The sequence below is a fragment of the Styela clava genome, chromosome 10 (genome assembly GCF_964204865.1).
Source record: "Styela clava chromosome 10, kaStyClav1.hap1.2, whole genome shotgun sequence".
Classification (NCBI taxonomy): Eukaryota; Metazoa; Chordata; class Ascidiacea; order Stolidobranchia; family Styelidae; genus Styela; species Styela clava.
In genome coordinates this window covers 17,371,536-17,433,083 of record NC_135259.1, presented here as the reverse complement: position 1 = coordinate 17,433,083, position 61,548 = coordinate 17,371,536, and the positions used below count along the sequence as shown (strand labels likewise).

At 36.4% G+C, this 61,548-nt stretch overlaps 6 protein-coding genes and 1 non-coding gene across 9 annotated transcripts in view; 5 read left to right on the top strand and 2 right to left on the bottom strand.

Annotated features, from left to right (window-relative positions):
* Positions 1-3,278: 3,278 nt before the first annotated feature.
* Positions 3,279-24,722, top strand: LOC120337264 (uncharacterized). The gene is made up of 24 exons (XM_039404997.2): positions 3,279-3,589; positions 4,109-4,240; positions 4,916-4,961; positions 5,688-6,657; positions 6,994-7,156; positions 7,635-7,784; positions 8,717-8,916; positions 9,734-9,798; positions 10,716-10,788; positions 11,691-11,821; positions 12,793-12,871; positions 13,375-13,491; positions 14,267-14,395; positions 15,108-15,311; positions 15,875-15,976; positions 16,682-16,852; positions 18,532-18,643; positions 20,061-20,170; positions 20,582-20,694; positions 21,262-21,358; positions 21,738-21,996; positions 22,548-22,720; positions 23,361-23,507; positions 23,911-24,722. Exons 1-24 carry the CDS (start codon positions 3,479-3,481, stop codon positions 24,074-24,076), a joined length of 4,020 nt encoding a protein of 1,339 aa, XP_039260931.2. The 5' UTR covers positions 3,279-3,478; the 3' UTR covers positions 24,077-24,722.
* A 311-nt stretch (positions 24,723-25,033) lies between these two features.
* Positions 25,034-38,687, bottom strand: LOC120338201 (uncharacterized). The gene is made up of 16 exons (XM_078117037.1): positions 38,451-38,687; positions 37,274-37,457; positions 36,206-36,363; positions 34,974-35,084; positions 33,679-33,858; positions 32,967-33,096; positions 32,446-32,590; positions 31,788-32,000; positions 30,951-31,097; positions 30,540-30,643; positions 29,746-29,895; positions 29,368-29,466; positions 28,549-28,672; positions 27,652-27,768; positions 27,281-27,397; positions 25,034-26,549 (listed from the first exon to the last, which is right to left on the bottom strand). The coding sequence occupies exons 1-16, from the start codon at positions 38,585-38,587 to the stop codon at positions 25,798-25,800; spliced, it is 2,868 nt and encodes a 955-aa protein (XP_077973163.1). The 5' UTR covers positions 38,588-38,687; the 3' UTR covers positions 25,034-25,797.
* An 882-nt stretch (positions 38,688-39,569) lies between these two features.
* On the top strand, positions 39,570-45,396 carry LOC120338202 (single insulin-like growth factor-binding domain protein-2). Its single transcript, XM_078117480.1, has 4 exons — positions 39,570-39,611; positions 41,226-41,420; positions 44,282-44,480; positions 45,225-45,396. The coding sequence occupies exons 2-4, from the start codon at positions 41,272-41,274 to the stop codon at positions 45,291-45,293; spliced, it is 417 nt and encodes a 138-aa protein (XP_077973606.1). The 5' UTR covers positions 39,570-39,611; positions 41,226-41,271; the 3' UTR covers positions 45,294-45,396.
* Positions 45,397-47,423: 2,027 nt separating this feature from the next.
* Positions 47,424-49,931, top strand: LOC120337803 (single insulin-like growth factor-binding domain protein-2). Its single transcript, XM_039405690.2, has 3 exons — positions 47,424-47,630; positions 48,763-48,955; positions 49,761-49,931. Exons 1-3 carry the CDS (start codon positions 47,485-47,487, stop codon positions 49,839-49,841), a joined length of 420 nt encoding a protein of 139 aa, XP_039261624.2. The 5' UTR covers positions 47,424-47,484; the 3' UTR covers positions 49,842-49,931.
* Positions 49,932-52,364: 2,433 nt separating this feature from the next.
* Positions 52,365-52,436, top strand: Trnae-uuc (transfer RNA glutamic acid (anticodon UUC)). Its single transcript has one exon. It is a non-coding gene; the product is annotated as a tRNA-Glu (tRNA).
* Positions 52,437-54,949: 2,513 nt separating this feature from the next.
* Positions 54,950-58,209, bottom strand: LOC144428178 (uncharacterized). Of its 3 annotated transcripts, none has more exons than XR_013478186.1 (3): positions 57,644-58,209; positions 56,318-56,490; positions 54,950-55,926 (listed from the first exon to the last, which is right to left on the bottom strand). XR_013478186.1 is itself a non-coding variant. In XM_078117049.1 (3 exons), the coding sequence occupies exons 2-3, from the start codon at positions 56,365-56,367 to the stop codon at positions 55,682-55,684; spliced, it is 345 nt and encodes a 114-aa protein (XP_077973175.1). In that variant the 5' UTR covers positions 56,368-56,490; positions 57,644-58,209; the 3' UTR covers positions 54,950-55,681. The 3 variants fall into 3 exon arrangements, 2 of the variants coding, with proteins under 2 accessions (XP_077973175.1, XP_077973176.1); XM_078117049.1 differs by having other exon boundaries at positions 56,268-56,490; XM_078117050.1 differs by lacking the exon at positions 57,644-58,209 and having other exon boundaries at positions 56,268-56,997.
* Positions 58,210-59,080: 871 nt separating this feature from the next.
* The window catches only part of LOC120338377 (ATPase inhibitor, mitochondrial-like), a 3,078-nt gene continuing 610 nt past the window's right edge, over positions 59,081-61,548 (top strand). Inside the window, exons 1-3 of the mRNA XM_078117394.1 lie at positions 59,081-59,240; positions 59,995-60,076; positions 61,529-61,548. The exon at positions 61,529-61,548 is cut by the window's right edge and continues 610 nt beyond it. Of these exons, the coding sequence (XP_077973520.1) occupies positions 59,180-59,240; positions 59,995-60,076; positions 61,529-61,548 (163 nt within the window). The 5' untranslated portion in view covers positions 59,081-59,179. The remainder of the gene's footprint in view (positions 59,241-59,994; positions 60,077-61,528) is intronic.

Below are 61,548 nucleotides of genomic sequence, written 5' to 3'. Positions count from 1 at the left end.
CTAACCAATGTAAAGTATGGTGGCCCATCGTTGTCACGCGTAAAATTGAAATAAAAATTAAAAAAAAAATAAAAAAACTCAAAATAAAAGTAAAATAAAAAAATAGTTGTGAAAAAACATAGAAAAAAAAACGTGAATAAAAAGGTTGACAATGAGGGGCCGCCTCATGGCCCATCGTTGCCACGCGTTTTTATTTTGAGAAAATTTGCTCCGACTTGGGACCAACGTTGTCATGCATAATACTACGCGCACATACGGTGTTCCCTGGGTTTCTAACTCATTACTGATTTTCTTGAGCAATATTCAATAAATTCAATATGCAAATGTTCTATAAATTCTCCATGATACAAGTTCAACTAGAAGTAATATATATATATTTAAAATAATTATAAGAGAATATAGAATTGAATACGAAAATTCGAGGAATTTGTTTTTACGTATATATAGAAGGTAATTGAATTGGAGTATGCTGCTTAAATGCTCAGTTGTCTGGACACTCGTGCGATACCGATACCGTCTGATCGTACCCAGTACCCAGCATACAGTCACTCATGAAACGAGTGAAAGATACGAATAGTCTAGTTAATTAACAGGGGTTTTCAACCTTTTTTCTGTTTAGTACCCCTCGAGTCATGAAACAATCAACGCGAACCCACAGTAATCAGACACCAAACAAAGTTGTGATATATTGACTGACAATTTGGTGCAACGACAATTTATTGACCAATTGCTGTAACTAAATTAAGTCTTCATGTTAATGTTTTTGGTTTTCTCCTCCACCTTACTAACGAATTCTTGAAACCCCTCTTAAGTTTCAATTTAGCAGATCACTCTTAAATGCAATGCTCGCAGTACATTGTTTTTTGAGATTTCACAGTTTGGCTGAAAAGCCGTGCATTTCACATTGTTGTGTCACAATCACAACAACGCTAGATCAGGGAAAATCTAGCTGAGTTTCAATTGGCATGCATTTTCATCTGGTAGTTACTCAGTTTTTCTTTGTTGAAGGATATTGTAAATAAAACAACGAAGGATATTGTAAAAAAAAAAAAACTCAACTGCCATTCAAGTATCCCTGGAAATCTTCTCGTGAACCCCTGGGGGTTCGTGAAACCCAGGTTGGGAACCCCTGGACTCTAGTAGAATATGGTGAATCGAGGGATGGATTGAAATAAATGGTTGAGCCCGCGCAATGTATCATTCGTCCGTATCTCCCGTTCGTTTCATGAGTGATTGCACGGGTACAGGTACGGTCAGACGGTACCGGTATCGCAAGAGTGTCCGGACAACTGAGCAGTTGAGCAGCATTCTCCAATTCAATTACCTTCTACACGTAAAAACAAATTTCCCGAATTTTCGTACTCAATTTCATAATCTCTTATCATTATTATAAATATATTACTTCTGGTTGAACTTGTATCACGAAGAATTTATAGAACATTTTCGTTTTGAATTTATTGAATATTGCTCAAAAAAATCTGTAGTGAGTTAGAAACCCAGGGAACACCGTTTGTGCGCGTAAGATTATGCATGACAACGTTGATCCCAAGCAGAACCAAATTTTCTCAAAATAAAAACGCGTGACAACGATGGGCCACGAGGCGGCCCATCGTTGTCAACCTTTTCTTTTTATTTAGGTTTTTTTTTTCAATTTTTTTTTTTGCTTTTTTTATCCTGTTTTTATTTTATTTTCGTTTTTATTTTTAATTTTTTTTATTCGATTTTTTTTTACATTTTTTTATGTTTTTTCACAACTATTTTTTTTATTTTACTTTTATTTTAAGTTTTTTATTTTATTTTTTTCAATTTTACGCGTGATAACGATGGGCCACCATAGTAAAGCATGGTCAATCAATTTTCTATTCCAAAAAAATGAATGCATTCCTTGGGATTCTTGATCTTGATGATAATGAATGATGATGATAATGATGAATGATCTTGAAAATAAGTGATCGACTGCAATAGAGCGGAATCAGTGTGGCGAGAACTGATCAAATTTTACGATTCGACAAGATCGGAAAAATCCTAATCAATACTAGAACTAATCGGACTCATGTTTCTGTTTGAAGAATGGTGTGGCTCGTGCGTCGGTAGTTCCAGGGCCAGATCATGCATTTTAGAGGCACCAAGTACTAAAGATTTCGTTGCCCTATTTTAAATAATGAAATCGGCGTTAGGTTATTAGAAATTGTGTCGTATAAGTCTTAGACTCTGACAGATGGTGGTTCGCCGCCATATGAGATTATGGGATTAATCTGACTTAGCGTTTTTCATCTCCCCGGAATAAATATGTAAATCTTATCCTAATTAAATTAATATTGTCTTCGTATATTTAAGAAAGTTATATTCTTTAGTGCAGTCTACACATGTCAATGCAGTCGAATAGTAACCCACATAATCAGTTAGTGATATTTTTGATAAAGGTCTGTAAAAACGCAACCTTATGCATGTGTGACCGCATTACTTCATCACTAAAATACAAACATAATGCAATGTGCATATAGAAGTTAAATACAAATATGAAAGGATGCGTGCGATTTGCGCCGAGCTCACAAGAACACGGTGCGTTTGAGAAAAAAAAAATCACTGCCCTTCACCGTTTTTTCTCTTTGTTTTGTTTACATTTTCATACATTGTGCTCTCAATAGCACAAAATGTAGGCTACCCCATGCGCGCCACACCAGTTTTTCCCGAATGCAATATCAGTGATGGCGCGACGAAAACACTTCGAACGTGCGGTGTGGCGCATCGTGCTGAGCATCAGGAACCCGGTTAATTTGCGGATTCGAAACCCGTGTGGGATAATTATGTGCGAGAGGATTGCTGGACTGCTTTCGGAGCTTGTCGCTGTGCTCTGTTCGCGATGAGCCCGTTTACTGATCTCTAATGTAGACAAATAGTTTTTAAGTCGAAAGTTTTAGTTACGGGAAATTCACTACCTCTTAACCGTTTTATGATCATATTGACCTGGAATGCTACAAGCCTCAAGTCAATCGCCATTTGCTAGTGTGTCATGCGCCACCATAATCTTTACGCTACCCTGTAAGTTTCAGTAGCTCCTGGTATTTTAGTGGTTTGCGTAACTTTGCTGAGCCGTAGGTATCCTTCACTTCTAAATATGTGAGTGTGGCCCTGCTTCGAGCAATGACATTGTAACATTGTTTTATCACATTTGTTCACAAGTTGTCGTAAAAATGTCAATCAGTCTCAGGATCTCAATCCAAATGTACACTTCTCACGCAAGAAAATGGCGGTTACTGCGCAGGTATTAGCGCAGTTAAAATAAGAAGGGTTAGTCTCGTGGAAGCCGTGGCATTATGTGTGAAACGTCGCAGCTGCGTGGACTGCACGTTTGTAAATTCTGGTCTTTGCATTTGACTCAGAAACTTTTGTAGAATCGGGATAGGAATTTTCCAACAGCCTTGTTAACATTGACGACTTGATTCTTGGAATCTGAATTCATTTTTTGTTGCTTATAATGAAGCGCAAGGTCAGCGATCTGAGAGTTGCTGAGCTGAAAGTAGAGCTCGAAAAACGTGGCTTGGAAAGCAAAGGACTGAAAGGTGTTCTTGTTCAGCGACTGCAAAAGGTTTGTTACAGATTATTGGAATTTGTTGAATATTTTCTTATCATTCCGGTTATAGGCTAGTCTACTTCTCAGCTTGAATACTGTAATACATTCCGGATTGCAGCTGTATTTTGGAGCATAAAAAAAATGTCTGGGTTACGGTACTGTTTGACTTCTGCACTAGAATAAAATTGAAGTCTGAAGAGAAGCTGTCAATGCATCCATTCACTGACCTATTATTCTATTAATGTTCAGACTTCACTTTATATCAAACTGTTTTACTGTTTCAACTTATTGCTGTATTGATTTAACATACCGGTACAGACATAAAATAAATCAAGACTCGTTTCAGTATTTTATCATATGGTAAATGAATTGTACCAATGAATTTCGTATTCAAGTTTTCAAATTATTTTCAATAATCATAGATTTTGTCTTTGAAAAGAATGAAACTCTGACAAAAAAGTTACAACTGCATTCCAATTATTCTATCAAAAACCTGAAAACAGGCTTGAATTTTCGATGTATTTTTGTTCTTAGGCCATCGAGGAAGAAGGTGGTAATGCCAGTGAAATTGAATTCTCTGCATCAGAAACTGCTTCACCAAAAGCTTCTCGAAGGTCTGTCGGGCGATTGAAGCGCACTGTTGAAAGTGAAGAAGAGTCATCTCAGGTTTGTTTATTGATGACTATTATTCAGAAAGAATTCTAATTATTTGATTCACGTTCTAGTCTGTATTTTTTTGTTGAATACCAAGTAAATCGTCATCAGTCTGCAAAACAAAACCAATTGCTGAATTGTGTGGGAAAGGCCCAGTATAGATTTCATGGCCTTTTCCAACGAGAAATCTGGTGTGCAATCAGGAATTCCCACGTGTAAATCAGAATGCTCGGCGTGCAATCAGAGATCACTGTGTGCAAAACGACTGTGCCCGCGTGCAACTGACTTTGACTCTAAATACTGTTGAGTACATCCGCTAGCGCCCTCGGGCGTGCACATGCCATTGAATCCAGTCTGGGGAAATTGGTCCAAGTTGGCAAACTAAGCATCATTTTGGAAGACTAGTAGCAATTCTGTGCTTTTGTATACATACTTTTCTGGCCATGAGACTTTTGATTTTCACCTTGGGAGTTGCTTACAATTAATAATATACAAATATGTGTGTATTGTAAGATATATGGGCCAATTCAGATTTAAAATTATAGCACTAGGGCATAAAACAGCAGGTTATTAATTGAGGTTTTTGAAATAATGCCCAAGATGGCATATTCAAAATCACAATTATCCACAAATATAACCTCATAGCCTGCAGTTGAATTGTCAAATTAAATGTAAATTTATCTACAGGAGGAAAAAGTGGAGACTGGAGAGCCTGACACTGTGGAAGTAACTGGTAAGAAAGTTTACTTTTATATTTATAGATTTTTATATTTCGCTCAAAGTTGAGCAAGGTCGTGAGAGTTTATTGTAATGCAAGCACCATACATGCAAGCCAGCAAATCGATAAAAGTGATGAAATCGGACAACTACCAAAATCGTGTATTCTCAATCACCTACCGTGTATTCTCATATAGTCCAACAAAAATAGAAAAAGGATGGAAGCAGCAGGATGGAAACAACAAGTTATTCATTCACCAAGTCGAGGATTTTTTTTTTAAAGTTTATATTTTAAAGTTAAAAGGTCTTGAAGTTTTCAAACAACCACAACAAGTTTTATTCTTACTTAAATTTGGAAATTTCCAGTCTTGTTCAACCGGTTAATAACCCATACTAGGAAGCTTATGCCACATCATTATGGACTAATTTGCAGCCAGATTTCTTATTCAAATTCATTCAAAGTATATTTTCTTCAAAAAGAAAGTTAACTCGAAGATTGGAGTTTCGAGCGTTTCAATTTTTTTCAGTCATCTGTTCATTGCATGGCAGCCTTCAAGCCTTGTTTTGAAATTCAATCTACAAAAGTATGGAGTCTTGATTTCAAATTTAAATTGAAAAATAAGGGAATGGGAATAATATATTCATTATGTAAATATCTAGGGGGGAACAAATAACTTTTATTAGTTATGCTTAAAATTATTATTGTAATTTATTCGCCAAACGTTTTACTAATCCTATGTAGAAAGGGCAGAAGAAATCAATGGCTCCAATACAATTGATGAGGCATCATTTCACTCGGTCAATCCATCTCAAATCGAGCAACAAAACGTCGTAATAGAGGAAGAAATTACCGAGGAAGTTCGCACTCAAGACACTGAAGAGGTACCGGCTGACGACAACGATGCCACTCCAACGAGAGATGAGGAAGATGATGAGGGTTCTACATATGAGGAAGACACTCAACAAGTGTGTGATGAGGAAGTTATCGAATCAGAGGAGGTTAATATGGAAGGTAATGATTTCAGGTCGGAACACGAGGATGTTGGTGAATATCCTGAGGACGAGGGCCAAATTGAGGAAGAAGCTTCAGTGGATGTGACTGGAGAGGGTGAACAAGTAGTGGCCGCATTTAGGGAGTCTGAAAGCAATGTCAATATGGAGGAAACCATTGAGGAACCTGCAGCTGGGAGTCTCGTTAAAAATGAAGGGGACATTGCGCAAGAGAACTTAACAGAGGAGGTGGTAGTCTCTGAAGTCTATCTCCCTGACAAGACTATTGAAGAGGCTGATGTAGCACAAACGGAAACGGGTCATACTTTAATTAAAATTGATACTATGGACAATAACATTAGTGAAAGTACAATTCAAGATGTCAAAATGAATGTGGAAAATATAAAGGACGAAAAAGTCATTAAGCAAGATTTAGTTGATGAGAAAGAGAAATCAGAGACTGGGAAAGATGAAGTTGCAGCTGAAGAAGACTTCCTCGACATGTTGGATTATGATCTTGAGATTACTAGCGATCAAAATAACATAAACCCAGAGGACCAGCAGACAAAAACTTCAGAAAGCGAGGGTACTACAAATACCGGGAAATCAACCAATGACAAAACCATGTCCCCCTCACAACAACGCAAAACAAGGCAAAGCTCAGACTCCCTAAAAAGGCCATCAGCCGACCAATCAAAATCCGGAGGGCAATCATCAAAGAGGTTCGTGAGTGGTAAATGTTGTTACAAGCCAATGGAGCAATTTTACACCCTCGTGCTACCGATATGCCACTATCCGACCTATGGATAAGCGTGCTCTGGTGTCAGCATCATACTCAAAATCAACTACGGTGATTTGGACACTAACACAAAATTGGCCTCGTTATATTTCACATCAGAAAAAAGCAATTTTCTGTGCATGAATATTTATTAAAGTCCGTCGCTCCTAGCCTTTGTGATATTGTTTTACTTATATTTTAAACATTGTTAGAGTAGGACTTTAGAAAAAAAAATGGCTATTTTTTGTATCTAACATAATTCTTTTATCATAATGAGCAGTTCAACCTCGGCAACTAAGGATGGAAATAAGACACCCTCTAGTGGTAAAAGTGGTTCTGCATCAAAGAAAGACGATTCAACGAATAAGAACTTATGGGTCAGTGGTCTATCATCAACAACTCGTGCGAGCGAATTGAAAAGTGCTTTCAGCAGATATGGCAAAGTGAGTATTCTTATTCAATAATAAGTCCTGTAGTTTAGTATCGCTAAATTATAAATTTTTGGTAAATATAAAGTCTGAATAATCTGAATGAGAATTTATACCAGTGCCAAATTGATGTTCTATTTTCTCGCATTTCTCGTATATTCCATGTATATATACCATAGGTTTACTGAAATGATGAAAAGACTGCGCATAATTGCCACCACGTATAGTCAAGTTGATGTAATCTTCTGACGTTTGGAAAATCTAATCATTTTATTTTGCTGACACCGGTTGTGCTTAATTTATCCTCGCCTCTATGAAGAGACCTCGTTCAAGGCTTATCATGAGCAGCCCTCAATCAGACTCTAATTTCCACATCTATTTCACTAAGGCCCAACCTAGCATATTATGTTTGCTATTCACTTATAATAAATTGTTCCCACAGCTTAACAAATTTAATTATGAAGTAACTAATCAATGCTAAAATTTTTCCCAGGTAATCGGAGCCAAAGTTGTGACAAATGTAAAAAGTCCTGGTTCTCGTTGTTATGGCTACGTCACTATGGCAACTGCAGAAGCTGCTAGTAAATGTATTCTTCATCTGAATAATACCGAGATGCATGGACGAATGATCACTGTCGAAATTGTAAGTGACTCCATCCAGAATAGACTCACAAATGCTGGAGACTGAAATAATAATTTTATTACATCTGAAATATATGCCAAACCTCAGTGGTGGCCCCTCTTTCATAGACTTCAGCATTTGTGGGCCCCCTTTTACAGACTTCAACACTTGGGTCCCCCTTACAGAGACTTCCAAAATTGTGCTGTAGTTAGAGTAGTTAGTTCCACAGAAACCAATTGATTAGCTCAAGTCTTGGTCAATTTTAAATTAAATTTAGTCATGGTGAATGGTGATTTGCTCTGCACTGAGCAACCCTGCTGTATAGTGGCAACCTATTCTAAAACTCGGAAGATGAGATGCGTAAAAACCAATGCCTCAGTAATGATGATTGAAGTTTCTTGAATAGTTCTACTAACTAGTATAGTGTAGAAGTAATTTCGCCCCTATCTGAACTGAGACATTGGTTTTCTGGGTCTGAAATTAAGCAGAAATAATTTCCTGCCATGTTTAAACCTGGTATTTTAATAATGAAAATTTGGAAAATTGTCGTCGGCAGAGAATTCTGTATGTATAATCTGGCCAAAATCTAGGTTTAGGTGGATTTCTGATAAATGGGAATTGGAAATCACCTAAAATAGGAATCTTTTATTTCACGTTTCTGCTTTTTAAAAAGCTGGTGTTCACATAGTGGTGTTTCGAAAATGCGGGGACACATGGGTCAAGTAAAACATGTGGGACAAGTGAAACACGTGTGACACATGGGTCGAGTGGGACACGACAATTTTGAGACACCCTTCACATAGATATAGACATGCTATTTTGTTCAGTGTTCTCTCGAATAAAGTCCAATTGGGGAAGTATTAATTAGTGCGAATAATAAACTGTTCGGTGCAGGTGATAACTCGTTTAAACTAATTTTACTACCTGAAAAATTGCAATTTTATTTTCTAAAGGCGAAAGGTGATCCGTCTGCCTCTTCAAAGAAACCAGCTTCAAGCAGTTCTGCCAAAAAAGAGTCTGAATCGAAAGACGCTTCATCGAAATCTAAGGAATCTGATTCCAAACCTGGTTCTACATCAACTAGACGCCAGTCTGGAGCTGCTACATCGTCATCCACTAAGGATGCAAGTGGAGATAAAGATAAAATAGACAGGTTTGTAGTTAGTAGCTGTACAATGCGTGTCATTGATTGAGGGACTTCGCCACTATAACATAGCGCTTTGGCCATTTCTAGCAATGTAGCCGTGTCAACTTGCAGACTAATAGGTATCTGAGCTTGTGCAAAGCGAACAACGCGTGTCACAAGGTCAATAATCAAAATTTTCGTGCTTATGTGTCATTTATGTGCTCCCGTAGTGCGTGTACCAAGATGGCGCACAACCTGATAATCCTAACTTTAGTACACATACTATGTTCAGGTTGTGCGCCATCTTGGTACACAGACTACGGAGAACCATCATTTGTATTGTGTATTAAAGATTGCACACTCCTGGTCTAGCTTAAAATAGCATTGGCATGATGATGATATTCCTGGTCATATGTTTGTCTGATGACAACTCAGCTCACACTGAATGCCAATCATTTTGAAATGACTGATCACCAGGAAGTAACGATGAGTACCTGTAATGATGTGTAATCAATTACTTAGCTTATTGTGACTCCGTTGAGCTTATAATATCACCGTGCAATCATATTATGCAAGAGAGCAATATTCATGACTGTCAAATGATGATCAATATTGCTCAGTGTCAAATTGCAGGTCATATGTGAAAGAAATTGATCAGAATGATACAAGGTGTTCCTGTTGGCTGTCAATAATAAAAATCAAGCCAAATTCCCCACAAAAAATATGTAAATATGTATTTGTCGTAAAATATTAGGCCCTTCATGACTTGCAGATATTTGAAAAAACATTGACCATTCAGAGACTATTCTTCACCATAATATTCTATATTTTATATATTTTGCAGTGACAAAAAACCTGCTTCATCGGATGCTAAAAGTAAAGATGGTTCAGCTGCAAGAAAAAGTACTGGTAGGTTGCTATCTTATGAGCTACTAAATTTGGATATCTGTATTTAACAAACTAGTAACATATTCTTATTCTTTTTAAGACTTTTTAGTTATTGTTTGCTCACTTTGACAAGAAATATCCACACAAAAGTGATATCACGATCACCAGGGAAGGACTATAGCAGTAGTTCCCAACCTTGAATGACTCGTCTTCCTGATACTTTTAGCTCTCATACCATCTGATTAAAATTCCAGTGGTAATTATAGTGTTATTTTGATTGGTAGAATCCAAATCCCATAATGTTTAAACAATTCATGCTTACCAAAGTGAAAACACCCTGTGAAATAACATTATCAGCAATGAAACTAGGAAGAACAAGGAGTTTTCTTGTGAAGTGAAAAATAAAATGATATTTCTGCCTAACATGGTGGTCCCGCTCCAACTGCTCTGTGGCCCCCGCTGGACTATACCACAAATAGCTCACGTCTAATCTCACATATTTTTTGGATTTATCTTTCACAGTGGCATATGGCATGATGATGATAATATTTGTCATATTATATCTGATGACAACTCAGCTCACACTGAATGCCAGTATGCCTTAGGCGTCGATTCAAAAATATTGCAAAGTTATATTCTGCAAAGTCCATATTCTACATATTTGTATGCAAAATATAAATGTGTAAAATCATTTTGGATGATAATGGTGATTAGCATAAGTTTAGGATTAAATGAATTTGTTTAATGACAAGAGAAACTCTACGAAAAATCCATTGCTTTGACTAACTTAAAAAAAAGTCAATAAAAACACTGCGTTAAATTAATATAAAAAATGCAAATATGTCTACACACGTTTTTCGAGTTTTCGGCCTCATAGCCGTAGAGTTTTCATCGTGCTGACATACTTATACTAATTATAAAAATTAAAATGTTTCTAGATGACATTAAGAACACTAGAAAATCCAAATCTCCTGCTCGTGATAGATCTCGTGCTGAGAGAACTTCCGCCAGGTGAGTTACAACTCTGGGCTTCCGTGTGATGTTGTTATTAGTGATGGATTATTATAATTTTATCTCAGTAATGATGATTGAAGTTTCTTGAATAGTTCTACTAACTAGTATAGTGTAGAAGAAATTTCGCCCCTATCTGAACTGAGACATAATATTGCAATTCCTAAATTCTGCAAGAATTGAAAATCTTTCAGAACAACATTAGTTCATTGTTTAAACAGTAACTCTTGGATTATGAAATTTGATGAATTTGGTAAATTATTGAAAATCAATGTCTGGCAATCTTTCCATAGAATAGATTCAAGAGCTCTTTTTATTAATGAATATCACAGACTTCACGGAGTATAATCAATTAAGCTGATGTCGCATTTTAAGCTTTCAAAAAAATCGCATTTTTATAATAGTTTGGTTCTAACAGCCAAACCTAAAAATATACATAAGGCACCATTTAAAATAAAAACTAAAACAGGTACAGTATTGTAACCCAGACCAAAAGATGGCCACTGGTCCATAGTAACGAAAGATCAAAAAGTTTTGTAGTGAAACCATTCGAGGAGTACTCATTTAGACTGTTTTCTAGGCTTTTATTAACTTGAAGATTACTACAAAAAAGATTACAAGAAAAAGAGCAAGTTATAAGATGTAGCAATCCTGACGCACGCTAACCAAATAAAACCTTCGCATTCCCACGAGACTATTAACAATGGTCCACATTGGCCACATTGGGTGGCGCTAATTCAATTTCATCACAAGTTTAATAATTAAAAGTGTAGTTTACCTTTTTTTCAAAGCTTGCTGAATTTCTAAGCAAAAGGAAAAGCATCTAAATTAGGTTGCATTGTGCATTTTTGTGTATAGTCTATCATCATAAGTATCTATATAACACTTACTTCCATCTCTAGTGGACCTCGTGGAGAGAAACGACACAACAGATCTCCACCACATAATAGAAATGCTTCATCACGTAGCAGTACTGGAGCTTCTGGAGGTAAAGATGAACCGGAGAGAAAAAGAGCGAGACAGCCTGATGCAGGTTTGTGTTTTTCTCTTCAACTAGTGTTTCACTTGTAAAGCCAATTAGGATGATACATGTTTTTATAACTTCCTGGTGTGCCAGAAGTGTGTATACCAATATTGAGGTAACTTATTTTGTTTGCTTATGGGCAGGGGGTACATTCACTTGGCTAAGACAGACAGACCATCCTCGAACTCGTAATAGAACTAAAATAAGGAAAATCAGAAAAAAATTATGACCAACTTGGGATATCACCCACACGTAATGGAAAAAGAAAGTTTTTCAAAATCAAAGCTGGTGGGTATTATTGAGAACAAGGAAATGACTGATTCATGTCAATGCATATGTAGAGTAAAATAATCTTTTTCACATTAGATTGTCGATGACTTAGATTTGAATTAGAACTGTGAGCCGGGGATTTTGATAACATTCTGGAATAATATTTTCGAAAATGGAATATTGAATATATTCTTGTTAAAGGGTTCATGTGTAAGAAAGAGCCTTTTTAAAGAGTTTTTAATTGAAAAGTTGTAAAAAAAGATGATTTATTTTCACATAAATTAGAAATCTTGTTTAGGCTGTTTGTTGTTGATATTGCAAATTTTCAATTGATCAAAATATAATTTTCGAATAAAACTATTCTAAGTTACATACATTAGTCTAGTTTCGAGTTGCGCTGAACATAGAATTTTGGTAAAAGAATGTACTTTATTAACATTATTGTACAGCCCGCATGCTTGACTTGCGTTCTCTCAGTAATGATGATTGAACTTTCTTGAATAGTTCTACTAGCTAGTATAGTGTAGAAGTTATTTCGCCCCTATCTGAACTGAGAGACATGAATTTGTTAAAAAAATTACTCTATTATAAAGCATTGATTCTGTAATCTGCAAATTGCAGCTCAAGCAGCTCATTTTATGAATCCCTTGCACATTTGAGGTTGCAGTTTTTACAAAAAACCCTTATTGAATATTTTGTTTTGTTTTCAGCTGACAGAAAAGTTGTCATTGATTCTAATAAAGGTGAACTCAGAGTGAACGTCAGCAGAAACAGTGAAAGGGCTGCCAGGTAGAAATATGGTGTTTCCTATGGTGGTTAGCACATCGTGCTAAGCGCTATAATTATGCTTTTAGCCGCACCTCTGATTACCCTGCAGGGGTTCGAATCCTGTGTGGGGATAATTATGTGCGAGATTAGTGGTGGTGGTCCATGTAACCGCTTGTCGCTTACAGCCTCCTCAAGTCTGAACTAACCAAAGGTCTGAAATAAAGAAGATAACTTGAGAAATAAAGAATAAACTAATCCTATACGCACCATGGACTGGTAAACACGTGAGAGGCTTTGGTATGCCATAAGATAAAGCCATGTTAGCGGCTTGTCTTGGTAAAAGTATGCAAATCCAATTCTATATTATTGAAGGACATTCACTTCCATGTAGCAGGGTTTCTATTACTTATGTATAATGAGTGTTTGTTTTGTTTGACATTTCTCTAAGGAAGTCTTCTTGCACACCTCCATTTCCTTTTATTAGCTTCATAGCATGACAGTTTAGTTCTCAGTCTTTCTTTCAGATGGCAAGGCAATGATCAGAAGCCTAAACCACTCTTGTCGAGGAGAAGAAGCGCTTCTCCAATGAGAAGAAGACCTTTATCACCTATGAGAGGATCAGTTCTATCTAGAACTGGAAGGTGGGTGGAGTTTTTGTTTCTAATTATTGCTCTGAAGTTTTATGATATAACTCTGTGGTTGCCATAAAGCCAGGATCACTATTGCACTAATGATGGTACTCTTCGTGTGTGTACCAGGTTAGGGTTAGGCCATAATTTTATTCTGATTTTCCTTATTTTAGTTCTTTTATGAGTTCGGGACTGTCTGTGTTAGCCAAGTGAATATACCCCTGCCCATCGGTTTCTGTCACTTCACATAACTTGATGTTAAGTAGACGAACAAAATTAGTTATCTCCATATTGGTACACACACTTCTGGAGCGCCCTATTGACTTGTATATAGCTTCTTGTCATATGTAGGGTTACTTCTAAGGCTGGACGTTTTCACATACCTGATAAATCTTGAATCGAATACTTGTGACTTATGAGATATGTAATTGTATGTAACTTCTATGTAATGGTCCTCCAGACACATGAATTTTTCGTGAACATAGCATCCATCGCTCAGTCAGTTCAGCGAGTACTTTACGTAATTATATGAGCTTTACGTAACATGTATGAGTGAAAATTCAGAATAAAAGGGTCTCGCGACAGAATTGTAGTTTAGAAATGTGGCTTCAATAAAAAAAATTCAGGGATTTGGCAGACAAAAAAACAAGATGGCGGCGATTCGAAGTTTTCGTTTGGACCTTCCAAAATGCTCAGCCCTTGTTTCTGGAGTATTAATAGATTAGACTATTTTAAATTGAAAGGCTTTGGGGACACATCAAAAATCAATATCTTTTTCTATTGACAGAGGGCGAGGTGGCCGGATGGGAGGCAGAGGAGGTATGTTGTCGAGACAATCAGGTACTTATGAAGATAGAAGGGGTGCGCAATCCAGAAACACTGGCAGGGGAGGAATCCTGTCATTCAATCAAATAAGGTAAGAATTGCGGAGAATTTATTTAATTTAAATTCTATTTTGTAGTAGAGAATGTAGTGTTTGTAGGATATGGCAGCTTTCAAGTTTGCCTACCCCTCTATGTTGATCTTCTTGGGGAAAAAAACTCGCAGTTAATGAATATTTTTGAACAACTCTTTGCTTTCTTCATTTTATTAATAATTCAGATTTTTACAGGACTATCTTTTTATTAACCTTTTGTGCTGGTTCATCTGTCATGCTTGGCGCATAGTACCAAGGATGCTGTGGCAAGTTAGATACTTAATAAAGTGATTCAACAGCCTTGTTGCGCTCTGGAACGAATATAATTTTTGGAATGTTTCATGTTACTAAACTCTATTCCTCACCAAAATTATTTGAGAATTAAACTCATAGAATGGAATTATGTTTGTCTGAGGAATGGGTTTTGGTTGATTCAAGCAAGACTCTTGAATCAGTAGAATTGTCCTTTCAATGAATATTGAATAAAGATTTTAAAGTGACAATTTATATGCCCACTATGTAACTTGCCATCCAATGATTTTCCGAAATTACTGCATTTAATCTTTTTTTCCCATGGACCAGCAATTCCTAATTACGGGTGCTGATAATTACAATGTTCTACGTTGTAGGATGATATTTGCGCGATCAATTTCACAATCAATCTACTCTCATTGTCCAACAACTATGTAACATGTTTTTTGATAATTTCAAGAGCTCAGCAACGGGAACGTGATCGAGCGCGTATTGCTGAACGTGGGGCTAGATTGGGTCGAGGAGGTGCATCACGAGCCGATCTTCACGCTGATCGAGAACGATTGAGGCGGGAAAGAGAAGAGAGAGATAAACTGAGACAGGAACGAGAGAGATTGGAAAGAGAAAGAAGACAATTGGAGAAAGATAGACAAGAAAGAGAGAGGTGAGAATACTTATTTTGAATAATATTCGGATAATTTATAAAAAAGAACAATGTCTTTTCAAGAAATAGCAAGTATATTTGTATGCTTTAGTTAGATCCTTGTCTAACTTCTTCAAAACTTAACAGATGCTATCGATTTGGCTTATGTGGGACTAACTAGTCATCCCTTCTTCTGTGCTATTTGGGTGGGTAGTTGGATAATGTGTGTCTGAGGAAGTCTGACCTTCAGATTAAACATCACAGAAATATATTTATGACCAGCAAGACTCTCACTTAGGAAACATAAAAGGATTGAAACACTTAGGAAACATAAAAGGATTGAAACTATTAGAATATAGTAAAGTTATATGCAAACTCTCATTATGGGTAAACATTCTATAATTTTAAATTCAGTGGTTTGGACAACTTGGACATATTGCTATAGATTATATGTAACTTTGGAATTGGAACTTTGTTAGATTTTACCAATCTCTTAACCGATTGCTTCACAAAGCCTGATAGCAAATGTGTTTTCTTCCCATAGGATTTCTCTATCTCACTATATTACTTGTTTCTAACCACAGACTCGAAGCAGAGAGACTTCGTCTTGAAGCTGAAAGAAAAAGAGAATTAGAAAGAATTGAAAGAGAAAAAGCTGAAATGAGAAGATTGCAAGAAATCACCAGGTATGTTTTGTATCGCTTTGTTGATTTTTGTTCGTTGTGATCTTATGTTCTATATATTCCAATGATGTATCAAGTCGTTTGTCCGTGAGTCATACATGTGAAACAGGTATTTTGAGATGAATCAAATATTGCATCGATTGGGTGACATTGCCAACCAACTAACCCTGGATTGAAGCTGCGTATTTGTCTGTTTATGTTTCTGCTCGATATGTTTATGAAGGATAATTAGTTCTATGGTTAGTTTTGAAATAATAAGTAGAAGCTAGACCTTTGGTTCTCGACCTTTTTTCTTTAGTGGCCCACCTTTTTGCACAAACAAATGCTGTGGCCTAGTTCCTTACTCATGCAAGGGAAAAACTACAAAAAAATTTTTTTGTAAAGATTTAATTTCCACTTAAATATTTGAAAGAAAAATTTCCACTCAGTGGCAGAAATAGCATCATTCGTCATTGATACTACAATCCAAGTTTATTCGATTTTTCTCCAGCAATTTATGGAAGCTTTGTGGCCCACTTGAAAATGTTTCTGTTGAAAACCAGTGAGCTAGACCCATAACAAATGATGAATATGGCGCAATATATCATTTATAAATATAATTCCATAAGGATTTATTTAATAAAATAAGGTTGTGGACTTGATGCAAGCATCTTGATTTCTGACTAAAGTTGTGCAGATTAATAAAGAAAATTGCATTTTTGAATCCAGGTACGAAGTGGAACAACGACAACGTGCAATCAAGCGAACATACGACGATGATTCAACTAGTCACCGTGGCAACCGTTCATCCAACCGTGATATATATGACTCGAAACGTCCGATGGTTTCTGACAGAGAAATTGGAAGAAGCGATTCAAGACGAGAACGAGATGACAGAAGGTAACAGACTTGAAAAAATTGGGTACCCTCATTGTATGTGTTTCCAATTTTCATTCTTTTAGTTCTATTTCACGAGTTCAGATACTGTATGTGTAAGCCTAGTGAATATACCCCTGCCCATAGGTTGCAGTCCCTTTATACAACTTGATGTAAAGTAGGCGAACAAAATTAGTTACCGCCATATTGGTACACAGACTTCTGGAGTGCCAAAAATTGTGGTGAATCAATATGGCAGTTGCTTCAATCATTTGCGAAAATGCCTCAATCAATCACTGGTTTTGACATAATGGAGATGTATAATTAATAATCAGTGTATTGAGGGGGGCTTCATCGACCCAAGTCACTCTTTAAAAAGACTTGAAGTGACTTGACTCACCTGAATGTATTGACTCGGACTCGTCATCAACTGATGCCTAGTGCGACTTGAATCGATATTTGACTTGACTCGCCTCTGGATTTAGGAACTTATACCCCACACTGCGTTAATCACCAACCGAATATGTGAAGTGGTTAGCCTATAGTTTTCTATATAGAATAGTGTTCGACCATTGTTACTTATTGATTTTAATCGGTAAGTATGTTGATAGGTATTTGTCTGTTTGTCGGTCTGTTAGATGCACGCGATATCTCACGAAAACGAGATTGAATCTGCTCCAGATTTTGGATGAATTATGTCGTATAATTAGCGAGTTATTAATTAATTAGTGATTGGACACAAGGTGTTACTATAGAGTAAAAGCACTGTTTTGGGGGATCCCCTAACTTTCGATCCATAAGTCTTCGGTCTCTGACCAATATTCTCGTTTTCTAAGTTAATGCATTACCTTAAAATTGATCTGAAAATTCCCAAATTATTTTAAACTAATTTAATATTAATTGTGTAATTTTTTTGTCTGCCTTATTTTTAATTATGGTTCAGCTGTGATGTGGTCTCAGTAATGATGATTGAAGTTTCTTGAATAGTTCTACTAACTAGTATAGTGTAGAAGTAATTTCGCCCCTATCTGAACTGAGACATTATCACATTTGATTAATAATATCGTATCCTATTCCTATCATAGGAGAGTTGGAATTTAAAAAATAATACTAGAATCATTATTGCAAGTATCAATCATTCAGCATAGACCTTTGTGAAATCTGGTATTCTATTTAGATAGGCGACTCCAAAATTTGATAGTTTACAATGTTTCTGATGAGTCTACATACAACTCTGGCACAAACTTTGGTAAAAGCATTCAGTGTTAATGTTAATTGCAAAGTCTTTTTTTTTTGGCGCTCCAGAAGTATGTGTACCAATATGGAGGTAACTAATTTTGCTCGCGAACTTCACATCAAGTTGTGTAAAGAGACTGAATCCTATGGGCAGGGGGATGTGCATTTGGATAACACAGTCCCCGAACTCGTAATAGAATTAAAATAAGGAAAATCTAGATAAAATTATGGTCTAAACCCTAAACTGGTACATACACTGCGGGAGTACCCATTTAATCAAAGGATTCCAACCCTTGCAAATTACAATGTACTGCCTTAGAAATCATGTCATTTTTTATTCTAATTAACAGAGCCGTAACCTGGTACACATACTACGGGAGTACCCTTTTTATCTAACAATTCCAATCCTTACAAATTACACTATACTGCCCTTGGAAATCAAGTCATTCTTTAATTTTAATTCACAGAGGCTATGATGGCTACAATCAGCGTGGTGGACCATCAAGAAACGGACCTTTGTCACGAAACGATTCTTCTGAACCTCCTCCACCTGGTACTACAACCTACAGATCAAGTCAGGTAAATAATTTGCCCTGGAATTACCATTCTCTCATGCTTATTTGTCATACATAAAGGCGTGGATTAGTCATTGAATAGCTTAGCAAATCGTCCTGAGAGTTGAGGACATGTTGGTCCTAGAATATCATTATCGCCGGCATCATATTACACACAGACTTGTTAATGTACCTATCAGAGCAGTGGTTTTCAATTTTTTTTTTCAGCCTCGCGCCCGCGCTACCTTTTTAGAATTCGTCAAATCTCGCCCCTCACCTTAAAAAAAAACTAGCTAGGAATAACAGATAGTAAGGTAAAAGTGATTTTTATTCAAAAGACACTATGAAAATACGTGGATGGAACGCAACTATCCAGTATGAAGAAATGTAAATATCCAAAATTAGGCAGACAAGATCAAATATTTATTTTTAATCAGCCCCACGCCCTCTCAAAAAATTGTCTACCCCCCCTCTCGTGGAGCGGGCCCACTGTTTAAGAACCATTGTTTTAGACTAGAGCTTTAGTCAAACATTTATTATAAGAAATTTCTGATTCCCAAATTATTTCAAACTAATTTGATTCTGTAATTAATCTGTCTGCCTTATTATTTTAAATTAGGGGGTTTGGACATTGATCATGGTCTCAGTAATGATGATTGAAGTTTCTTGAATAGTTCTACTAGCTAGTATAGTGTAGAAGTAATTTCGCCCCTATCTGAACTGAGATTTGATCAAGCAACTTTCCAACGAAAATATCGGTCGGAGACCGGAGAATCACCGATCGAAAGTTAGGGGATCCCCAAAAACATAAACTGCAGTTTCGATTCATTCGCTCTGACTCTATAGTGACACCTTGTGTCCCATCACTAATTAATCAATACCTCGCTAATTATACGACATAATTCATCCAAAATCAATAGGCTTCTGGTTCGAGATATGATGAATGCACATGCAAACTTTGTAGCAGATTCAACCTTGTTTTCGTGAGATATCGCGTGCATCAAACAGACAAACAAACAAACAGACAAATACCTATCAACATACTTACCGATCAAGATAGATAAGTAACAATAACATTAGCCGGCCACATTCATTGTAACAATTGTCTGACTAAACCCACCATACAGTTTTTCCACGAAAAGTCTTATTTCAATTTTTTTCTGAAAAGACACTAGGTCTTATTTGGGAGGGATGTCTTTTATTTTTATCAATCGAAAACAAAAATTACAAAGTAGAGCATTACAAGATTTTCAAATATACAATTACAAAATATGAAAACCTATACCAATTTACTTATAGTTCCAAAAGTTCCAAATTTTATTAACCTATCTTGTCGGTATGATATCTCACCCTAAGCTGCGTTACAATTTTCCAAGTGTCCTCTTATTGAAGTCTTATGCATATGAAATGGTTCAAATATTCAAAATATATTCCTGTTGCAGGCTTCTTACCATGGATCAGGAAGTGGTCCAACAGACAGTCGTGGAAAATCTGGTAACAGTGCTGCTGGACAATATCGTGATGGTAGACGAGGGCCTGATGGAGATGCCAGGTATGTTGAACAAACCTTTTTGACTATATCTCTCCTTTTGACTTCTTCGAAACTCTTCATGCTCCTTTATTGTGCTATTTTCTATTTAACCTTTAATTATGAATTATTAGCTAGTGTAAGTAGTGTTATGAACTCCCAACACCCCGGTTTTTGCGCAGTTTAATTTGTTTGCGTATATGTTGTTTGAAGTGTTGCATATATGTTTTACAAGTATTATTCCTCCTCCAAAACGAGTTCCTGTTGTGAAACACTGAAGCTGTGTAAGACTGTCCCAATTTTTTTGTCTATCCGAGCTTTTTGGGCAAATAATATCTGCTCTATTATATTTTAGTCCTACATTATTCAGATGTGGTCGAATTTCTCATAATCCATTTTGTTTAAGCTCAAGTCAACTTGGAATTCTATATTTAGATATGGTGGAAGCACAGCAGCAACTGCTGGTAGAACAGTTGAAAAATATGACAGAAGACCTGGATCAAGAGATACTGCTGGTGGAAGATCTGTGGAATATGCTCATGGTTATGGTAAGATTTAGTTTTTATCTGGAGTGCAGAGTTACCATATCCCAATTTGTTGGCAACTTGTTCGTGTTATATAGGGTGTTCATAAAGTCCTAAAAAAAATTCAAATTGCAAAGGGAATTTATCGATACTGTATATTGTTTTGGCCCTCACAGTCACAGATGTAATAAATGAAGACAGAATACTTAAACAATTAGGTACTGATTAAAAAAAAAATGGTTGAGATATATTGAGAACTGACTACATAACAAAATGAAAAATATAAAGGTTCTTTATGGACACCCTGCATATCTAGATTTTGTTTATACTGTATAGTTTTCCATCCAATTGACATCTAATTTATGATTTACGGTAATCATTTGATATTGGTTTATATGCAAAAGCATTGTAAATAGCATGTTTTTAACTCAGATGGGATTTTTGCCAAAATCTGTAAGCTCACATATCAGTTGACACATTGTACAATGCCCCTTTTCAGAGCGGGGTGTATATAATTGAATGCAATTCTAATTACAAGCTTTTGGCAATATTATTATTTATTTTCACTCAGACATCCTAATTTTTTTACAGATCGTGAAACAGCAGATTCACAGGGTCGTAGGCGACCTACTGCTGCATCAGGCAGGGACCAGAGTGGAAGAAAAGTGGTCAGGGAGAGACAGACAGGGTAGGATTGGTGTTTCATTTTTTTTTTGACTATTTTTGAGTCTGTTGTACGTTGATTCTGTTGTGAGTTTCCATTTATTACAATATTAAATTTTTCATTATAGCCCCAGATGCAATATAAAATTCATATCAGATAACCGAGGGTGTAACCGTGTAACTCTCAATATTTTAACTTGAATTGACAAGTAACCCTAATTTGTGGGACTTTTTGTTGTTTAAACATTAAATTTAAATCATTAAATTTCCAACGCATTGCAATATAGAATTTCCTCTGAAACCCCTTAGTATAATCTTTGATAGACCACACCTCAAAAATCCAGCATCAAAATAATTTTAGTATTTGCAGGACTAAGTTCAATTTCTCTCCTTTGTATTCACAGTTCCAGTGCCACAAGCCAGGAATTCAGACGTCCCGGTGCTCGCAGTGGATCTGGAGCTAGAATAGAAATCACAAGAGAGCAGTCGCCTCCAGTCCGACGTGCCAGAAGGGATAGTTCACCTTCTGGTAATGCAAGGGCACCATCTAGTGGATCAAGAGGGGGTGCTTGGCGAGATACTGGAAAGACGACTGGACGTGAGACGTCACGAAGAGGAGTTGATGATAGAGATTTGAGAGAACAGATCAGAGGTGGCAGACAGGTGGGAATAAATGAATTCATATGTTATACTGTATACGTGTGTTTGTAACTTTAGGACAGTGAACCAAGCCAGTTACACGGGCCCGCAGGCCTATTACAGCCTGCGTAGTGATTTAACACCAAACGCCATGCCGAACTTTTTAACACTTTGTTTTTAGTTTTGCGTTCTAGGTATCGCCAATTGTTATGTCATTATCAGTTTTAAGCATGTGTATATTCGTAATAATTCTATGATTCTTAATTATACGAAATGGATTAAATACAAGTCACGCCCTTTCGCCGCTCCCATCTCCAAGCTCGTGAATATCCTCCCGCTTCTAATTTTGGCTCCCGGTCAAGGTCAATCAACTTTGGGAACCACTGATTTAAGAAAGTTTGAAATGTACTGGGACTCTAAATTTCCGACAATTCTATTGACAGGCATGTTTTAGAATGATGAAAGAATTTCATTTTCAGTTTGGAAAATTGTGAAATGGTACGCCGTGTAGATCGTCCTATCGTCTTTTCTGCCCCATTGAATAAATATGAAACCCTATCTTATTCTTATTGTAGGATTCATATTCTGAACAAAGTAGAGAAAGAGGAAGCCAGAGAAGAGGAGGTGGAGGAAGTCATGACAGCAGTCACTCTCCATCTCCACCAGGAAGATCCAGCGGACAATATCAAGGACGATGGCCTGATAGCACAGAATCCAGTTCTTCTCAGATTTATTCTGTTGGATCTGAGTAAGTGGTGTTTCACTTGGATACGTGTATAGTTATTTGGCATGGATAGGAGATTGGATGTTTGGGAAAGGAAATGTACTGAAGGACCATTACATTGTTGGGAGATAGCCCTGTTCCTCACATGATTTCAATAAGGAGATGAGATGGTTGGGAAATGTTCTGAAGGGCCATTCAAATTAGGAAATAGTTCTGTTCTTCACATAATTTGTCTTGTACATAAGGATAAATATATGGCTCAAATCGCCATTGGAGTGACCTCTGTCAGCTGCTTTGATATTTGTGAGGTATACCAATGCTGGATACTCTTTTTAGTTTGAGAAATGTTTGAAACAAAGGTCATTGCGTACAATGATATGTTTATCATTTTCTAATTAATCTCATTCTCGACTAATTTCGACGCTCTGGAAGTGTGTGTGTACCAATATGGAGGTTACTAATTTTGTTCGTCTACTTTACATCAAGTTGTTTAATAAAGGGGCTGAAGGGTATATTTACTCGACACCTACAGTCCCCGAACTTAGACAAGGAAAATCGGAATAAAATTATGGCCTGACTCGAACCTGGTACACATACTACGTGAGTAACTCAAAATGCATGGTTTTGTATTACATGAAAACAATAAGGGTTCTTGATTTCACAGGGGCAGCTCCATTCCTACAACAGGACGTAATACAGGAAGTGCAGCATGGGGTCATGTACAACAGTGGCCAAGTGCAACACAGAACGTTAGAGCTTGGCCAGGTTCATCAATGCCTGCTTCGGCCACATCTGCCATTTCTAGACAAATGTGAGAATATACATTTATTTCTAATTTAGGTTTGTCTTCTGGGGTTTCAACCCATCAGTTTTAACATTGATTTGAGCTGTAATACTGAATCACACAGGATGAGATTTGGAACATTAAATGCTTTTCTGTTACTATCACCAAATTTTATTGTTTATCTTATATTTTGCGTTGACGTGTTGCTCTTTAGTAATTACATCATTTGGAAGTGTCAAAGTGTAAGATTTAGCACCATCTACTATAAGAGCATTACAATGCTTTTCGTATTTGGGCATATTCTTGGAAAGCGAGGTTTTACAAAATTTTATTTTGTTTAAAAACCTGGTTTGCTTTAAAAAAGGTGGGAAACCTCGGCTCAAGAGAGGTTGAGGGCGATATGAAACCTAATGTAATCTTTTATTTTCAGGCTTGCAGCAGCAGGTTACGGTACAGTTGCACCATCTCCCACTGCATTGATAGCACCACCACAATCTATGATACCTGCAACACAAGGCTACATTCCATCATCTGACACAAGACAATCAAGATCATCGTTTCCCGCCAATTATAAACCCATACAAAGGAGATATTGATTGTTTCAAAGTTTAGAATTATCGTGATGTTTCAATAATAATCATAATAAGTTGAACGCCAAGTAACTAAATTCTACCTGCTGCGCCCTGATCCGTGCTATAATTTATCCTGCAACCCTTATGACAATTACATTTTACTGTAGTTTGGTATTACCGTTACTTCTAGTGAGCGTGGAATAACAATTTTGGCCCCCATCGGACTACGTCCTTCAACATTCACGCCACAGCGATGTCAATCACTTAAAAGCTTTCCAAAGTATAACGACGATAGCGGGTAACGGTGCCTGCGACCATGAAAAAAATGCACCAGCGATCCCGTTATTACAGACTTAACTCGGTGTAGCTTCCTGATCTTTATTGCGTCTGTTATGGCGTAGGCTATTAATGATTCAAGACAGATTTTATAAAATGATCAGTGTGCCCAGAACGAGCTTAATTTCAGTGGATTCCTTCCTACTCAATAGCGGCACCTGTGGATCGTCTCTCTTGTGTCCAAGCTGCTTTTAGTTATTTTATTGATTCCAAGGCAAGACTCCGGCAAAATTGTTTCCTTATGATTTTATCTTAGTTGCAGGACGCATAATTTGATTTTCTTTTTTTCTTATTTTTATTTCGATTGATGTGAATAAATATGAAACCATTTTTATGGCTTATCTCAATTATGATAGGAGGAAGATGGAACCTCCTGAAGTATGCGCACAACCTGAACGCAGATCGTGTAATAGGTTAGGGTTCAGGTTATGCGACATCTTGGTGCGCATACTTCAGCAAGGGTACCGGAAGAGGGTCAATGCATTCACAGATATCCCTGTAATTTCAACATCTGGTGACATTGCGTAATTACTATAATTACTTTTACAAGGTTAAATTGAGCGAGTATTTTCGACACTCTGTGGAGTCTGGTAACCTGCCTCTGCCGCTCTTTGCTTCATTTCGACAGAGAAGAGTTGTTCGCATTTGTTTTTCGAAAAGGCGGTGAATTTGAATCCTTTAAATTGCCAAGTATTTAGGGCCAGGGGCGACTGACGCAGCACTGTTACCTAAAGAAATTGCAACAAAGTACGATTCTAGCCAAGATATGCTTCTTACATTTATTGCTGCATAATTCAAAATTTTAATTAAAAGCAACACAATTTTAGAACACTAGTTTTGACTTAGTACTGTGGCCAGTGGTGGGATTCAAATTTTTTGTCAGCCTGTTCCATCACAAAAGTCATATTTTTCGGCCGGTTCAGTTAATGTTTTTCTAATAATGCTAACCGATTCGCTGATCTCATAAAATTCCGTGAGACGGTTCTATAGAACCGGCTGAGTCCCACCACTGACTGTGACCAGGTAGATTTGAAATAAAAACACGCTGGTGGATAAGAAGCACGTTCGCTGTTCCCCTACAGATTGTGTTGATAGTCCTAGAAGGGCAGATCGATTTCTAAGACTTTTCTTTCTGACGGCGGATTGTGACAAGTTTTGTCATGCATTAAAATAGTATGTCACCACGTTTTGGAAAATCCTGTTCTCATACCCGCTCGTATATGTGTCAGAATAGCAAAATGCTCGGTAGATAGACTTTCACAACCTTTCTTTCAGTCGGAGGATTGCGACAGGTTTCGTTTTGCATTAAAATAGTAGCCTATGTCACCAAGTTTTGGAAAATACTGTTCTTAAATCGCAAATAGGACTGTCACAGTGGAGTATATCTACTAAAAATGCTATTGTTTACGTCACTTTTTATGCTTTGGCATCAGCGGTGCTCTGATGACATTTTTGGCGGCCTTTTGAGCTTCAATTGTGTTAATTCGTTGAGATGGGGGCCCAGGAAAGTGCACGTTAAAATACCCGCCTGCATCAAGAGGCAGAACGCTCGGACTTGCAGTCTGTGGATACTCGTGTGAAGGCGAGGTTGTGTATTTGACATCTAAACTTTGCTGTCGGTGCAATTGTTTCATATGGTCAAGCTGACTTTGACTGACGTCATTAACGGTGCAGTAGTCGTTGGAACTGCTTATCGAATCCACACGATTTGGTCCATAAATAAGATCGTCGCTATTCGGATCTGGAGCAGGTCCAAGGTTCAGCCAACTTTTTACCGTTGATCTACCCTCATTCATGTGCAAATAAGTTTCGTTTTCGTTGTTCAATGGCATCAGCGTTGGAGTGAGGTGATTTTGACCCGATGTTGGCGAACTTTGACCCGATATTTTCGATGTTTTGCCACTGTTCACGGGATTACCCGGTCTAGGAGACAAATATTGTACAGAAGCGATTCGTCGGCTGTTAGGCGTTAGATATTCGGTTGCTGTCGACACTTGTGGCGCTAAGGTGTTGCTAGGTGTTAGCAGAGGTGCTGTCGTTGCGTCTTTGTCTATTTGTGAAGTTTTCGACTTTCTCTCTGGTTTTCGTTTCGCTCGCTTATTCTTCTTACTGTTGCTGACAATTTGAATATCTTCGGGTGGAGACTCTGGGCTTTCACAATCTGGTAATTTGAACAATCGTGTTCGTTATTCAATGGGACAAAATAACGTGATTCAGAGTACATATATTGTGAAGGGGGTGACCGTACATTTGAACCCACGTACATTTGAACCCATGTGTATATCCACGGGTTCAATCTATATGCGGGTGCTAAAACCCATGGGTTAGGGTTAGTGTGGGTTCAACTATCCGAAAAACAAAAAAAATTCCATAGGTGCAATAGCATACAGGTGCAATTGCCATGGGTTCAAATGTACGTGGGTTCAAATGTAATGGAACCTGTGAAGAATTACGTATGTACACTTATACATAGGAAAACTGATGAACGATGTGATCTCCTACCTTTTTTAAAAATTGTAAATGTTTGTACAAGGAGGACTAATTAATAGGTTCAAGTCAGCAAGCTTCGCCCCGGCTTTGTCTTCGAGCAGATGGCTTATATATACTGTTAAGTCAATTGCCGCAATGTGATTAGGCCTACCGTGTTTTCCCGAAAATCGAACCTAGCCTGAATTTAAAAAAATATCTCCTCTACTTTTAATTTTGTTTCTGATGAATATAAATAAAAGACATCTCCCAAAAAAAGCCAGAGTGTTACATTTCCAAAGAAAATTGAAATAAGACACTGTCTCATTTTTGGGGGAACACTGTAAACTTCGGAATCGGACTTAACGATTTCGTTATTTAGCTTACAATGGTTGCCAAAGATTGACATTAAAAACGCGCTCTTACCTGAATAGTTGACGCTATCAAACGTGCTATCAGACCACATAGAGATATTGTCGCAAACCGAACCCGGAGCTGAAGGAATATAAACTTGACCATCCAAGTCGTCTCCCATTGACATGTCTGTGAAAATTGAAACTATTATTGAGTTATCCATCGAATAAATGCAGTTTCGAATAAAATCTTTAAAAAATTTATTTCGTTGGAAGGCTGCAAACCAAGACGATCGGCTAATTCAACTAGAAGTGACATGCTTGGACGCAACTCGCTGTTATACTCAAATTTGGGCGCTCCAGAAGTGTGCATACACTACGCTATACGGGAGTACCAAAATTTGTTTAATTTTACCAATAAGTTAGAAAATTTCTAGAACTGACCGGGAGACACATCGTCATATTTAGGCGTCAGTTGGTTATTTCCATCTTCTGGTCCTTTTCTCACATGTTGAAGCATGTTCATGATTCCTGCTTTAAACGTTCCAACTTGCCTGAGATCTATTGAAAAACAGAAAGCGTGAGAGAGAGCGGAACTACAATCAACAAAGGAGCAAGCAATGATGTTTACATTTATACAACTTCTAACGATGGCAATGGTTTTAATTTGAACCTGGAAATTCCGAATCCATAATGTTGCGAAATCGAAAAAATATATTTTACGAAATGATTAACGCCCAATTGGAAGTCTTTTTGTCGAATACGATTTATAAACGTAGCCTTCCAATAGTGATATAATTTTGGTATTTCACTAAAGTCACTTCACAGTCACTAAAGCAACCGCGCCGGGTCGATGAATACTATATATATATATATATATAAATAAAAGTTGACGAGTCTAATCATATCGATCCCGGCTTTACTGAATAAGAGACCAAGTTACAAGTTGTCTGTTCCCAAAGCTCTCAGAAATATACAGAATACTATATCTTATGTTTAGCTATAGGTTTACTGAAATATTTCGGAAAAGAACGTGAAAAACACCCTCAATAATTAAAGTTAGTATTCCTTGGATTAATTGATCGAAAGTAGGCTTACTTAGCGCTAATTCATATTCTAATTCCAATGTGTGTGACTGAAATTTTAGTTTTCTCGAGATCCAAAACTATGTGTACCAATACTGAGGTAACTAATTTTGTTCGCCTACTTTACCTAAAGCTGCGCAAAGGGACGGAAGCCTATGGGCGGGGGAGGGGGGAGATCTATACATAGTTTATTATCAATATTTTTCACGTTCATTTTCAATACCTAGTTTAATCGCAGCAAAGGTGTTCGTCTTACTTGAAGGTTTGTTCATTACGTCATCAGTCTTGTTTGCATTGAAAATTTTTGGACTTCGCGAAGTTGGTGGTGGGGGGGAAGGAACTCTATCCCATTGCTTCTTTCTTTGGGTGAGAGTTGGCATCTGCATGAAAATTTAACAATAAGCAAAAAATGAATAATTTGGAAAGATTCACTAAAATGCGCAAAGGACGAACTACGTGGTAAGGACAGACTCATTCTCAGATAGAACGAAAACTACATTTTTTTTGAAAGATAAACACTGACTAGATTAAGTGATTCAAGAGTCTTGCTGCACACTAACACAAATATATTTCTGTAACGTTTCGTCTGACCAAGGTTAGACTTCTTCAGACATACAAAGTTCAACCATCAATAGTTTGTGTTAGTGTGCAGCAAGACTCTTGAATCACTTAGGATAGTTTTGTTCACTCTTGCTACATAGGGTGTCCATAAAGTCTTAAATTTTTTCAAGATTGCAACGGAAATTTTTCTATATCATATATTGTATTGTTTGTATTTAGGGAAGAAAAAATACTTAAACACTTACTGATTAAAAAAGAACAAACCCGGTTAAGATATATTAAAATATAACTGACTTCGTAACAAAATTGAAATTGTAAAAGGACGTTATTGACACCCTGTGTATCCCGAGTGATCTCATATATATATATATCCCCTATTTCCAAGGGAAGCGAAGCCACGCCGGGTAACCTGAGGTGCGGTGACAAACCTACCACTCTCTGAATCTTATAGAAAATGAAACTCAACGATAGGCCCAAATTGATCTTAGATTTCTGATAATCTTGTATTAACTACCATTGCTGTGTTCCGCGTTTGATCATTCTCCATCGCTACATAATCTTCACTTGTATTACGTGTCTTCTTCAAAACCGACTTTGATGATTGGCTTTTATCCTGCGTGGGTGGTTGAAATAAATCATTTTTAGCATTCGCACTTTTGCATAGTATTTACTTTTGTGGATGTGGACTGATAAAACCCTTTTGAAAAAAGATCGTATGTTCTAGATTTGCCAATAATATTTCGATTGAAATGGGCAATGATAAATACTGGGAACTGACGTTGGAAGATAGCTTAGTAACATGGACATGATTGAAACTGTTATGGAATTCTAAGAGCATAAGACCAATGGCAAAAATAAAAATGATCGAAATCGATTCCATTGGCAAACTTACGTCTTTCAATTCATCGTCAGTTAAGACTTCTTTTCCGTCTGGATCCGTCACCATCACAGATATTCGGAGAACGTTATCTCTTTCTGATACGTGAAGGTTGCCAGTATTTCGCATCGGTATGTCAGTTGAAAGTAAAGTTGTTGGAAATCTCTGCAATTAGGCAATAAAATATTTCAGATGTTATCGCAAAGATATTAAGTCACGTGTTTATATAAGTTTAACAAAATCAAAGTTAGGAAGTGCTAAATAAAAGTAAAAATTCACAAAAAAAAACTAAGAGGGCATTACAGAGATCATATATATGGGCACGAAAGTCTTATATCGGTAGCGGTCCGGTAACACTTAGCACCGAGTTTGCTGAAAAAGACCTAAAAAATTGCGCTGGAAGAAATTGTTCAATATTGATTTAAATAAAGCAATAAAACAGCAGTTGTAAATCGAATCTGATGGGGCTAAGAGGAAATTTGAAAATAATTAATCAGTAGTGTATTTTTACCATACTGAAATCACACTACAAATACATTTAGTGTACAAAACAATAGTGTAAAAAGCATTTCAGAGTTAGGGGAGCCGTGGGAAACCAAAGTTGGTTGTCGAGCAGCGACACCATTGTGAGCATTGTGGGACGACTATGGTCTAACTCTAATATAGAACATTGTACTTTCGATTGTGTTTGGCGCAGGGCCACAGAAAAAATAGGTGATAGCCATTTAGCGGCTTCAACCAATTGATTGGTCGGTTCATTAGTTGCCGAGAGAATCGATGTTTTTACAACAACAACAACAATCACTCACATTACTTCCATCTTCGTCGCTCACATATTCATTCTCAACCTTGTCACTGACCGGCCCGAATAATTGACTTGTCTTCGTCGTCGTGTCCTGACCATTTGTATACCCTGAATGGAGTGTTTTAGTTTAACAGCGAAATGTCTACAACATTTATTGAATGACGGCAATATTCTAAAATTTGCTGCTTTGACGATACGCTACTCATCGAAAGTTCTGGAGACTCCACTCTTGTTATTCGTACTATGAGGTACGAATAAAATACTCTAACACTGTCAACTCCATAGTCAATGTCTTTATACCAAGAATTTCGATTGTCAATTTCGATAATAAAACAAAGTAATATTATCTGTATGTGGCCGTAGCCACAAGAACACTAGGGATGAAATAGTATTTCTTGATATAGTAACAACTTACATTGTGAATTCATTCCGTCGTTTGAAGTCGATGACCTTGAGAATAACCTTGAACCTCTCATTGATATTGCCTCATACAAATGCTCCGATATTCGTTCAATTCGATGCATCACGTTCAGGCCATTCGTTGTTCCAGTTCTGGCATTACCTGCAAATGAAATTGTATAAATAAAACTAATGATTTGGCTTTTGTACAAAATATTCACTCACAAATACATTTGGTACTTTAAACTTTCAATGGATAAGATATCATAACGTGAACCAACCGGCGAGGAGTCCAGCAATCCTCTCACATATAAAAATACCCCACGGGATGCGAACCTGCTAACCAACGCAGGGTGATCAGAAGTGCAATGTCAGCGGTATTCCTGAGCCTTAGCTCATACCCGCACCTATTGGAATCTTTACTATTTTGGTCTGACTTATCTAATTTATAACATCCTGGGTAAGGTAGTGAGCCAGGTGAGAAGAATTGCCATAAATAAGTAGCGACTAATCCAAGAATAACAGACCGCCAACTAACCGCTATTGTTATATACTTATAATATCGCTCTTGGAGAAATTCTCAAATATAATTTCAATTGTTCACGAAAGCGGTCAGATGCCTTGTCACGTTAATTCATGTTTTGGCTTTTTATGAATGGTCCTCCTCCAATTATACTTGCGTATTTGGGGGATTGAAAGGATTGGAATCGTTCTATTTCGGAACGACTTATTCAACTTTTTAACTTTCATTGACCACAAGTGGAAGATAGACTTAATTACGTACAATTCCAGCAATACAAGGCTACTAGCTAACCATTTTACGCTATTTGAATTTTTCTGCACTATTTCCTACCGGTTGTTACATTCCCTTGTCCATTTATAAATACGTCATCGCCGTTTCCATTGGCTCCTGTTTGCTGATTCTGACCGACGCCAGTCTTCCGCTCTTTGCGTCTACGGCGCATGCAGCAGAACCATGTTCCACAGCAACACATCAGTAAGATGAAACAAACGACAGCAATTATAAGAGGAATAATCCATGAACTGTTCATCGATGTAGGTTCGGCTAAAAAGTGAAGTTCAAATCTTATGAATATTGATCTGAAAATTATCTGATAATTTCCCAACGAGAATGAAAAACATTTTATAATGAAACACGCTCATCTAAATTTATTTAGAGTGGGCTCAAGTATTTTATTAAGCATTGGTTCGCCAAATAAAATAAAAATGCAGGAAATAAAAAAAAAAACATTCGGGCATTTGGTCACAATATATACTTGTCAGCTGATACTTTGCAATAACTGTATGCTTAAAAGGTTAAAGTAAAAAATGTCAATTCATGTAAAATTTCAGCTAAAGTACGCCTAATAGGAACGATTCATGGTACCATTAGTGGTTCACACATATAAGTTTCCCAGCAAATTGCAACGACTGGAGAGATGTGATACGATTAAAAAATGTATTAGATATATGCCAATTAGTCCGCTGATGGCCAATAAAAATAGTCTTACTGTCAACTCCGCGCGTGGTCGACTCAGTTCCTTCTGACACGTGATCTTTGCATTCTGTCTCAATAAGAACTTCTCGTTGACATTCTTTGATTTCTTCCTTCAGATGACTAACGGCAACGTCACATAAGCGATGGCGATATCTATGCTGGTATATTGAACATTTTGGAAATTTAAACTTGCTGCCTTTAATTACTTTCTCTATTTAAACTGAAGTAAGATTGATTTAGAATAGATTATAAACTTGCGCTGTTAAAACATTAAATAAATATTTATTCATAAAATACCAATTTCAGGTACCAGTCTAACTAACCATTACGTCAGTAAATTTGAAAAACTCAAAATGAGTTTGCCTTTAGTTATGGTCTTTCTGTTATCTAATTGAATATGAATTTGCGCTGTTAAAACATTCAATAAATATTTCTACATCTATTATTACACTCAGATATAAATTTGGTATTACCGCAGCAATGGCAGCAGGATAAGGTATATACATTCTATTTGTCTCTATAAGTTTCTCTTACCAACAAACCGGCTCCGTCACTTTGCCATTCTGTCCAAATCAACCAGTCTCCGTATACAGTACATTGGTATTTGTCAAGTTCCAAGCATTTGTGAGCTTTATCGCATGTCACGGCAAATTTTACTTCTGAACTGTATATAAAAAATATTTTAGCGTTTTTTTAAGTACATGAGGTAAACAATATGACAATCATTAAAAACAAGAAAGCAACGAGGAGTTAGCTAAACAAATTTTAAATGTTTCATGTCAATTGAACGATTCTTCGTCGCGTACCAAGAGGCACTCACAGGTATTGTTTTTGAATTTACCCTCTCGAAACCGCTCATTGTGGTCGGTCAGAGCGATACGTTTGCTTCGCTCAGATTTGACAAGTTTGACTAAAACTTGAGCGCAAAGCTCGCACAATGAAAATTAAAGGTCTTTTCTGATTTTGAATATTGTAATAATCAACACGATCACGGAAAACGTAAGTCCAGCATAAATATAGACAACAATGATTTAGAACCTTTGGCTAGCCCAATGTTTATCCATGACTATTTAGTAGTGTTTAATCAAACTGAATAATATTTACAGCTTGGGTAATTCCAAGGCACACCGTCCGATATAATATGTAGTTTGTTGAACGTTTCATATTTCGCCTTAAATTCAGTTTTATCAATTTTTTTTGGTAAGCAAAAAATAAATCTATTCTATTCCCAAACACATGACTTTACCTGCTACATTTTCCGGGTTCAGAGGAGGCGCCGCAGTTTTTAACAAGATTCAGCGTTGAAACATCGGGACTCATAGAGCAAAGCAAGTTGCAATCCTTTTCTGGTAATATAAAGCTTTTACCCCCCAATGGAATATCCAATGTAGTAGTTGATAGTATTTGAGGCGCAGTCGTTTCTGTCCTGGAACGAAATAACGCACGTTGCATTTGTTACATATATTCACACAAGAATCACAGAGAAAATACAGTAGCATAGCTGATAGAAATGAATATGAGTTTCATAAAATATGACATTTATAACTTCTAACAACATATTATATGTGCAGGGTAAAAACAGGAACACATTTTGCGTATCAATATCTAGGTAAAAGCTTAATCTGAAAGCAAAAACACCATAGTAAAAAAATCCTGTTGGTAACTCGACCCACAATAAATGAGAGAAAAAGAGCTCTGGGCTTATAATATGCCAAAAATGAACTGCTTTACCGGGTAGCACCATCTGGCCTTGTGTTCAAAGATATCGGCCATTAGTGTAGACCACTATGACTCGCCGAGAATATGGCTAGATAAAATACTATTTGGTCATTATTCGAATACTATTTAGTCACTATTGCTTGCAGGGCCGGTGCGAGTGTAAGTGTCCACTATATTTTATCATAAAACACGTAATGCCATCTAAAACGAAAATGATGAATGGAAGTATTTCCACAGCATGTTGTAAATGGAGAACCCCTGTTAAGGGTAATGAACTTAACTTCCGTCGTCATCACTGGGCATGAAGGCATTAGGCTGGATTCCAGTGATGTCGTTCTGATCCGAATTGAAAAAAAAAAAAGTGAAGGCAAACTACACAAGTCCGAGTTCATGCCCACATAAATGCCACACACTATATCCAACGCAAAAGTGGGTCAGATTTGTTCTCGTGACTTTTTCGTAATACTTGTTGCCTATTGGTGATGGTTTATTAGTACTCTCTATATGTCTTATTATGAAGATACATATATTTTATGTCAAATTCGGAAATAAGTGAATTCATTCAATTTTGAATGAGTACCTGCGCTTTGATTTGGGTAAACTTTCATAGAAAATCTTTCATGAGGGAGGTGGCGTAAATCACACATAGTAATACGCAAACATACTATTTATTGGAAAAGAAGTGACCCTACGTTGCCAGTACTTTTGTTTTTATCAAATCAATGACCACTATGGACGGGTATTTTCGAGTACTTGATTATTTCGGAATTCTAGACAATGATATACCAAGGCGCTATATATTCTGTTTTTTTTTTCACTTACGGTTCCAACCAGTCACAGGGAAAGGTGTTACAATAAGCTGTAGACGTTTCTTCATACTGTTCTGCTGCGCAGTCTGTAGTTATTTCATTTGTATCGCTCGTGTAGCAACGACTGAAAACAAAATATTCATGTTCACTTTAATCAGAAGATTAACATATTCTAAATCCTGACGAGTCAGTGATATGCCGGTAGCTGCGCGTGGCCCTTAGCTGTGCATTCGCCAGTTAAAGTTACATTACAAATACATCATGCCCACATTTGAGTACGATGAGAAAGCGCATGATCGTGTTTTTACTTATATTTGTATCGCTCGTGTAGCAACGACTGAAAACAAAATATTCATGTTTACTTTAATCAGAAGATTAACATATTCTAAATCCTGACGAGTCAGTGATATGCCGGTAGCTGCGCGTGGCCCTTAGCTGTGCATTCGCCAGTTGAAGTTACATTACAAATACATCATGCCCACATTTGAGTACGATGAGAAAGCGCATGATCGTGTTTTTACTTATATATATTTAGTATTGTATATTGTGTGTCGATAAGAGAAAGAGACACGCTTAGCTTAGCTTTACTTTTGTCCTCATTTTCTTTATGAATCCAATAGACATAAAGGTAAAATCAGACACTAACACACCTCCCCACAATTCGGAGACCTCGATAAACCTACAATCAGTAGTGGGATTCAAACGTTTAGGAACGGGTTCTCGTTTGTGTCGAAATCACTAACAACAGGTTTCCTCACGAACTACGTAAGCTAGATTAGCGTGACACGCTTTACATAAATCTAATACAAACGGTGGGTCGCATCGCACAAGGGGGGTAGACAATTTCGTCAGGAGGCTCGAAGCTAATTGAAAATATAAATATTTGTTAGATTTTATCCTACTCGCCTTACTTTGGATATTTACATTTCAAAACTTTTCATTTATTTCAATATTTATATTCCATCCACATATTTTCAACGAGTTTTTTTTTTTAAATCAAACATGCTTTCGCCTTTTTATCTGTTATTTGTCTCTTATTGTTAGTTAGTTACTTTTGAACGTGAGACTTGAAAAATTCTTAAAGAGGCGCAGCATAAAACGTTTGAGAACCACGGCTCTAATACATAACGCCAAATATATCATTGAACTGCAGCTGCAGCTGTGGACACAAACAAAACAAGAACGGATTCGCTGACCAACGTGATATACCAAGAACGGGTTCGCGACCCCCTAAATTCCACTTACTATCTTGATCTTTCTTTTGTTCCACCGTTGCATGTCGCACTACATGGTCCATATTCTCCCCACTCTGTCCAATCATTTACAACACCTTTGCATTGACAATATCGATGAGAGGTTTTCGTGCAAGGAGAATCTGATCTACATTTACACTTGTACTCGACCTTCAAAACGATAAAAAATTCAATCAAATGACAGTTTACCTTTGAACCCGGAAGTATAAGGTCAGTTTATTTCGATGAGTTGAATTAAACATTAGTTTAGGAGCGATATTTAGTATATATAAAAGCATGCAACTTTCGTCATATCTTAAAAATAATTAGTTTACTATTCGTTTATTATGTGTACACATTTTCAAACCTAATTGCGTTTTAAATTTTTTAGGACGGAACCAAATTACAGTTTGGCTTCGAACCCGGATGTAAATACCCGAATCTGACTCAAATAACAGCCATATAAAGGCATAAAACCTGAAAAGCTTCAAACACTCGCCAAAGCAACAAAGGAGTTCAACCAAGTAAGCGAATAATCCCCGATTTGAGAACAACATCGCGTTCGCTATAATACCCTGTAGTGCCTTGTTTACTCCGATAAGATGAAACAAAAGTCGTCAAAAATCGGCCCCCCGTATTCATAGGAGCATGTGATTTATACCATGTCTTGAATATAGATCCCAAAAATCCCCAAAAGACTTGTTGTTGATTTGTATTCTGAACACATTTTCAAACTAAAGCCGGAATATAATCGAAAAATGCCCACAAGAAACCTGTAAAGTTGCGGACTCATCTGCAATTACATTTAAAATCGACTATACTGTAAGATGGATAAAGTGGAATAGCAGTAAAGACATTCACTAAAGTCGAATAGGTTAGCATAATTTGGTTATGGGAATCACGGAATCACCGGCATAACGTAAATGCGTTTTAAATTTTCAAGGAATGAATTCTAAAATGTTGTAAAAATTTGATGTAATAAAAACTATTTAAAATTTTAAACCAACATATAGAAGAATGTTGCAACTTCGTCGCAAAAAAAAACAACTAGGATATATATAGTAAAGCAAACACATATTACTTGCTCGGTGTTTTCATTACAAGAACTTCCACAACTTTTCAAAACCCGGACGAATTCATACTCTCCACAACAAAAGTCTTGATTTTTTTGGAAATTTGAACAAACTTTGAATTCTTCTTTGAAAACTCCGGTCTTGCAGAGAAATTGAGCGCTTTGTTGGTTGTTATCGAACTTGACGCATAATCTGAAAAAGTAGTAATTAATACAGGAAACTGTCACATTGAGTCTATAGGCATGTCATAATACAGGGTCTCCATAAAGTCCCTTTTACAATTTTAATTTTGTTATGAAGTCAGTTCTCAATAAATCCTAACCCGGTTTGTTGTTTTTTAATCAGTAATTGTTAGTATTTTTACTTCATTTAGTACATTTGTGAGGACCAAAACAATTATGGTATCGAGAAATTCCCTTGCCTTTTTTATAAAAATTGTAAGACTCTATGGACACCTTATATATTCTATTCTCTAATAATGTTTATATTACAACCTAAAACAATGTTTTAATCGCTTTTCGTCGGCACCATAGACGTAGATCGATGAAAACGCAACAACAAAACTGCCATTCAATAGAATTTATTTAATGCAAATCCTTTTTTATTCCACTCATTAAAGACTAACAATAACTTTTTACTGTAAATGGGCTCGCACACTGTACGTGTTTGACTGAAAGAACAAATATTTGTGCTTTGTTCGGCCTCAATATACGTTGTGTTAATGCGGTACGTGACTATAATTTTCGTAGCACAGGAAAATACGATAAATCAATGGTGAAAAACTGTTTCAAGTTTGCGATTGTGAAGTAGACCTAAAGCTTGAGTCATACAAAGCTTGAGTCAACGCATATTTGATGCCGCTTCATTTCTAGCGTAACTTATAGTGCTTACAGTTTCTCTCACCCCACATATCTGCGACGCTCAACTAACTGTCGGCTTGATCCACATAAGCTTAGCAAACGAGATGCTTTTACTTATTATTTTTAGAATTATGCATTTTTATATAGTCTTTCTTTTTCTAGGGTTAATATGAAACGCATATCTAAATTTTGCTTATCAACAATTCGAAGACGCTAATACGAAGTCAGCCTAATTAATAAAATCCAAAATGTTTCGGGACATTTGTTCCAAAATTCACTTCGAAATATCGAAATTAACAAACTGTTCTAATTGTTCTTGTATTACCTGTTTCTAATGACGTCACATTTGTACCAATTGCCATCTTCACAGTTTTTTACGGGGTAGCTGTAACTGACATGATACTCCTTTTGTGCATTTATATGTGACGTCATGTAAGTGATGACGTAATATATCCATATCATTTTTTTATTATATATGAAATATGCTCAATTTTTTTTTTGTTTGGTTTTTGTCATGTTACTTTATCCACATACACACAAAGATAATGCGCCTTGAAAATCACTGGAAAGTTTTACTGCTGTAGTGATTTTAAAGATGTATAGTATGAAAAAAATAAAAGAACATGAAATTTTATGAAGCCTATACACACATATATACATGAATGATTGGGATGTTTATTTTTGAATACCTTGAAGCTTCAAAACGTTTGAAAATGGCATTCTGACCTTGTCGTAACGGCGGGGCAATGAGACAAGAAAATTAGTGCGAGATATTACTTGTTTCTGGTATTTCGTAGTTTCCATTCTAACCGTTAATGGGCAGTGAATTAGTTCATCTAAATCGGTCCGACCTCACTTTGCAATTTAAATTAAATGTTTCAGTTACCCTGGATAGCGATTATCACAGTGGCAGATCGACGATTTAGGTATTAGGCTTCAAAACTTTTCAACTAAACGTGTAATACGTCGACATAACCGAGAAGGGTCATCAGTACATGCCCGTAATTGTATATTCAACTAAAACTACGGTAAATACATTTCGTCGATCCTTTAGGACCCCATTGGCTTTCAAGTGCGAATATTTGAAGAGTAGCTGTAAACTACGTATATTCTGCTAATATTGGTTTCCCGATTTCTATCCTTAGCTATTTTGTATGTACATGCCTGTCGAATCTGCCTTTGTGTCCTAATAATCATATCCGTTTGTTATTTAAAGCGTCACAATTGCGTTAACGATTTGGTGATGATTTCATTTCTTCAGGAAGCAATGTCATCCTACTATGACGCGATAGTTCAACTCATTCATGCCTGATAACCTTTTAAATATAATTTGTCATGTTTTTCTTAGTGTAGCATTGTTGGACACAAAATGGATCTTTGGTTCATTCGGTAAATATGTTGTTGTTATTCTCGATTTTCTTCTTCATGTTGATGTGAAAAAGAAATCGCTTTTCTCTTTAACAAGTAGACCAATTACAATTTTCAGGTATTAAAGATTGTATTGTGCTTACAAGGCTAATGATTTTATTCATTTCACAAATATCTGTCGGCTCTGTGGTATTCTATTTTCCCAATCAATTTTTTCATGATGACATCATCGGAATTAAAATTTGCGCACCGTGTGGCAGTTCCGCAATGGTATTTTAGCGATCAGGTGATCAGCGAGAACGGAATCAGAGAAATCGTGACTGTAAATGATTTAATACTACTTTGTTTTGCCTTTCGTGTCCATTCGACCCTTTTCATGCTTTCAATTTTGTATATACACGACTAATTTATTAATTTAATTAAGCATAGCAATTCCAATTCATAGGCCTTTGATTTTTATGAAAAATGGCATTTTACAAGAAATAAAATCCTAGAACAAAATTTGAAAACATACTTAGTTTTTTATTTAGTTGTCGCTTTGTTACTAAACAAGATTTCATGGTAATTTCAACTAGTTTTGTAATAGCAAAGATCATATGAACTGTAAAAGATCGGATAATGAGGTTTGAAGGATGATATTCCAAACAACATTAAGGCCGAAGACTATGTTTTTGTATTGAAAGATTGACTGTGGGTGATGGTGACTGGTACTTGTTAAAAAATATTGAACGGCCGTAGGCGATTTTTGAAATATTGTAATAGAGATTCAGATCATCATTAACATCTCAGTTTTAGTCAAGCCACGTCGCCGTAGAGGAGATTTGAACATTCCGTGGACTTTGTAGTTTCTAAAATGGAGATGGATGAAGTAATTACTTCATCAACATATCGGGAGTTTAATAATTTGAAAATTAATTCACTTGACATTAAAATATGTTATATAAAATGTTAATATCGAAAAATATAAAAAGAATCATATATATGTAAGGAATTAATAAATATATCTGTAAGCACTCAATTTAAATATTAAATGTCGTTCTAAAGATTTGCAACGCATGTATTTATATACAAGAGCGTAGCTTCAGAAAGCAATATAAAGAATAGAACTGTACTGAACACTTCAGTTGATACTAGCTTTATATAACAAGCTCAATGCAGACTGGCGGGACACCGTTAAAACAGATAGACTCGAACGTTATTGTATTATGAATTAGGTTGTTTAGCATTTCATATGTAGTCGTAATTAGGTGTGACTTGAGTTTAAAATTCAAAAACAGCGATATTTTGAAAAATTTGTATTTTGTAAAGGAGGGTACATAGCATTATAAAATACGAGGTGTTTATAAAAGTCTTAAAATATTTAAATTTTAAATAAAATTTATAGTTTTTGAATCAACCATACGTGCGTAATAAATGAATTTAAAATTGGTGCTCCCGAAGTATTCGTACCAAGATGGCGCACAACCTGAACATAGTATGTGTACCAGGTTAGGGTTGTTCGGGTTGTGTTTCATTTTAGTACGAATACTTCCGGAGCACACTTCTGGTAAAGATATATGGAGAACTGACTTCCTTGTCGAACTGAAATTGTAAGAGGTGTATATGAACACCCTGTATATAAATAAGTTTCCAAATTTTTTCTAGGCTCCATTTTAGTTTCGTACTCTCTGTTCCCCGTAGATTCAAAGTACACAGATTCTTATCCATAATCGTAATATATATTTTCTTCTAGGGATCTTATTACTATACTGAACCCTCAAGTGAACCGAACGAACGAGATGAAGTTGTGCTTCATAGTACTTATTATCGGCGTCTTCTTTTCTACGGCCAACGCGTTGAGTTGCCTGCCTTGCGGCCAGGTCGAATGCCAAACGGAAGAAGAGCTGGATTGCGGTAAAGGTGTTACTCTAGTTAAAGACGCTTGTGCGTAAGTACCGTTCAGTATTGGGTTAATCCCGTAGTATGTGTACCAGGTTAGGGTTAGGCCATAATTTTATTCCGATTTTCCTTATTTTAGTTCTATTACGAGTTCGGGGACTGTTTGTGTTAGCCAAGTGATTATACCCTCTGACCATAAGCTTCAGTGCCTTTACACAACTTGATGTAGAGAAGGTGAAAAAAAAAGAGTTGCCTTCATATTAGTACACATACTACTGAAGCGCCCCGTATTGTATTAATATTTTATTACCTAATCTCCCAAAAACTCAATGCAGATAGAGAAATTTAAAGCCAAACATCGATTTCTGAATATATACTTAATATCAACATAATTTTTGTCGTTGAAAAATCTCTCATTAAAAACCGCATTTACAGATCTCAAATTTAACTTAAAATGCGCATGCATCACCTTGCTTCGATAATTAAGGTATTGCATTTTTGTTGTTGTTTAGATTTAGGGAACGAAATAAAAATCATGGAATAATCAAGTTTTTTTTACATAGGATAGGATTTTCATATTTATCACAGGAGAGAGGAAAGTCGATAAAACGGCTTAATCATATGGCAAAGCACCGCCTCTCGCCCGATTACCAGTCCATGTCGGGTACGGAATTAGTTGGCTAGGCATCTGTTTTAGATACATGGACAGGCGTGTTTTTTCTTTTTTTGGGGGGGGGGGGGGGGGGGGGGGCTTTGTACAAAAGAAGCTTATGTTGTTTACGTTAGGTGTTTATAAAACGGAAATAAATTTTGAAACTATTAATAACCGATAAATGCTCTAATATCGCAACCTTCGGTTATATAGATTATAGAACGTCCTGACAAAAAATAGTGGTAACGACACGATTGAAAAAATTTGCGATATACACTCAAATAGTAACTAACTGGGACCTAGTAGTTTAGGCGGAGGACTTGCGTTTTAATGGGCATTTATTTTTCAACGTCGAACCCGAAGTAAATGCTTCCGTTATGAAGTCGTATTTTTATTGGACACGTAGTGGACATAGCGATCGTTTCAATATTATGTTGTTGTTGTTATTTGGCACTTTTTGGACACCTAGTGGAAAATCTGAAAAGTCGCTTTTCTCTTTGATTGCTGAACGAATTGCTCTAAAATTTTCAGTGGTTACAGATACAAATTTTCTCCAGAAGGCTATTACTTTTATTTATTTCAAATATTTCTGTTGGCTCTGTGAGATTTGTTTTTGTTTGCTATGACGTCACCGAACGTTCTGCAGACGCATGATCACGTGCCATCGAACGTCGGCGTGAAGTTAACTAATCCTTAAAAATCGCTTTTCTTTTAATTAATGGACCAATTGCTCTGAAATTTTCAGTGCTTGAAGATGAAAATTGTTTTAGAAGGCTATTACTTTCATTTACTTCAAACGTGTCCATATATTTGAGCATAGCTCTCCTGTATTTTTACTAAAGGTAATTTATAGGCTGGGCTAAATAGAGAGAAAATCGTTGAAATACTCGAAAAACGAGAGACCTACTTATTGATGACCCCACCATAAAACAACATTGTCAACAAGATTACGATAAAGCGATCAAAGATATTTTAATAACGTAAGACTCTATTCGTTTATATTAAACTGCGCTGCCCGGAGGGATTAGCTCAAGTTAAATGATGAGGCTCATAATGTAATATTTCAATTAATACTGTAATTAAAACGTAGTTATTTGAAATAACACGTAGTTATGATTTTGATAAAGACGCTCTATGGAAAGTTTAGTATGTTCTTCTAACATCCAGTTGCAATCAACCAGCTCATTATTAACCAGGTTGGTGGGCTTCTAGACGGTTTCGGCGCACAGACGTTCTCAGACGGACTTTTCGGCCACGAAGGCTCGATACGTTAATCGTCAATGCTCAAGGTTCGTTCGCCGCGATTAAATATATTTTTGTTTAATTGATAAATAGAGGCGAACAAGCAAGCAAGCAGTCATACCCCAATCTCGACATGAATTCATACGGACATATGAGTATAATGAAGATGGCTTTGAGCCTTAAAACTTAGTTGTTTAAAGTAACTTGATTTTTCAATCCATTAAAGTTTCAGATCAACAAACAAATCTAAACAGAAATTTTTTATATATCGAGTATTATATGTTTTAAATTTTCGACATATATCGACATAAGCCTTCTAAGTACTTTCGTATTCGAGGTTATAAATTCTCTTCGGTGAAAGCAACTTAAAGGCAATTTCTCCGTGAAAATCATACTGTTAAAGTATAGTTTACTTAACGTTGCCACAGGCGATTGAAGGTTGAGATGTATCTCATGCTACCCGGGATGTGGTTTTACTTTACCATAATAGTTTATCAGAAAGATAATAAAAATTGCGAGGTATTTGCGGTTGAGGATTTCAGCGGTTGGTACGTGGTATGTTACTGTTCTTCATATGAGGACTCTGCCCTTTAGCAATTTATTTGAGATAAAGTTTAGAACTTTACTTATAGCATATCGCCATATAATTCGGATGGGTTTACACTGCCTGGTAAATGCAAAAATTCAAATTTATAACCAGTCTTTCGTTTGTTCACTTCTACAACAGAAATCTAGGAGAAGTTGGCATTTGGATACTCGGGCACAAGTAAAAATCAATTTCCTATAAATTGTGCTTCCTAGCAAACAATACGAAAACAAGGAGCCACCACACATCTTCTCTGCTTCGTTTTTTTTTTCATTTACATGCTCCTGTTAACAATCAAAATCAATTTTTCGTTACAATGATTAGACTCGATGTATATAGCACTACCAGATAGGCCACCTGCCCTTTCTACACGCATACTTAGCTACGACGTAATGTACAATTTTCAATCCAACACTGCTGTATCGTTTAGATGCTGTTACGTATGCTCGAAACAGAGAGGCGAGAAATGCGGGGGTCCCTTCGGAACAAAAGGCAAGTGCGACACAAATAAAAATCTTGTTTGCCAAAAGAAAGATCCAATCTGCGATCTCAGTTACGACGACGACGATGAAAACCCACCTATCGATGACGTAAACGCCGACGGTACATGCCAGAACTCGCTTATTGTGGTAAGTGGCGTTTCATGATAATATCATCCCATTAACAATGCCATCTTTATCATGGGATGCGCTAAAAAATGTCTTCTTTCCTTAGATATTAAATACAGTGCCAAAGCACTTCATATAAACTTGACATTGGATATAAAACCGCTAGTCTCCTTATAGGTAACGCGATAATGGGTGTAACGCGAGATAGTTGACCTGAACATGGCATTTAAACATTCATTGCTAGTATTAACTGAAGCTTTTAGTACAGTTCTGTTCTTTATATTATTTTCTGAAGCTACGATGTTGCATGCATGCGTTACAAATACAAGGTGTCCAAAAAGTTTCGCCCGATTTTATGGAAATAACAAATGTAAATTTAAATAAATTTTATTGTATGATGAATGAGAACTGCAACATCCAACATCTATATCATCCTATTCAATACAGGTTGACTATAAATCTTTTTGCAATTAAAAAAAATTATCATTCGGTTTTAAAGACTTCGTGATCGGGCGAAACTTTTTGGACACCTTGTATTTAGAACGGGATTCAAAAGTAATTTAATTGCTTCAAAATATTTTTTCCAATTACATACATAGATACATATGTATATACACTACTGATGCTGATAGCTGCTGTGTTTTAGTAAAAGCCCAAATTTGTGTAACTGTATTCCTTCCTCGTATCAACGCATATGATCGCTACATGGACACGTTTGTGTTCGAGTCATGACTTTGTTTATTTATAAAAATGTATTTGTTTCAGAAAATCATCGAGTTTTACTGCAATTACTGGAGGAAACTTCTCGCACTACTGAAAGGACTTCGAGATTGATTACAACATCTGCTCTCAAATATTTTGTATTGTTTGTGGATCATATATTTCGTCCTTAGAATTCTGAATTACAGTAAAAATAAAGTATAGTTGTAGAAGCGTACATTTTTGATGGTTTTGTCGGGCTGGGTATGTATAGTTCGTGCCGATCACTATCTTTACCACCGTGGCCGTAAATTTATAGTATTGCGGTTGACGTTTCTTTGGTCTAGAAGTATACGCCAAATGTTTATATTTTAAACGTTTTGAGTTGGATATCTCACCTATAAATGAGAATTGAAACATACATAATATGAAACAGAATGACGTGAAATAACATAACGGATTTTGTAATCGATATTTTGCTGTTCCGCAGTCGGAATTAAAATTAAACATGCCGATAGGCGTCCCGGATCTCCGAGGATGATGGTTGAGGCCCCTACTCAAGCAACTCATGACCATCCACAGAAACTTGTGGATCTATAACGGCAGCGTGCGTGATTAGGCAAGCGGGTTATAGAACTGACTAGAACAGTGGTTATCAAACTTTTTAAACCGCAAGTCTCACGTCACACCCCAAAGTAACTATAACTAACAGTAAGCTGCAAACAACAGGTAGTAAGGCGAAAGTATGTTTTATTCAAAAACACGTTAAAAACACGAGGATGGAACGTAAAGATCCAAAATAAAAAAAAAGTAATTATTCAAAATAAGGGGCAAGATCAAATCTAACAAATATTTTTATTTTGAATTGGCTTCACGCTTCCTCAAAAAATTGTTTACGCCCTCTTGTAGAGCGCGCCCAACTCTTTGAGAATCACTGTGACTAGAGGGTCTAGCTGTCTCCTAGAGCTGAGATCCAATAAAATCCGTATGTGGATTCGACACTTTTGCAATTTGCAACTTTGTAGATAGTTGTTTCTGAGACACTGCGACGGCACGGGGTCCCATCAATTTCTTTTTTTGTGAAGTTGAAATTACATGCGATAGCAAGAAAAACGGAGAGCAATGTAGATATGGTACACCCAGTGGTGGTATTGAGCCTGAGCTGACGACAAGAGTTATAATTGTCGTTTTGGAAGTTATGCTATAACGATATCTAAATGGCGCAATGCTAATGTAGCTCACGTAGTGACTAGTGACATACATTAGTCAAATTGTAGTGGGGTATAGTGCTGTGAGTTCGCGATGGTTTACTGAAATGTAAAGGAGATTTTTAACTTTGCCAAGGGCGTAATGTTACGTAGATACGCCACTGTTTATATACATATTAGATTTTTAAAGATTATTTTGGTATCCGGTATGAAAATTTAAACTGGTAAAAAGACGCGAAGACCCTCCATCATTCATGCGCGACAAAAAAGTGTGAACTCGGCAAAAAGATAGTTTAAATTAATTCAAAAATAGAACACGACACATTTCCATTGCCCGTGGCAACATGAGATACGTTCCTGTACCTCTTGCTACCACCCTGCGTTAGTCGCGGATTGTTTAATTTAAGAAATAATTATCGTAAATGAAACGGCACTGAGATATATCTTAACATATAATCAGTATGAAGTAAAGGAAGTATGTGAAAAGTATACCTGCGGTTTTGGAAAGAATAATTGTTCAGGATGTATAATTTTTAGTAAATTTTTAAAGATCGTTCACAACTGCGTCGCAGTGTTTTTATAATTTGTGTGAGGAAACATCTAGAAATAAAATTTTATCCTTGACGTACAAATTTTCTAGACTTCAAAAAATTCACAACGGTTAGTTTTATCACAACTGGACTGAAAGTCATGTCTTAATTTACGAAAAGCAAACAGCTAGAGCCCAGGAAGTCGGTAATGTGACTCTTTATTGTAGCAAACCGTATCTCGATTTTTTTCTCGTCTTAGAAGTTCTGACTTATAGGTTAGTGTCAGGCCTAGTAATAAAGCACTCAAATCCGGAGACTTAATCTTTTGCGCCATTAATCAGTTCGAATTAAAAATTTTGAAGAAACATTTATACAATATTTACAAATAAATCAGTTATAATAAGTAATTAATTCTAAATATTTCTGCCCGTTGACAAAACAAATTTAATACCAGATTCTATCATGTCCATGTTATTCATCACTTCTACCAAAGTCATTCCGTTAGCACAATTTTGTTATCGTATTTTATTTTCGTCTAAGGGCAGTAATTTTATTTCGAGTTTTACTCTATCCTAATTTAAACGCATCATGGCGCCGGTAACACTAGCTACTTTGTATTTGCTCTGCCTCCTTGCCGCAACAGCAAATTCACTGTCTTGTATTCCATGCGGGGACAACGAATGTCCCGATGTTCCATGCCCAAAAGGTGTCACGGTGGTGAAGGATGAGTGTGGGTATGTATTTTTTGTTCAGGATAAGCTGTTTTGAATCTATTATAGTTACATTTAAATACTTGAGAACGGCAAACAGATATATTCATTTAGTCCTATTACAGGGTATTGGTGATGCTGCATATATTTTTAGATATTGCATTACTATTAGAAAATTGTCAATTTTATGCAGAAAAATTATATGCGACATATAGTTATATATACATATATGTACATACTGAATCGCTTACAAATTGTAGGTTTTTATTAAAATTCGGTTACTTTCATGCATGCTACTACAAATGTCTTTGGTGCACCTTACGGCTGCAAATATATGTATATATATATACATAATATATATACACAGTACACACGACTGGGTTTTGAATTATTGCTATTTCAAATCTTGATATTTTGCTTTGACTTCACATTCACAGAACTTGCAGAATGCCTTAGATGCATTAGCAGCCATGGGCGCTTTCCACTCTTTCTGTCTTTCAGCAAATCATCCTTTATTATCCACTGTTTTCGAAATTTCTGGTCATATCGTTTGCCACTTGTTTCTTTGAACATTCTTATATGGGTAAAATTAGTGAACAACAGTATTTCCTGACCTCAGATTTTAGCATAACAAAATCTTTCAGTTCACGCTAGGCCTACTTTAAAACTTTCAGAGTAATAATATTAATACCAATATTTTGGCAAACCTCCCTTGTCAGCTTGTTGTTTTGAGCACTATTACCGTACCTTCGATTGGAAAACTTTTCTGTTTTTTATTCTATATCTACAAATGATAGCCACTGCTAGGTACTGGTGAACAGCACTTCACTTCTTTGCCACTAGATAACAATGCAAAATAACATTTGTCAAAATAATCTATATATATCTAAATGAATGCTGAAATAATCTACAAAGTAATCTAACGGTATTTCTTACATCTAAATCATACCAAAATAATCTGAATCTAGATTAAAATAATCCAAGTTGGCAACACTGTTTGATGGTAATCTAACCAAGAAAACAAAAATATCGGAACTGACACTTTAGCCATACGTAACGTTATGATTACTCCTTAAAAATATAGTAATAGATAGACCATACTCAAATTTTCATTTTATCGCTGTTAAAATTATAAAAAAAATTATTATACTCGTAGGTGCTGTGATGTATGTTCAAAACAGAGAGGTGAAAAATGTGGAGGCAGTTCTGACGTTTTCGGAGTTTGCGACCCGAATAAATCACTCGTATGTACCATGGACGAACCTACCTGTGACCTGGATTTCAACCTAGAGCCAGTGCCTGGACCTGAACCGTCGCCATATGGAAAATGCCAGAATCCACTATTTATTGTATGTGCTTGATAATGAATCTTATATTTTTACTTATAAACTCAAATTACAAACTAAGGTGCTCCAGAAGTATGTCCACCATGTTAGGGTTATCATGTGTTGCGCCATCTTAGTGCACATATTTCTGAAGTGCCCAAACTAATATATTTTAAGTAGCAGTTTTAAATGGCAAGTCGTGTCATGATCATCTACCATATTGTCAACTAGAATGACTTAATAGTTTTTTGTCTTCAATGCACAAAATTTGTTGTCTGAAACGAAAGGGTATGAAGTGAGATTCGGGTCACACAACAACCATAGACCATATTTTGCTTTATGTTGGGTTATGGGTTGTGAAAGTTAAGTTCTTAAAGATTTCGCATTTAACACGACTTAAGAGCATAGTTCCAATGGCAAATACGTGTTGCGCAACAGCCATAGCCCATATTTTGCCTTATATGCGAATCACTGACTGTGTGCTATGAAAATTTCGCATTTAACATTGTTTTAAAGTTCCACGCCCTCTTATTCAGTTATCAAAACATATCGGGCATGTGAAGATGTACACGTAATTTACCCTCGTTTCAAAAGTACGTATTTTGATGGCAGAGAAGTCACAACCCATCCTCAGGCGATGATTGGCCCGACTCTCTAATTGCACATAATCATCAGCCACGGTTAAACAACGTGTAAATCAAATATCAGCGAGAGAGCACTAACACATAGTGTCAATTGTCCACATACAAGAACGTACTCTTGTTTAACATTTGGCTCATTTATTGTAATTTCATATTTCTTGATTTTTCTTACCCATTCGACTTTTCAGAAAATCATTGAGTTCTACTGCAGTTACTGGCAGAAAATCATCGATCTATTGAAAAAACTTCGCAGCAAAAAGACTGAATGAATGTTTCATGAAATTTACTTTCTGTCTGTTTGTAATTATTTTTGAATATCACTATGTAGAAATATGGAAATAAACTGAAATTAGCAAGTATTTTCTTGTAGGTAAAGTTTAAACTGAACAAACTTCAGAATTAGTGAGATCGCCAGCCTTGTTAGAGTGGGTACAAAATAAGTGAATCGCACAACAATATGGTATACACCAGGTCTAGTCAGCTACTTTCGCAAAAGATACGTACACAGAACTGAGGTCATTCCGGTCATTTCAGACAATATATTTGCAAACAAAACTTCAAATGCCGTACCGTTACAACCAATATAATTTTTCAAAAATAATATCAGGTAGGCCTATATGGGCTAATTCGTCTGGCCTCTTATTCTATCCACATTTAATAATACACTACTAATTGATGTGAAATACACAGACTTGTCCATGGGACATACTTTTTTGTCCCATTCCCATCCCATAGCAATTATGCCTGTCCCATCCCATGGGATTCCCATTGGAATAAAATTCAATAAAAATTGTTAAATTTGGGTTTAGCTTCTACTGAATAGGACTACATGTACGAAGAGACATGTAACACAACAAAATTAACGGACTTTGTTAACTTTATATTCATAACTAGGATGCATGTGTCCATCAGTCCCTTCACGAAGTATATTGTTAAGGCTGAATATATTTTGATCTTAATAACTAACAAGAGAGCTATGCTCAAATATATGGACACGGAGTTCATAACGAAATGTTTTACCATCCTTTCCCTGAAAATCATACGGTTTTTGTGTCCCACGTGTCCCATGGGAAATACAAATGTGTGCTGTCCCATCCTATGGGACGTTTCCCATGGGAATCCCATTCCCGTGGACAAGCCTGGAAATACATCATACTTTGACCGTATTTCACAGGGCCAAGAAAGTAATTGCAACTTGCAGGCGCTTATGTGAGCATTACCATGCATATAAAATTAACGTCAGGTGCTATTCAATTCCCGATTTACAATATGCGGCCTGACAAGTGGTGGGGTTAAAGAGGGCTCGCGGGAATCCGTTATTACTTGTAATAACGGATTACATACGGTAAGTATGTTGATAGGTATTTGTCTGTTTGTTTGTCTGTTAGACACTTTCGTATGTTACGCGATATCTCACGAAAGCGAGGTTGAATCTACTCCAAATTTTGAATGTGCATTCATCATAAAGCGGACCATATAATTAGCGAGTTCGTAATTAATTAGTGAAGGAACACGCGGTGTCGCTATTGAGTCAGAGCAAAGGGATCATACGGAAGATCGATAAGTCGGCGGACTCCGATCGCTATCTAGTTGGAATGTCTTCGATTAATCAGTTTTTGTGTTCGGTTTTTTCTTCCAAAAAATAACACTAGGGCTTATTTTTGGGGGATGTTTTTTTTTTTCAAAAACAAAATTACAAAGTAGAGAATTACGAGACGTTCAAATATACAAAATATGAAAAAAAGATATTCAATTACTTATAAGTAACGCGTTTTATTCAAAACAACTGCGAAACATAAATTCAATCATTTAAAACGTGTAGGAGAGATTTCTTGCTATCGACTAGGTCAAAAAAAAATAAAATTTGCGTTATTGACTAGGACCTAGGTCTTATTTTAAGGGAAGGGCTTATATTAAAATCATTTTTGAAATTCAGTCTAGGTCTTATTTTCGGGGAAACACGATAGGAGATCACTAACAGTGTCTCACCTTGGTTCGGTTCGGTTTGGTTCATTTGAAAGACATTTGATTTCAGCAACACTTTCAGATATTTAATTACTCTTTGACTAATAGGCTAACTCTCATTCGGACTATGACATACGGAATCAATTCATGCCTGTCTCAGCTAGAGAATCAGCACAAACTGAATGGTTTAGATCAGAAATCATCGAAATCACATCAATGCGTCAAAACGAGAATATCGGTTGGAAACCGAAGACTTATCGATCGATAGTTAGGGGATCCCCCAAAACAGAAACTGCAGTTTCGATTCATCCGCTCTTGTAACTTGCGCAGTGCGCATTGCACACACACACTCGGCGGGTTTCAAAATTCTCTCGCTTTACAAAAATCTAGATCACTATATCAATAATTGATTGATAACTCGCTAATTATACGACATAATTCGCCCAAAATCAATAGGCTTCTGGTCCGAGATAAGATGAATGCACATGCAAAATCTGGAGCAGATTCAATCTCGCTTTCGTGAGATATCGCGTGCATCTAACAGACACACAGACAGACAGACATACATACAGACAAATACCTATCAATATACTTACCGATCTTAAGATCGATAAGTAATAAGTGTAGACACTGCATGACAGATTATTATTGTATGTGTCCTACATATAATTAGCAAACGTTTGTCGCGTAGCAGTAAAGTGCAGACGCAACTTAAACAACCTAAGGACTCCAGACATCACAATTCTAAATCGGCATTGCTTCATACGAGAGAGAGAGGGAGAGAATTCTCTCCGTTATGTTATGCGACTCGACAGCGATCGGTGTCTTCCCAGTTGGTCTAGTGGTCAGGATTCCTGGCTTTCACCCAGGCGGCCCGGGTTCGATTCCCGGACTGGGAACAGTTTTTACCTATTTCAATTTATTACAATAAGATTTCCCGCATTTTAAACGTCCCATTAAATTTATAAAAGACTTCAAGAACATTTTCCAAGCTAATTTATTACCACGCACGAAAAAAGTATTCTTAATTCGATCTTACAACACTGGCCTAGGCTACCACATTGTCAACTAGGCTACAATGGCTTAATACAGTAATAGGCTAGCTGTTTGTCTATAAACGATGCCCGAAATTTGATGTCCTTCTCACAAGGATTTGAATTATATTATTGCTTGCAAGGTAACTGACATAATTATCGCGCGTAAATTGACCCAATTAATCAGTAAACTAGTTTTTACGGTTACAGATAGCACGATGCCTATAGCTATACTGAGATCATCAGACTGTGAATAGCCTAGTACGGTAGCAAAAAGGTGTTCTCCTCAACCAAATGTTTGAGCCCACCAGGCTGCCATTTATTTAACGCAGTTGATATGCGTTTGAGATAACATAAAGATCCCGTGGCGAATTTTATAGCTAGCGAGTAAATCCGTGCGATTCGTGGCACTCGTCAATAATTGGTCAACAACACCATGTTTGAAGTCAGTCAGTTCTCAGTTCTTTGTGAGCCTGGAGCAGGGTTGCCAAATCCCAGTGGTCATTATTCGCTATTTGATTAAGTTGAATTAATATAGAACTTCATAACATAATTTAATATTCATAACTAAACTGTACTGGATGTAATCCACCTGTCAATGTTCACTGATATCTTCATTTGTGCATTGTGACGGAAGAAAAGGAGGATGGACACCCCAAACAACAGCAGTGTTCCTTCTGCGCCGCCCAGGCGTAAAAGTCCGACCAACAAACAAACATGCACAACCGCCACAATGACCAACACCATTGAGATTGATGATGTCAGCAACCTTGTTTCTATACTCGAAAGTACGATTCTCAAAACTCTGCGTCTTGAGATACCAGCTATTATAGAGCAACATCTTGAAAAATTTACACTTGACACTCCCCAGTCTTTTACCTATAACAACGCTGTGGAAGAATCGTTAACATCACTGAAAGTGTCAATTGATGAGATTAGATCCGAGGTAACATTCATCAGTGAGATCAAAAAGGAAATCCACGAAATCAAGAAGAGCCAAGATTTTGTCTCAAAAAAATTCGACGAACTCAATTCTAACCAAAATGAGCTCAACAAGTTGGCTACCAAAACTCGAAAAAGAGTTGCAGAATTAGAACATCTTGTGCAAGACCTCGAAGAAGAAAACGATATATTAACTGAACGACAACAAGATCAAGAACGTCGTTCCAGACTAGACAATCTAGAGTTCCATAACATCCCTTACACAGTTGGCGAAAACTGTGAAAATTTAATATCTAAAATTTGTAGCAAATTGGATGTCCCCCTACAATCTATTGACATATCAAATTGCCACAGACTTTCAAAATATAACACAAGGAAACCATCACCTATTATTGCTAAGTTCATTAACAGGAAAACAAGAAATAAGATCCTAACGAATCGTCGCAAGCTAAAATCCCTGGATATTTCTACCATCTTCCCAAAATTTCCCAGAGCAACAAAACTTTTCATTGTTGAGAATCTGTCTGACTCCAACAAAGACTTGTTTTTCAAGGCCAAAGAGCGTAAACAATCTTGTGGCTACAAGTTTCTCTGGACTAACAATGGGAAAGTTCTGATAAAAAAGAACTCTGATACAGCTACGATTCCAATCATCACTGAAGATGATCTACTCTTGATAAAGTAGGTTATCAATTCATACTTAATGGTAAATTTTTCCTTTTCCATTACTACTATTTTACTCTCAATAGGTAAATGTCGAGTTATTGTAATAATGTATTAGTAAATAATCCTACTTGTGAAAACAGTTTGAAACACTGTGAACAATTTAATAGTTGCCTGTGTAGCAATATTGAAGTTTCAGATTTGAGTAACATTTCATCTGATTCCGATTTAACGATTATCCATGTAAATATTCGCTCTATTCAAAAAAATATTGACCAACTTACTATACTATTGTCCAAATTCTCTATTTCTCCCCATGTTATAGCCATTAGCGAAACGAAATTGCATAAAAATTCTGCAATTATAATCCTCGACGGGTATAAATTTTTTCATGTCACTTCTGCCTCGAAATCTGGCGGTGTTGGTGTTTTCATCAGAGATGATGTTAAATCTACAGAGTCCCCAGAATATCATTTAAATTATCCTAATTGTGAAGATCTCTGGTTAGAAATTAGCTTGGCTAATATGGATAAAAATTTGAGTATTGGCATAATATACAAACACCCTAAAAATGATATCCCTGCTTTTACAAGCATATTTGAAAACTGTCTCACAAAATTAACAAGTAAACCCTTTATAATAATGGGCGACTTTAATATAAATTTATTCGCAACATCGAGTAGCACTCAAATTACAAACTACTCTAACATGCTAATTGCTCACAATTCAATCTCACTAATTACCAAACCAACTAGAGTCACACAAACATCATCCACACTTATTGATCATTTTTATTCCAATATAACAAATAAAAAATTAGATTCTTATGTTATTAGATCAGACATTACAGATCATTATCCCATCATGTGCTGTATAAGTGGCATCAAACCACTTAGTAGAAATGATCTCATCATAACGAGAGATATGTCTGCTTTTTGCATTGAAGAGTTTCGCTCAGATACGCAAAACTTGATAAACAATCGCTTTCGTTCATTATATTTGAATTCTCAAAACTATAACGCAATATTTGATGAATTCACCCAATCTTTTGTTGGTCTAATCAATAATCACGCCCCATTTCGACCCTTGTCGCGCCGTAAAAAAAGAATAAAGCTAAAGCCATGGATTACGAAAGGAATACTCAATAGTATTCGCATAAGAAATAAGATGTTCAAGTCACATTATCTAAATGGCAATAGTTCCCAATGCTCTTATTTTAAAAAGTATCGCAACGTACTGAAACACACTATTGATAATGCTAAACAAATCTATTATCAAAACCGTATTGCTTTCTATAAAGGAAACCCGAAATCAACATGGCGAATTGTTAATGAAATTGCATCCACAAAAAATAAATCTAGGCAAAATATTGATGTAATTCATCTGGAAAATGGCATTACTATAAATGATAATCATTTGATCGCGCAAGAATTTAATAAGTATTTTTCTACTGTTGGTTCCGCTCTTTCTGAAAAGTTCGGTAATGACATGGATGGCTTCAAAATTTACCTTGGCAAACGAGTAAACCAATCCATATTCTTGAGTCCAGCAACGATGAACGAACTAACTATAGAATTAGCTACCCTGCGGGTCGGGAAGGCAATTGGGGCAGACGGCATTCCCAGTCGCTTTCTCAGATATGTTGCAGATATATTATCACCATGTCTGACAGAGTTCTTTAACAGCTCGCTTCGATTAGGCATTTTCCCATCTTCATTGAAAATCGCCAGAGTCATTCCGATCTTTAAATCTGGTAATACAAAACATGTATCAAATTATAGACCCATATCTATTCTATCTGCTATTAACAAGGTATTCGAACGCTTAATTAATAGGAGGCTAATGGATTTTTTCACAAAACATAGTGTACTTAATAAATCACAGTTTGGTTTTCAAGCCAAACATTCCACTTCGCATGCAATTCTAGACACTATATCCCATATATACGATAAATTAGAGAAAAAAGAATATATTAGTGCAACTTTCTTAGATCTTAAGAAAGCTTTTGACACTGTTAATCACCAAATCTTAGTCTATAAGCTGTGGCATTATGGAATTAGAGGAGTAGCGAGCCAACTCCTGGCAAATTACCTGACAAATAGAACACAATTTGTTCAAATGGGTTCATACTGTTCCCCCACCTTACATGTGACTCATGGAGTCCCACAAGGATCATGCTTGGCCCCGACATTATTCCTTATTTTCATCAACGATCTTGCACACAGCTCCTCATTATTTACAAAATTATTTGCTGATGATTCCAATCTTCTAGATAGCGACAAGTCTCCGGATGTGCTTCAGTCCAGAGTGAACACTGAAATAAGAAAAGTAGCAAATTGGATGAAACAAAACAAATTAACATTAAATGTAAATAAATCAAAAACTATGTTGTTTGCTCCAAGTAAATCCAAATCACAGACATCTGTGAAAATTGAGATTGAAGGAACTATTCTTGACAACGTTAGCTCATTCAAATATCTTGGCATCCACATTGATAACAAACTGCAATGGGACATTCAAATAACCAACACTGCTGTTAAATTAGCCAAGGCGGTAGGAATGCTTTATCGGCTTAGGCGTTATACTTCTTTGTCTACGTTACGCATGATATACTTCGCTCTGTTTCAATCTCATTTGCAATATGGTATTATAGCTTGGGGATCAGCTAATAAAACTTTGTTACACCGGATTGAAGTATTACAGAACAGGGCTATCCGTGCTTTGACCCATGCTGGACCAATGTCAAGATTAGATCCTCTTTACCATAAGAATCAAATAATCAAAATGTCAGACATTTATAAAATCGAGATACTGAAACTCATGCACCAACACCTAAACAATAAACTGCCTATGGCTTTTAAATACTATTTTGTCAAACAGATGAGTGTTCACTCTCATTCAACTCGTTCCGCTGCCAATAGCTCATACCATGTGCCTCGCTTTTCTACCAATCGTTCACAAAGCTCTATTAAATTCATCGGTGTGAAACTCTGGAATACGCTCCAAGACACACTTCGCTCTAAGACTTATAATTCATTCAAAAAAGCACTAAAATTTCTTTACTTAGATTCTTATATCTGTCAGTAGGCTGGCAGAGTTGAAATGTATCTCAGACTGTTTGAAACTCACTTTTTTCAAATTATGGGTGTTACCTTCATCTTGTCATTATTCTCATGATATGCTATCACTATCCTTGTATTATTATTATTTTATTTGCTCTTCAATACTGTGGTATACTCCAATAGTATGTGCTGCTCACAGAGCATGACTTTCTCTCACAAAGCACTTGTGTTTCTTACCTTTATTTGCTCAAGATTCTATAATAAGCTAGGTATCCTTTCACCTTATTGATTTCCATTACTGCTATTTTATTATTTAATAGCATGTGCTCCTTATGAAAGTCACTTCACAAAATAACTGTATTATGAACTCTTATAACAAAGACAAAATTCAAAAACTTTAGTTACCTCTAATAGTCATTGCTTCTTTAATATGCTTTCATCCATTGTAGTTCACATATGTCGTTTAATATTTTCCAATATATATGTGCTCTTTGCAATCCAAAATAAATTGAATATGTCTTTTTCTTAATCATAATTCATTGGTTATATTAGTAGTTCCACTGCTGCTGCTGCAGGGAATTCCCCAAGTAGTCAACAACATTATGCTGCGTCACGCACGTCAGCAATTTCTTTGTTGTTGGCGTGCTCGGTGGAGCATGGCGTTGAGTTGTTTAAATTCGCCAATGCTTTTTTCTATTTAATCGAATCTTCTGTTCTCACGTACATTTTAGTTCCCAAATTGTTTCATTTATTTTTGCTGATTTATTTCTGTATTGTTTGACTTAATCTGCTTCTATAATGGTGTCGCTGACATGATGACTTTTGATAGTCTTTTCGCGATCCCTCGTCTATTGCAGTCCAAATATTGTACCTCTTTCTTTCAATGTATTTATTTAATTTTTACCATTTGTTTAAATGTACAATGTTTTTGCACGACGAAAAATAAATATCTGAATCTGAATCTGAATCATAAAAACCCAGATCAACACGCAAAAAAATCCAACTATTTTACCAAGTACAAAAGCCATCAAGTAAATTTGTTAGCCATCAGTTGATTTAATGAGTCACACAAATGTTTTTCCCATTGAAAGTTGTATTTTCAGTTGCTATCATGACGATAGTGTATTTTATTTTATATGATTTTAATAATATACACAAGAATAAACATCAAAAAAGCCAAAACGACAAAAGGAAATTATGACACCAAACGTGTTTCAAAAATGCCAAAATTGTTAAATTTGGCGTTAAAAAAACCAAAATGGTAGTCCTGGCTTCGAGTTGATGTAAAAATGACGGTGTCAATAATGCAAAAATTTTACTATAGTGATTTTACCCATCAATATCAATTATTCTGGTATCGCCGATCACGTTTAGGCTTGCTCTCGTTTATTTACTTATTTGTTTATGTTAAAAGAGCCCCTGACCGGGAGAAAGCGTGACGTTTTTGGCAATAGTGGTGCAATACTCTTATTATGTCTCTACATTTACAATGAGTTTGTGACGAAATAAACAGCTATCATCAGAACTCAAAGGTTGAAATTTTATTTTGAGCCCTGTCCCGCTCAGATGATAACAACATGTTTTGACGGGAGCTTCAAATTACAAAATACTTGATGTGTTTACTTCGACTGGGCTACGTGCAGGCTGTCGGCGTTCGCGAACACATATTAGTAATCATCTCCGATAGTCAGTTGCTTCGATGATTGTGTCGAATGGACTTCAGTGCAGTGTCTGTATAGTTTGTTGTTAGCAGCGACTAACATAAGCGAGTTTATTCAAATTGAAGCCACCTTGGGTCACCGTTTAATCTTGCAACTATAGTGTAGCTATCAAAGTGATATTAGCAATAATAATACATTGATATATTTTTCAGCGTATGCTACTTGCTACCTGTATTATTTTGTCCAGTTAGAGTTGATTGATTGAGTGAAGGAAAAAGTCATGGCAAGCGTCATCAGAATTGTTGCCGCACGAAAATTTGCGCCCATGTGCTTTGTGAGAGGTAATTATTTGATTTCATCTAAAATTGGTGTTTAGATATAAAGAACATTCGTATTCAAATACATTGAAGTACACAATAGTCCATAACGGCAGTACATGTTATCTTTTCAACTGGGATTTTGTTTTCTTTGTTCGCAACACAAAACCAACTTGTGATTGTTCGTCATTTCAGTTACTGTAATGGATGCAACAGCTTGTAGTATGTTATGAATGCATTATATCATTACCAGTTGTTGTCAGGTAGAAAGATAATTCCTAAATCGCATTTGCACAGCCAATAACCTACGGCTTCAATTACGATCAAAAGTGCTAAAATATAAGTCTGACTTTGTGGAATAGGGCGTAGATAAAAATTCCAACCAATTTTATTTAGGTAGCGACAAAATTTGGCATCTTGGACCAAGTACAATTAGCGTACCGATATATGATTAGAACCGAAACAATTTAATGCTATCAAAATTGAAGGTTCTCCGTAGTGTTGTGTTCCAGGTTAGGGTTAGGCCATAAATTTATCCCGATTTTCTTCATTTCAGTTCTATTACAAGTTATGGTATATACATATGCACCCGAGTGAAATATTTTATTGCTCGATCCGATGGCTTTCGCTTACCCATATTTAGTAGTTGGCAGAATTTTAACTGGGATATAAACCACTATAATTATTTTTATACAAAAATATGTGTATTTTTATTCTACGCCAGTTCAATTAACCATATAATATTATGTATATTTCATTTCCTTGCTTTTCGATTCAGCAATGTCAGGTGAAGGTCATATCCGAGAAGCAGGAGGAAAATTCGCTGAGCGTGAACAGGCCGAAGAAAATCGGTATTTCAGGTAAGTAAGGCCACCTGCTTACCTGCTAATCATTATTTTCATGATATTTCACTCGGAAGTAAAAAAGACTAAAGCGAAGCTTGGCCGAACATCCAACACCTAAATATATTAATCAAGCAATCTTTCATTAGATTTCCTAATCGTTTTTACGCTCCTTGGAATTGTGAATCACAGTTAGCTGTTTCAATTCAAAGTTTCAATAAGTCAAGTGCTATCAGATATACGCTATCCTCGGACAGTGCTACCATCAAATTAGTTCTTCCGCTAAAATTGGCTAAAGGATTCTGATATATCTGGAGGAGCGCATGAACGTACGGGGGTGTAGGAGTAATACATAGTACTACCTACTATATATAATAAGATTCATATGCCCAGTAGAAGGTGTATGCTGGGGGTTTGCAACCTTTAATACAGGAAGGCCAGATACAAATACCTTCGAGAAATCGCGGGTCACGGGTCACAACTTAATTTAATAGATGCTCGTAGTTACAGGACCAACAATTTCGGTTATTGATCTTATGACATGCGTTGTTCCCACGTTCGCACAAGCTAGCTCTTTGGGCGTTGTAACGCCATAGGCATAGATAATAAATTGGACTCGGGTATAGACTTTGCAACGCAAAGGGATTGGAATTATTCGCACGTACCTGATTGAACTGAATTAAAAACTCATTTCGCGGCGAACGCCACTTATCTGCGGGCCGCACAATTTTTTCTTGTGGGCCGCATTTGGCACACGCGCCGCAGGTTGCACAACCCAGGTGTATATATGATAAACACTAAATACACTAGGAATAGTTGATTTTCAACTGTACTAATATAAACTTCTGTCGGAATAAACACTTGCAAAATGGCAAAGCTCAGGCCTAAAAGTGAAGCAAAATAGTAATAAATCAGTATTTCCCAACCGTTGGTTAAATTCCTCTCTTCGCCTATTTTGGGACTTCACATTGCTCCCCCACTAGGCATGAAAATACTTCACTTCATTTGTTTATTTTTTAACGAATGCTTATTGTTATGCGCAAGTTGCATTCCCGGTTTGGCATTCCCGTAGTTTGTGTATCAGGTTAGGGTTAGGGCATAATTCCATTCCGATTTTCATTATTTTAGTTCTACGAGTTCGGGAACTGTCTGTGTTAACCAAGTGAATATACCCCCTGCACATAGGTTTCCGTTCCTTTACAGAACTTGATATAAAGTTATTAAAAATTAGTTATTTCCATATTGGTACACAACACACACACTTCTTCAGCGCCCCCGCTTTTGTATAGTTCAAGTGTAGTTTATAATGTATGCATAAATATGTATTATAGTAATAATAAAGAGCTGAATCATACAAGGCCAAAGCAGAATTTCTCCCCAAGAGCGACAAAATTCCGACCAGGGATCATTGCCTCTCCGGTCGGGAAACATTGTTCAAAGTAAACAGCCATATTTCACCATTTTTCTCAGGAGAGTTCAAGCCCAACAAC

Excerpts from the sequence above, each read along its gene's own strand:
- LOC120337264 (XM_039404997.2), top strand. The coding sequence starts at position 3,479 with ATGAAGCGCAAGGTCAGCGATCTGAGAGTTGCTGAGCTGAAAGTAGAG. Across the intron at positions 13,492-14,266 it reads GTTCTATCTAGAACTGGAAG|AGGGCGAGGTGGCCGGATGG; the intron begins GTGGGTGGAGTT and ends TTCTATTGACAG. Across the intron at positions 20,171-20,581 it reads GGGCCTGATGGAGATGCCAG|ATATGGTGGAAGCACAGCAG; the intron begins GTATGTTGAACA and ends TTCTATATTTAG.
- LOC120338201 (XM_078117037.1), bottom strand. The coding sequence starts at position 38,587 with ATGATATGGATATATTACGTCATCACTTACATGACGTCACATATAAAT. Across the intron at positions 37,458-38,450 it reads TGTGACGTCATTAGAAACAG|ATTATGCGTCAAGTTCGATA; the intron begins GTAATACAAGAA and ends CTACTTTTTCAG. Across the intron at positions 31,098-31,787 it reads ACAAGGGAATGTAACAACCG|GTAATGCCAGAACTGGAACA; the intron begins GTAGGAAATAGT and ends TTTCATTTGCAG.
- LOC120338202 (XM_078117480.1), top strand. The coding sequence starts at position 41,272 with ATGAAGTTGTGCTTCATAGTACTTATTATCGGCGTCTTCTTTTCTACG. Across the intron at positions 41,421-44,281 it reads CTAGTTAAAGACGCTTGTGC|ATGCTGTTACGTATGCTCGA; the intron begins GTAAGTACCGTT and ends TGTATCGTTTAG. Across the intron at positions 44,481-45,224 it reads GCCAGAACTCGCTTATTGTG|AAAATCATCGAGTTTTACTG; the intron begins GTAAGTGGCGTT and ends TATTTGTTTCAG.
- LOC120337803 (XM_039405690.2), top strand. The coding sequence starts at position 47,485 with ATGGCGCCGGTAACACTAGCTACTTTGTATTTGCTCTGCCTCCTTGCC. Across the intron at positions 47,631-48,762 it reads GTGGTGAAGGATGAGTGTGG|GTGCTGTGATGTATGTTCAA; the intron begins GTATGTATTTTT and ends TTATACTCGTAG. Across the intron at positions 48,956-49,760 it reads GCCAGAATCCACTATTTATT|AAAATCATTGAGTTCTACTG; the intron begins GTATGTGCTTGA and ends TCGACTTTTCAG.
- LOC144428178 (XM_078117049.1), bottom strand. The coding sequence starts at position 56,367 with ATGTCGGGGCCAAGCATGATCCTTGTGGGACTCCATGAGTCACATGTA. Across the intron at positions 55,927-56,267 it reads AATTGTGTTCTATTTGTCAG|ATTTAAAGATCGGAATGACT; the intron begins GTAATTTGCCAG and ends TTGTATTACCAG.